At 39.5% G+C, this 72,089-nt stretch overlaps 3 protein-coding genes across 4 annotated transcripts in view; 2 read left to right on the top strand and 1 right to left on the bottom strand.

Annotated features, from left to right (window-relative positions):
- The window catches only part of LOC135615108 (lactoylglutathione lyase-like), a 7,758-nt gene extending 2,841 nt beyond the window's left edge, over window positions 1-4,917 (top strand). The window contains exons 2-9 of the mRNA XM_065113182.1: window positions 484-607; window positions 707-831; window positions 1,095-1,159; window positions 1,248-1,460; window positions 1,975-2,022; window positions 2,736-2,843; window positions 2,918-3,070; window positions 4,634-4,917. Of these exons, the coding sequence (XP_064969254.1) occupies window positions 486-607; window positions 707-831; window positions 1,095-1,159; window positions 1,248-1,460; window positions 1,975-2,022; window positions 2,736-2,843; window positions 2,918-3,070; window positions 4,634-4,678 (879 nt within the window). The 5' untranslated portion in view covers window positions 484-485 and the 3' untranslated portion in view covers window positions 4,679-4,917. The remainder of the gene's footprint in view (window positions 1-483; window positions 608-706; window positions 832-1,094; window positions 1,160-1,247; window positions 1,461-1,974; window positions 2,023-2,735; window positions 2,844-2,917; window positions 3,071-4,633) is intronic.
- Window positions 4,918-17,469: 12,552 nt separating this feature from the next.
- LOC135615107 (uncharacterized) lies at window positions 17,470-20,724 on the bottom strand. 2 transcript variants are annotated; one of them, XM_065113180.1, is made up of 3 exons: window positions 20,250-20,724; window positions 19,498-19,632; window positions 17,470-19,418 (listed from the first exon to the last, which is right to left on the bottom strand). In XM_065113180.1, exons 1-3 carry the CDS (start codon window positions 20,655-20,657, stop codon window positions 17,766-17,768), a joined length of 2,196 nt encoding a protein of 731 aa, XP_064969252.1. In that variant the 5' UTR covers window positions 20,658-20,724; the 3' UTR covers window positions 17,470-17,765. The 2 variants fall into 2 exon arrangements, with proteins under 2 accessions (XP_064969252.1, XP_064969253.1); XM_065113181.1 differs by having other exon boundaries at window positions 17,470-19,403.
- A 16,984-nt stretch (window positions 20,725-37,708) lies between these two features.
- LOC103988525 (disease resistance protein RGA2-like) lies at window positions 37,709-41,447 on the top strand. Its single transcript, XM_065113179.1, has 2 exons — window positions 37,709-41,013; window positions 41,126-41,447. The coding sequence occupies exon 1, from the start codon at window positions 37,787-37,789 to the stop codon at window positions 40,139-40,141; it is 2,355 nt and encodes a 784-aa protein (XP_064969251.1). The 5' UTR covers window positions 37,709-37,786; the 3' UTR covers window positions 40,142-41,013; window positions 41,126-41,447.
- Window positions 41,448-72,089: the final 30,642 nt, after the last annotated feature.

The following is a 72,089-nucleotide window of genomic DNA, read 5'->3' as shown; positions in this document are numbered from 1 at the left end:
TTAGGTCGGGTCATGATAAATAGTTTCAGAGCGAACTTAATATTATATATTGTTGAAACATCAAGTCATAACATGGGGAAGATTGTGAGAATTAAGTTTAATCCCATATCAGACATGGAAGAAGATTGACTTAGTTTATAGGACTAACAAGTCAGGGTCATGACAATTATTGCTTTTCTTATTTGTGTTAAATTTTCTTATGAGTGTGGATATTTTGCTGATTTCCTTGTATAATATACATATACATTTGTTTAGATATGGAAATTACTTTCAACTCCTATTTTTTTACATCTTATAAATTTTTTTTCAGTGCACTAGTATTTCTTGTGATGCTCATTTCTTTGCTTTAAGCTAGCTCTATGTACAATTAAAAATTATCTTTCTGGACATGTCTGATACAAAAGAGTTATTTATATCATTATTCTTCCATGTTTTCTGTATCATCAGATATATTAACAGCAATGATTTTTTACATTCATATAGATATGGCATCCAGCACAGGAGAAGAGACTGTTTCTAGTGAGAATGTACTTGAATGGGCTCAGAAAGACAAGCACCGATTCCTACATGCTGTTTATCGTGTTGGAGATTTAGAGCGTACAATAAAGTGGGTATCATCAAGAATATCACTTTGCCTTTTTTTTCTGCATTGTCATTTATCTGTCATTTTGTTTCCACCAATTAAACCATTGTCATATTTTCTTAGGTTTTATACTGAATGCTTTGGAATGAAACTGCTCCGGAAAAGAGACATTCCTGAAGAGAAATATTCAAATGCATTTCTTGGCTTTGGTCCTGAAGATTCTCATTTTGTGGTTGAGTTGACATATAGTATGTATCTTGTATCCTGATGCAATTCTTCTTTCTTGATCATCAACTCATTTATTTTCTTCATGATGAACTCTCTACTATTTCCAACTCCTAGTGAAATTTACTGAAGAGGATGTCAATTACCATGGAGAAGGATATGACACTTTGCAATTTTTGCATTGTTTCCTGGCCATCTGCATGTGTTATAAGTGTGCATTTTAGTTTTTGTTTCAGACATTCAGTAAATGGCAGCTTAATTTGTATTTTTCCTGTCTTTTGAGCAGATTATGGAGTGGATAAGTATGATATTGGCACAGGCTTTGGGCATTTTGCTATTGCATCAGAAGATGTGAGTTGCACATCTGAAATGAATACCAATAAGTATACTTATTCAGCACTTCACGTTTAATTTGAATAAGAAAATATTGGAATTGCAGGTTTATAAATTGGTTGAAGATATCAGGGCTAAGGGTGGTAAGATTACACGTGATCCAGGTCCTGTTAAAGGGGGGACAACAGTTATAGCTTTTGTTCAAGACCCTGATGGTTATACATTTGAGCTTATTCAAAGAGGCCCCACACCTGAGCCTCTTTGCCAAATTATGCTTCGCGTAGGTGACTTGGAAAGGTCCATCAAGTTTTACGAGAAGGTATTTTCCAATATCATTTGGTTTGCTAATTGTTTAAATCCAAGAATGTCCTTTCTAAGTTAATCTTGATCTTTTTCTTGAATAGCATGGTTGAAATACTTGCATTTTCATAATTATATGTTTAAAAGTATCTTTAATTGTCTTTATAAATTGTAGGAGAAGGTTTAGTTGTAGAACCAAGGAACTTGTTCTTTTACCATAGTATATGCATATCCTACATTATGCTAGCATAGATGGAAATTTTCTTCTTTTTTTACTACTTTGAGGCTACCTGTCTATACAAGTTTTAAGTTTTGTTTTGTTTTATTTTTTTTAGAACTTAGTCATACCAAAATGTCTCCAGTTTTATTATTGGACTATATAATAACCTTGATTTTTAGAGGGTTATGATCTGAGATGAGCTATAGAATATCAATTTGTTTCCTTGCTAGTATTCTATGAGCAAATATATGAGATTTTCCTTTTGTTCTCGTCACTGTCTTTTTTACTTTTCTGTAATTGTCATTTAATGCAGGCTTGTGGGATGAAGTTATTGAGGTCAAAAGACAATCCTGACTACAAGGTTACATTTTCTAGCACCAATCTGATGGTTATGGATATCTTTTCCAGAGTCTTAGTTGCAAGCATGCTTGTATTTATGTGAACATAGTTTGACACTGACATGCATAACTATACTTGTCTGTACACACACGTCATCCGGCAGCAGTTCATAACATGTGTATCGATTCCTGCTGCACATAACTATCGTTGAGTTTTCTTTTTGGTCTTACATGTCATGTTTGTTAGAACCTGGCCATTTATGATTGCTGGTTTTTGCTAAATTATTAATATCAAATCTTTATATATATATATATATATATATATATATATGTATGTATGTATATATATATGTATGTATGTATATATATATGTATGTATGTATATATATATGTATGTATGTATATATATATGTATGTATGTATATATATATGTCTGACATGAATACATGAATATGTAGCATCAAAGGTATGTAATTTTGTATTTATCTATATTCATGATATTTATGTGACTGTGCATAGCTGTGTATGACAAGGATACATGAATTATCATGCAGCATGAAAGGTATATATACTTGAAGTCAGCTATGCTCATGCTACTTATTTTGGTATACAATGTATGACATGAATACCTATGCATATCTAAGGTATATGTTTTTGTATTTAGCTGTGCCCATTCTATTTGAAGTTATGCATATTTTCATGCTTAGTATGTTTTTTTGTCACATTATTTCTACAGTATACTATTGCCATGATGGGTTACGCTGAAGAAAATGAATCAACAGTTCTTGAGTTGACATACAACTATGGTGTGACGGAGTACACGAAAGGCAATGGATATGCTCAGGTTCTATTCATATCTTTTTCTAATCTGATTCTGTTAAGGATTAAATTACTAACATCTGTTATATGTTTTTGTAGGTTGCTATTAGTACTGAAGATGTTTATAGAAGTGCTGCTGTTGTTGATTTGGTTACAAAAGAGCTAGGAGGAAAAATCACCAGGCAACCAGGACCAATTCCAGGAATCAACACCAAAATTACTTCTTTCCTGGACCCAGATGGTTGGAAAGTGGTGAGTTTCCCTCATCTGTTTCTTGATTACTAGTAGACAGGAATCAGTGCTGATTCATCTGCATTTTCATTTCAAATGTGAATGGTTCGGTGCTATATTTAACCACAATTTAATCTTTCTTATGGAGAATTTAGCGAGTCATCACCTGTCATTGGCAAAAACACTTTTTAGCTTCAAGGTTCCACATAGGCGCTAATTCTAGGTTTTGTATGTCAAAAATATGTGAAAGCTCTCAATTGCTGTTAGCCTAATTACATGTAGTTTGTTATAAGGTCTATAATCTCAATTGATATTGGTTTCATTGGCAAAAGCACTTTCTGGCCCCAAGGTTCCACACTTTTTGGCAAAAACATGTGAAAGCTCTTAATTGCTCTTAGCCTAATTTCATGTAGTTTGTTTTAAGATCTACCATCTCGATTTGATATTGGTTTCAACACTCTTCTTGGATTGGCATACCAAGTTGGTATGTACCATCCGGTATCACTAAGAACAATAAGAATGAATATTGACTGGTACTTAGCTATATAGTGTTGGTTGGACTGGTAAATATCGGTCAGTACTTACTAGTTTGATCTGTATTTGAAAGCTGGACTTGTAACAGCTATTTCATTTATTCTGGTTTCTCATTTCTGGAACATATCTTTCATTGGTCACCGAAATATACCATCTTTAGTGACTTTGAGAATTTTGATCAAGGTGTTAGATTGAAAAGAAAAAGATTCTAGATATGCTGATAAAAAAGATCAGTGATAAACTTGGTAATACACCTCATTTAGTTGTCGGTGTCAAAAGATGTAGCTTGCTCATCAGGCAATTGTATCTTCTATTGGAGCCTGTCAATCTTAAGTTTACATTTTATATCATTTTTTTCTGCAGAGAACTGTACTGTTTTTCTCTGTTATTGGTTTCCATGATAATAGAACGATAAAATGCTAAAACTGTTCATTACATTTTATGTTTATGAAATTTTCACTGAGTGCATGTGAGTTATCTTACATTATTTAGTCTGACTGTTAAACTGAACACAGCTGTAACTACAATGGTGAGTACCGCATTTTCTTACAAAGATAATGCACCTGATCTGCGAAATGCCTAGTTGCAGGATTCCAACACAGAGATAGATGATTTAGGCATTTATTATGCAGTGCATTGCATCTGAAGTTTCTTGGGTGGCTGGAACACAATAGTCTTTGATGATTTTGAATTGTCACGAGGATAATACAGATTTCTCTGGTTTTTCATAAATAAACTTAAATCAAATTTTCTCTGGTTCTTGAATATTTCAGTAATATCATTTGCCATAAATAAGGGATCTATACATAGCTGGAGATAACAAAGAAATCTTAACTTGATGCATCCATTGGAAGCAAGTGGCTTATATGGGATTTTTTTTTATTATGAGGTGTGATGCAATAATTCAGGTAAAGCTTAGAAAAAATGAGGAGCTTCAAAAGTTAATTTATGATTGAATATATTCCAATTATTATGTTCATTGCCTTCATATTGATGATCTGTTATTCGAAATAGGCAGCATAAGGCTGATAGTAATCCATTGCTTTTCAGGTTCTGGTGGACCATTCAGACTTCCTCAAGGAGCTTGAGGTGTGATCATGGCCAAAGAATGAACTTAAAGTACAGTGGTTTGTAATAATTGCAGTGCTACCTGAGATTGCCCTGTCATGTGATTTCTGGTTGTACTTGGAGTTGTAGTTAAATTTTTGCGCACTATTTCCTTACTAAGCTTTTCATATGTAGCTTTATTTTGACAACTTCCACTGTATCTGGCGATAGAACAAGATGGTCCTTCTTGTTATATGTTTTAAATAAATGTTAGCTATTAACTTGAATGCGTGGTTAGTGATTTTTGAATCTCTGGGCTCGCATATCCTTATGTCAAGGATTGAGTAATGATGCTGAAATGCTTTCAAGCCTCGAGGCTTATGTTGAAGGCCTTTGCATTCTACACCAGATGAAAGTGTCTTCTCATCTCTCATTCTTATTTTACATTCTTATACCCTTCCATGTTCTTGTGTTTTGTCACAATTGCTTGAATGCATTTCCTTTGCTCACATTGACAAGTCATGTCTCACTTACATCATTCTCACCAAGCTTAAATAATCACATCTGTTTCACCAGATATACCATTGCTCAAAATACTTGTGTTGTGAATTCTCCATCAAAATGCCCTTCTATCATTTGAAAATTTTATGTTCTTTAATCATAGTTAATGTTGAAATGTGTTGTTCAAAACATTTCAGCATAAGAGAATGGTCATTATAGCATGCATAATGTATTTACCATGTTGTATATTACTAACTGGTTGATCAAGTTGTATGGAAACAATTTGTCCTTGTGTGATGTGGTTTAAGTGTTTTCATATATTTCTTTATGTGGCATAATTAAAAGAATAAGAGAATTCAAGGGGAGTAACCTTGTAGAACTTGAGAGTGGTGGGGTATTATGGAAGTTAGAAGGCCAAAAATACCACCCAAAACTATCAGTTTACGATTGCTAGTGCATGGATGGGGTAGTTCTTGTTGGCATGCTAAGATTATGCTTCTGACTTTTTTTCTAATGTTATGAACAGAGACAGAAGGTCTTGTACTGGCAATCATGGATTAGTTGTATCAATCCATTTCAGTATGCCATAATCATGATCCATCCTCTTGAACAAAGAAAGTGGCTCTGATTAACATGTTTTTATTTTTTCTAAAGATAATTTTATTAAAAATCACCTAGAACATTACAGGTCTCAACTCCTCGGTTCAAATATAAATATAAGATCTTGCAACATTAACAAGATTATGAGGAGGAGTATTTTTTGAACGATTGATATGAGCCCAATCAATTATATTGATTGATTGATTGATCGATCGATCTTGCCCTTGCAAGAACATTGTGACAGATTTGTAAGTGGCCAAGGATGAGATGTTAAACGATTTGAGTATGTTGATGAGTTTCATGCAGTCAATTTTCATCATAAAATTGGAAAGAGTAAGTTGATTAGCCAAGTGGAGACCATTCAAAATAGCATGACATTCAACATGTATAGGACTAATATAGCATGGTGGTCAGAACACCATCAAGCAATTATGACTCCATCACAGTTAACAAAGAATAATCCAAAACCTGTAAAAGAACTTACATTAGAAAAAGGACACCAAAAAAAAGAGTTAATAAGTGCTCTATTTAGTTAGTTAGCATTCTAATTGTATGGATGAGGAGTGACCATTGGAGAGATGGTTGTTGAATCATAATGAAGTGTCAATAATGAACACGAGCAAAGAAGAGAAAATTTTGTCCATAGCCCTACAGCCTTTTGGAGCCTGGCATCATCATCAAGCAGTGTTGTATAAAAGTCCATATAATTTAGTAAACTCACGATTAAAGAAGATGTAAGAAGAGGAATCCTTTTATGACAAATGAAACAAATATCAATGATAGTGGAGGAATGAAGATAAACTTGTTGAGGTAGGTAGGTGATTCCAAAGAAGTTTACATAAGAAAATCTTTATGTTCGAAAAAAAAGAATGTGAAGGATTTAGACATCTTTCCACCCATCCCATCTATTCTCTAAGCAAATAAAATCCTCTTTTAGATATCTATAACTGCTTTCGGAGAAGGTCGGTCCAGAAGAGTGGAACAACCAAATCCAAGCATTATCATTTGAATCGAGAGAGAGAGAGAGAGAGAAAGAAAGAGAGTTGGATATCAATTATTTTGGTAATAATGTCTCTGTGAAAGATATTATTAGGTAAGGGCAAATTCTAAGAATCATCACATATCAAATCATAAACAAAATGAGAGAACATTGAATAATTAAAAAAAATAGACAAAACGAAAGATGAGTATTTGATATCCAAACACACCAACTTTCTAAGATCACATTTGCTAATAGAAATCGTATTACAAATGCCAGAGCAATCTAAAGGTAATATTCTAAGAATCAGGTAAATCATATTTGGCAATCATGATCCTAGATCATAACATATTATTAAGAATGGATATGATACGTTTGGAATTGACAGTGTACCTTAATAAGGAAGAATCTCGGATCCCCAGCCCACCAAAAAGCTTATGAGCAATAATATTGTCCCAACTAATGAGTCTTTTTTTTTTATTGCAGGGGAGCCCCCCCCCCCCCCCCCCCCCCAAAAAAAAAGGCTTTGCTGACTTTAGAAATCTTATTGGCAAAAGAATTATGGACCAATAACTAGTTAGAGAATGCAAGAATATAGAAATAAATGTGCTGCTAACCTGGATTTGTCAATTATTTGATTTTGGGTATCTATAAGAAGTTTAATGTGGGAAAGGAAAGTGAAAAGATAGGGGATAAGCTAAGCAGCTTCCTTAATGCCAAAGTGATGCTTCAAAGAGGGTTGATAGTACTTAGGAAAGAAAATGGCAGAGGATGTCATTAGCAAAGATAAGGTGGAAGAGCTTGATGCCTTTAATGCTAAATGGTTTGAATTTATTATTTAAGACAGCATGGTCCATAAGCGAAAAAAGAAGCTATTGAACCAACACAAAGATGTATGGGGAGACCAGGGGATCCTTTTGACGAATATCATGAAAACTCTTAAACTATTTAGAGTTATTGATAGAGCAAGAGAGAGAGAGAGAGGGTGGGGGTTATACAGCGACGATCCATTTAATAAAGATGGGAAGGAAATTCATTAAGGATAAAATAAACGATCGAAGATAAATTTTGAATGGGATAAGAGGGTTATTGTTTTTAGAGTTGTACAGAGTAAATGATCTCTTAGGCAATAGAAATATAATTATGAATAGATCAAGAACGATACTAAGAGGTGGTGAATTAGTACAGTAGATAAAAATGACTAATTTAAATGATTTTAAAATTTTCGTACAATAAAAAAAACCTTAGTTGGACGAGAACTATTTTGAAAAGTCGTATGGCTCTTGTAAGTGAGTAGAGAAGAGGTGATTCGATAATTTGTAATGAAGTAAAATAGATTGCAGCACAAGTAAGAAAATAAGCAATGAAAAAAGAACACACCGGAATTTATAGTGGTTCAGTCGTTGTGACCTACATCCACTTCTGATTCCTCCTCTGTTGAGGTCACCAGCGTCCACTAATGGTCTTCCTTCAATAAGCGAAGACCAACTTGTTAGGATCAAGAGCAGCACTAAGAGAGGGGGTGAATTAGTGCAGCAAAAAATTACGTTGATTCCATAAACTTCTTACGATAAAAATCAGTTTCGACTCAAATCGTTTGTTTTATTTTGAATGAGTAGAGAAGAAAAGGTTGAGCAATTTGCAATCTAGTAAAGTTGAATGCAGTAAAGATAATTTATAGTAAGAAAATAACACACCAAAATTTATAGTGGTTCGGTCGTTATGACCTACATCCACTTCTGATTTCTCCTTCGTCGAGGTCACCGGCGTCTACTAATGGTCCTCCTTCAATAGACGAAGACCAACCACCTATTTACAGCGCTTTCTCCTTTTCACTAGTTTTGGAGATAACCCTTATAAGCCTCATACCTCTCTTGAATGATCTCAACTCTTACAACACTTTAACACCTCAAGAACTCAAAATTATGTTAATACTTTCATACCCTTTCATGCAAGAAAATGTAGGGTATTTATAGGCCTCAATGGCTTCAGAATTGGAGTCAAAAAGTGTCACATCCCCATATTTCAGGGTACTTACGGTACCATCGCCATTATTGGGCGGTACCACCGTTTGACACCTGACACTGGATGGTCCCACCACCCAGTCTGGGTGGTACAACCACCTGATAGAGCTCGGAGATCGAGCTCTGGTGGTACCACCGCCTGACAGGGGTAGTACCACCGTTGGCAGCATTAATTATCGACGGTACCACTAGTGGCAACATTAATTACTGACGGTACCACCGTTTGTAGCATTAACTACTGGCAGCACCACTTGCCAGCTTGGGCGATACCACGCCCAGACCACCTAGGAGACTAAGTCACCAGGTGGTGCCACCGCCGGCCATGACTTTAGGTGCTGGGCTATTTCAACCGACCAAATTCAGCCTTGTTAAGGGCCCAGTTGAGCTCTAACTGAGTTATTGGGATTACCTCCCAATCCTAACTCAACTTAAGGAATCATTACAAACATTTAACAAAGCATTCTTATTTCAGTACGTCAATTGTTCTTCCGGCGAACTTTCAACGATCTCTCGGCAATGTTCCGGCGGACTCCCGGTAAGCTCCTAGACTTTACGACGATCTTCTTGGCGAGTTCCAATGAGCTTCTTTGGCAAGCTCCTGGACTTCTCAGTCAGTTTCGGTAAAACTTCCAATGGACATCCAGACTTCCGATAAACACTCAAACTCCCGATGAAGTCCCGATCTTAACTCCGGCACAACACCTGCTCTATGTCTTACTGCTATCATAGTTAATCCTGAACATTTTTCTTAATATATGAATTAGATCAAATAATTTAGAATTGATTTCATCATCAAATCCAAGATTCAACACAACCACCTTTTTACAACGTTGTTTTCTTTTCACAGGTTTTGGAGATAACCCTTACAAGCCTTACACCTCTTCTTGGATGATTACAAAGCTAAAGAGAGAGAGGAGAAGGACTCCTTGTACTTTTAAAACTCTTTTACACCCCAACACTTAAATATTTTTTCATACTATGATTGCATTTTGTTACTCTTTTATGCAGAAAAGGGTGGGGTATTTATAGACCCCAATGGCTTCAAAATTGGAGCTAAAAAGTATCTCATCCCAGGTTTCTAGGGTACTAGCGGTACCACCGCCTATGCTAAGTGGTACCACCGCCTGCAGCATTGACACTAGACAGTACCATCACCTAGTCTAACGGTACTATCGCTTGATAGAGTCTCGAAGAGTGGGCTCTAGCGGTACCACTGCTAATAACTACCGGTAGTACCACCGCCGAGACCACTTGGGAGGCTAAGTCTTAAGCAGTTCCACCGCCCACCCTAGGCGGTGCCACCACTTGACAAGGTTCAGTAACATGTTTGGGCCTTGAATTCAACCCAAACCAGTCCAATTACAGGCTCAATTGGCCCTTAACAGTGTTAATGAGATTACCTCTCAAACCTAACCTTAATCATGTATTAACTATGATTTTTAAGGCATACACTAAACAAAACAAGCCCGATAAGTCTAGGTTTCTTCCGACGATCTTTTGACGGACTTTCGACGATCTCTCGGCAATCACCCAACGGACTCTCGGCAAGCTCTTGGACTTCACGACGTTCTTCTTAGCAAGTTTTGATGAGTTTCTACTTGGTTAATTTTGATAGCATTTCTGATGAACATCCGGACTTCCAACGAACTCTTGAACTCCCAACGAAATCTCGATCTTGATTATGATACTTCGTTTTGTTTTATGCCTTAATCGCTATCATAATTAATCTTACACCCTTTTGTTAACATATAGATCGGATCACATAATTAATGTGATGGTGAAGTAATAGCCTGCAACTTGCTTCATAAATTTACTGTCCCGATGCACCTACCATTCGCCAGCATCTACGTAAGCTCCAGCGAGGATCAAGGAGCAAACACAGACCGCTCAAACGACAAACATACGAGTGACAGAGGTGAACAACTGTGAGTCTGTCCATTGTTATAGGCCCATGTCGAGGAAGCGCGACGGTCGTCTTCGTGGCCATGCGCGAGTAAATCGCTAGTGACCCACTAATCATGCCGACAATGACAAATAGTGTTTTTTGGCCGTTTGGTACTTCATAGGAACTTCTACCTCCAGAATTTTAGTGTTTTATGGTCGTTTGGTGCTTCATACAAACTTCTACCTCTAGAATACTTCGCTCTGAGCCGAGCTCAGTAGGCCATGGATGGCGAAGGCATGCATGTGTTGAGGGTGTAAAGAATTAAACGAAGAAGATAGAAAGATAAAAATTATAGAAGAAACTATGAAATATATGAGATGTAATTGCCTAGTTCATTTAAATAGTGAGCTCTTGATAGCTATTTATACACATTCAGTAGGGAGGTTATACACATTCAGTAGGGAGGATTTTTCTCAACTACTTAGAGATTTCCTCAACTGCCTTAGGAAATCTTATCTGCTTATCATACCCCCGCAAGATTGAGCTTCCATCAAGGATGTCGATCTTGGATCGATGGGATGAAAATAGTTTACGGGCGAGAGGCTTTGTGAGTGAATCTGTTAGTTGATCAGTTGTATATACGTGAGAAATAGATGTCTGACAACTTGATCTCACACAAAGTGGAAGTTGATGGCAATGTGTTTCATGCGAGAATGGAACACTGGATTGACACATAGGTAGGTAGCTCTAATATTATCATAATATATTGTAGGAATAACCGTGGAGTTGACGTTAAGTTCCTTGAGCTGATTTGTGACCCAATTGAGTTCAGCAGCGATAGTGGCGATGGCACGGTATTCAGCTTCAGTTGTAGATCGTGCAACCATCGTTTGGTTTTTTGAACTCCAACTAATTGGAGTAGCTCCAAGGAAGACAATGTACCTTGACGTACATGTTCTATCATCAAAGTTCCCTGCCCAATCAGCATCAGCAAAGGCATGGAGATAGAGTGAAGTATTTTTGCGAAGAAAAATGCCATGATTAAGAGTCCCTTTAAGATACTGCAAAATTCGTTTGACCGAAGACCAATGCGTAGTAGATGGTTGATGCATGAATTACGATAATTTATTGATGGCAAATGAGATATCTAAACGGGTGAGAGCTAAGTACTGTAAGGAGCCAAGGACAACTCCACGGTTATTCCTACAATATATTGTGATAATATTGGAGCTACCTACTTATGTGCCAATCCAGTGTTCCATTCCCGCATGAAACACATTGCGATTGACTTCCACTTCGTGCGAGATCAAGTTGTCAGACATCAACTCCGTGTTTCTCATGTACATATAGCTGATCAACTAACAGTTGTGCCTGCCAAGATGCATAGTTGCCGCCTTTGGATAATTTGAAGGGAATGAGTGCTACAAGATAGTAATAAGACTTTGAGAAGTGCTCAGAGTCCCTACAGAAACAGGGACAGGAATATCGGAAGAGGAAAATGAAGACATCCCAGATATTTTGTGGTTGTTTAAGTGATCTTTATAGAAGATGTAAAGATATAGGAGGGAGGGAGGGAGGAGAAAAGCGGATCGATGCGCTGTAGAGGAGGCTGCAGCGATGCACTGCAGAGGAGGCTGCAGCGATGCACTATAGAGGAGGCTGCAGTGATGCACTACAGAGAAGGCTACAGTGATGGGCGAGGAAGCTACAAAGGAGGCTGCATCGATGAGCGAGGAAGCTGCAACGATGAGCGAGAAATCTGCAGCGATTAGGTGAAAAAAAAAAGCAGAGGGAAGCGACTACAGATGGAAGCTATAAAAACTGCAATCGTTCCTATTGCTGCAGGAAGGCAGTGATGGATGCAGCAACATTCTCGCTCGAGTGAGATGTGAGAACGAGGAGGAGAGGTCACTGGCCGGGGAGCAGTTGCAAGGACGACGGCCAACACAGTAGTGTAGGCGAGGTTCTTGTGAGGGCAGGAGGTGGCCGAGCCGACGGCCAGCACGGTAGTGTAGGTGAGGTTCTTGTAAGGGCAGGAGGTGGCCGAGCAGTCTCCGACTTTGAAACAGGAAGCAACGACGCCGGAGGAGAGGTAAGCAGCAGCACTACCCTTTCCAACTAAATAAAAAAGAGGAGCAGTAGAAGGCTTCGACAAAGCTGCCTACATCCGCAAGGAAAAAGGCTCTGATACCATGTAAAAAATTAAACGAAGAAGATAGAAAGATAAAAATTATAGAAGAAACTATGAAATGTATGAGTATTGACATTGCCCTTGAAGTTAAATAGCTGAAAATACACTCTCGATCGTCTTTAAATATAGAACTTGACCCGACGGAGCTCATCCCTATCTTACTTTATTTTCAAAGTTAAGTATCTTTCCGAAATCGATTTTAATCATATGAAGATCTTTCGAACCGATATGTTTTATTTGCTGTACTAATTTACCCCCCTCGTCGACTCGTTCCTAACAATACTTGGCCACATAAACTGAGTCATATTTTATCATATGCATTTGATCCTACATAGTCATATGAGTTGGGTCGTATATGACCATATGGGTTGGTCATGCCTGATCACATGAGTTGGATCATAAATTAACACATGGGATGAGTTATGTGTAACCACATCGGTTGGATCATACCTAGCCAAAAGAGTTGAGTTGACCCGGTCTAGTAAATCAACTTGACTCAAGTTTAGACTCTTCTTATCAAATTAAATTTTAATATTTTAAATTATTAAAAAGTAACTCAAAATTAATGAATTAAAGAAATTAAATTCATGATCTTAAATTTAAAACTAATTACATAATAAAAATTCACACATAATTATTCTTGAAACGTATATATATTTAGTTAAATAAATTAAAACTATTATGTTAATCTAAAAATAAAAATTTTAATAATTAAATCAATCTTGAATTTGTTAAAACTTAAGAGACCATTATAAGTCAAATAATCATCTCAAATTAATTATCATTATTTATTAATCATAAAATTTTAATAATTAATGAAAAAATTGACTTTGATTTTAATAATTAAATCCCCTTACGGCGCCGCCTTGCAAGCTTAAGATTGATTTTAATAATTAAATCAATCTTGAATTGTTTCATTAATGTCCCGATGAGACAGCTTACTTCCGGATGTTATTGAGTCGGAAGAGTATCACCAATTCTGTTGTTATGATCCAGCCTTCACTGCTCTCTTATTCTTTTAACTCGCCTCCTGCACCTGCATCGTTGGACGTGGCATCCATGTCTGCAGATCGTATACTGTTGCTTGATGCTTATTTCAGTGTTGTTGTTTTTCATGGTATGACCATTGCTCAGCGGCTACCAGAATCAACCAAAGCATCAGGTAACTCTGTGGCATAATTTTCTACTCGGATAGATAACTCAAAAGTTATAACTCAAAATTATAGGATCATGCAGCCTCCAGAGTGACTGAAGCTTAAACTATTTGTTACTGTTAATAACTTTAAGCTGCATCTGAAAGATACTGCAGTCATCATCTTGATCTGGTTCCATATTTCCACAATCATTTTTGACGGTGTGTATGCTGTTTCACCAAGAACTCTGTTCTACCTCTGAAAATATAGATTCCTAAAGAACTCGTAATGGTTGTCCACTCTGCTTGTAGTGGTTATGTTACTGTTAACAACAATCAAAAACCAAGTGTTTGAAATTTCCATTCATGTTGAAAAGTGAATGCTTAGTGAAACTACTAAGTGTGGTATACAAGGTTCCATTTGCACCCAAAAATGAAAAACTAGGACAAACCTTAACATAGTGGAGCTTTTGCAAGTGTGAATATATCAGTAAATATCTCTTTCTTTGAAATGGACATTTTCACAGCAAAGTAGGAATTTATTTTCTGTTTCAATTTTGTTCTCCTCAGGCCTTCTTCACTCAGCTATTACAAGCACCTCAGGATGATGTTCAAACGATCATCAGAGATCGGTTCCCGGTTCCCAGATTCTTTGCTTGATATCGATAGACCATAATTACCGGCACCTCAAGTGAAGGAACTGCTGCATGATTTCTTCGGTGCAAAAAGGTCACTCAAAATCAAAGCACCTTTACAGAAAGAAACATAAACTAGTAGCCCTAGGTGTTACATAACCAGATAATATGCAACAAAATGTAGAATATCCCGGGATGAAGATGGTGTTCAGTGTTATCAAGTGTATGCACCGTGATTGACGAGTAACTTTTGCTTGTTTCTTCTACAGGAAAGATTCTTATTGGCGAAGTTGAACCCATCAGCCCATGAAGTTGTTCCTGGGGGTGATGGCATGTTCAACTTTCTAGTGAGCATCTTCGGATGTTGGCTGTTCAGTGATGAGAACATGTTGCAACCTTTTCTCCCCCTTTTTGTTCCCATGTGTCGTGCCTTATTTGGGTTTGGAAGTAAGATCATTATGTGCATAATTTTAACTCTCTCTTCCTCCCAATCATATTCTATAATTCCATCTAGTCATTTTTTTATATTTGACCAATAAAGCTCAACATATTCAATATCTTACTTATATTCAGCAACCTCTTCTAGAATACATGAACATTCCATGTCTGGCTTCCTTGTGGAACTAAATTGAGGTGGTGATGGAGCCTTTTTTTTTCCCCGTTAAATCTTGTTGGCTTTTAACATAATGTTAAGATCAAGCTAACCATGAGTAGGCATCATTTGTCAGATATCAAATTCACTGTTTTATTTATGAACAGTATATAATATGTTTGAAAAGTGTATACAGAGAAGCAGGCAATGTGCCTCTTAGTTTTGTGGAATTCTCGAAGCAATTTGTTCAATACAGTGACAATGTATCACTTTTATCTGATATGTTCTGTGATCACTATTTTATGCCAAACATTAACAATGAAAGGCTAAGAAGAAGCTGTCATTCATACTTCTAGTCATCAGTTTAACTGCTGCAACAGCTTATTGAGCATTGTCTCAAGCTAAACATTGACAGTGACAAGTTTTAGAAGCTGTTATACTTGTAGTCACCAGCTGAACTTCTGCAACAGCTCATTGCTGCTCGTTTAGCAGACTTGGAAATTTGTGTTGAAGCTGTGGAAAACTTGGGGCATTCAAACGTCTAAATAGAACTGCAATTTATAATTAGAAAATGGGGGGAAAGGAATTATTAGATCCATTCCAAATGGGAATGGGTAGGGTTATTAACATATTACCATTGTAATCACTTATTTGCAAGCTTCGTGTTAGGTTAATAGTTTGTCTTCCATCTATGGAAAACTCACTTCGTACTATCTATCTCTAGAAATAATTTAGTAGTAGATTCCGTGGGAATTAGAGGATCTTATTTATCAAATAGTATAGTTTGTCAGATCATCTAAAGACTGTGAGATGAAATCTATCTCAAGTCTTGTCTTCATGTAGCTGTGACGTGAAGGATGGATGCCGGATTCATGACGACGTGGAGATAGCCGTACGGTTTGAGGATGACTTGGATTCAAACAGAGTAGAGGGATTTGCCACAGCCTCAAGTTTCTCAATTGGCAGAACTTGCCAAGAACAGCAGCATTTCTTTGTTCACGAGTTTCCCGCATCGCCAATTATTTGCCGCCGAAGTAAGTTTTAATAGGTTTGCCCAAGTAATCATATAAAGTACTCAACATAAAGGAACTCGAATTCCTCATGATTTCATTCATTACTCGTTTCAAACTTTTTTCCCTCGACAATCAAATTTTATACACACACAATATTTATATATATATAATCATAAAATATAAATTAATATAATATTAAAATATAAAAATATGTCAATCATTTTATAATATTTTATCTAAAATAGTCCACGAAAGAGAAGGGAGAATGGAGATAACAATGAGCGGACACAACTCGTGACGAGAGCAAGAGGCAACGACAAGAAGAGCAAAGGAAAAGAGGAGGTGATGGGAAGCATCGATCATGGTGGGAATAGGAGATAGTAGCAGTGGCAGAGACAATAGGACAGCTAGAAGAGAGAGGAGAGTATTTTCATCAAATTAATAAAAAAATATTCCAAATAAAAGCAATTATGAGTCAAATATTATTTGATAAAAGAATTCTTTTTTAAGGTGAAATGCTGAGCATGCTAACCCACTGTAAACTTGATTTCAAAATTCGAGAACAAAATAAACCCCATCTCGAGATAGTGATAAGCCTATGATTCTAACATTTGGAGAGCAATTAAGCTCAATCTTGGAGGAAGACACAGTGTATGGCTGATCTCACAAGAGGAATGAAGTATGCATTAGTGGTGGAGTGTGGGTGGACGCAAGCAAGCAAGAAAGCATGGACGAGGTATGGAAGACAATGTCGTCATGACTTGGGTGACAGTGACACAACAAACTCAAGCTGGTTGCCAAGTCTCCTTAAAACATTTACGCATCAGCTGGTTCAGGTGATTTCATTGTTTCATGTCCTAAAGACTTGGCCTTTCTCTTTCCTTCTTGTTTGCTGGTCATCAACTATCATGTGTAATTACAAAGCTATATTGGTTGATCTACATCAGCTTGATCACTTCCTTACATCTCTGGTTCTAGTCATGAGAAGAATGACCCAGTGGTGCAGTTGCATAGTTTCTCCACCATGGCAGAAGACCCTTTTCTTCAGAAGCTGATAGAAACAACCTCATAGTTGCAGAGAACAAGGATTAACAGTGTCTGCCGATTGGAGAGGTACTTTTCTTGATCATTTCTAGTTCAACATTAACAAATACATCAAAGAGCAACCCAGCAGATGCATCCACTCCTATTTTTGTTCACCTGCCATTTGAGTTCATAGCTTTGATGCTCTTATCAAGAGGAATCAAGATAATTTACAGATCTCTCCAAAGTTCAGTAAACTTAAGATGAAGATGGAAAATTGCTCAACAAAGTAAATGTGTTATTGCACTTTGAAAGACATTGCTCAGAATTTAGTTGCGTGACAGCATATACAACAGAATACAAGTTCAACAAGAGCTGCGTACTAGAGTTGCTTAATCAGTAGACAAAAATATGCAGAGAACTACAGGCTACAGGTACAAGAGGCAAAGCCTATTGTGGATACTGTATCAGAATCTGCCTCAAAGGGAGAACATCCTTGGCTTGATGACCAAGAATGTTTTTACTTTGTTGTTTCTTCAGATTCTGTATTAACAAGCATGCTAAATTTTCTGTTTAAGGACATGGCGCAACTGAACCCTTTGACTCTCCAACCTTGCCTCCAGCAGCTTCGACTTTAAACTGTGCTTTTGATTGCCCCGTGGCCATTCAATACAACCTTTCATTCCTCGATTAATATGATGATTCAGTGAGTCAGGAGAGCTCCACTGTCCTAGGCTCAAACCAACTTCATCCAAACCTATATCAGGAGATAAAGTTACATTGGAGATCCTTCCATTTGACGGCCTTCCATTCATATGCTCCACTGAAAGTTTCTTGTACTCTTCACCATTGTTTGAAGATATGGTTCCATTGGAGATCCTTCCATCTGACAGCCTCCCAGGTTTCACCTCAGCTGATGTTTTCTTGAGGTCCTCAACATTATCATGAGCTGCTGATCTCCAAAGTCTACATATCGAAGACACCTTTTTTCTTGACTTTGTGTTTGTAGAACAAACCTCTATGATCTCATTGTTTAGTCTGTTGTTCCTCATACCATCCTCCTTCCAGTCTGCTTCACTCGCCGAAGCATTGCTTTCTTTACAGTATCCATTAACAGATGGTTCACTTCCATCAAGTGTATTGCTTGAGCCTTGCTCCTCAGGATGACTCATGGTTTCCCAGTCACTATCATCGTCTACATCATCATTGCTATCTATCAACTCACGTGTGTGCTGCTTTCTGGGATGTTCTAGGAAGACATCTGTTTCAGGACTTGCCGTGTCAATCTTGGAGGCATGGCTTCTAGGGCTGTGACCACCACAAGGTTGGATGTATCTCTCGTTAGTTTCTTGCGCTGGTTGGAGTTCTTCAAAGACAGCATAAATGTCTTCTGAAGCAGGTGGCGGCTGGTAAGACAACTCTTTTATCTCATCAATGTTAACTGAGTTTGCTTTTTCTCTAAGCAACTCAGCTTCTCTCATCAATGCAACATCCAAGTCTTCAGTCGTCTCTGCAGCCAAAAATACTTCTAGCTCCATTATTAGGTCCCTCAGCTGTGAGTATTTCTCCTCAAGCATCAGCTTTGCATCAATTAACTTCATCTGAACTCTTTCTTCACGCCATACCTCCGCCATCTGCAGCATCCTCTTCTCCTCCTCAACTTCTTCTCGGATCTTCAATGCTTCCAACCTCAGCGACTCGATTTCAGTTTTGTCTTCCCCAATCTCTTTAGCAAGCTCATCACAGACGTCCTCAACAAGCTCACGGGATTTGCATTCTTTTTCATAATCCTGCAAGAGCCGCTTCGCAGTTAACTTGGCCTCAGCAAGCTCATTGACCAGCTTGTTATGGACAATCTCTATCTTTTGCCGCTTTTTCCTCTCTCTATCAAGGTCAGCCTTCATTCCTTCAATTATAGCTCGGACCTTCTCATGCTCTCTGCTCCGCCATGATGCCTTCTCCTCAGCAAGCCTTTTCAAAAATTGGTCCAGTTTTTTCTTTGCTGATCTCCGCTCATTCTCGAGCTCATTGATGCGGGCATGAGCACTTTCGAGCTCAGTCCGGAGAGAAGAAACAATAGAAACTGTGTTCAGCTCCTGATCTTCAAGAAGCTTGAGGTGACTATAGAACCGGTATACCTCCTCCGATGTCATTAAACTGCCAGGGTCCCATTTAGTTGCCTTCTCCATTGCAGAACTCTGAAATCCAGCAAACTGTTCAACACGAGAAATATCAACCAAAAACACAGTAGCTGTCTAGAAATCCATTTAGTCCACAGAAATAAAGAGTTACCTTGTGGATACTGCCATATTTTGGACTTAGGACCGAGACGGGACTAGCAAACTCTTTCTTTATATTCTGTTTGGTGTGGATGTCAGTGCTAAGGGGATTATATAGTAGCTGAATTCCTTGATGCCCAGGGACAGGCTGCAATGTAAAAGGAGAGGTGGAAAGTGATGAATAACAACATTCAAATATCCAAAGTGCAATATGCCATCTATGAGAGAGAGAGAGAGAGAGAGAGAGAGAGAGAGAGAGCATCATAGTTTTTGAACCTACACTGTAACCCATCATCATGACTAAACTCTAGTTCCAAGCCTAAGTCTCATTCTATCTTGATGTGGTGAGAGCAACCATGAAACTCTGCCACTAACCAAAGATCTCAACGCATCACATTCTTCCCTATAGCTATAAAGGGATCTGGTGCTATTGACTGCTGGAGATCCTCTTTTGATGAAAACAGCAAAAAATCAAGAACAAATTGGTAAAAACGAGTTTTTTTGGTGATAAATCATCCATGTCATTTGCCAACTTTCCTAAATTTCTTCAAGAGATCCTTCTTCCTTTTCTGAAAGGACGTTGAAGATACTCTTAAAGGTTCCATTTTGGATGGTATCCGACAAAATGAGCAAGAAAAACTTGGTTTTTTTCACACAATCGTACCATCAAAATGTGAACTTTTTACAAAATCCATATCAATCTCCACCGCAGAAAAGAAACCCTAGAAAGGGAACGCAAGAGTGGGGATCTTGATGCTACCGTACCTCAGGACCTGGAGGAGCTGGACGGCCTTCGCCATCACGGAGGCCCCCACCGGAATCCAGAGGCCGCAGATGCCAGATCCCAGCCGCAAGCTTTCTCGCCGAGACCCGCGGCAGCGGCGGCGGCGGCAACTCACTGGCGCCGGCATCGTCAACCTTCCGGCCGGGTTCCGGCGCCGGTTTCTCGTTAAACTTCCACCGAAGCAGAGGGGTGGCCGGGCCGCTCCTCCTTCCACCGGAACCTGCGCCGCCCTTTCTCGGGCGGGCTCCGACAGCAGCGCCGGGGAATGCGGGGTTACGGATCCGGCGGCGGGGTTGGGGCTTCCTTGCCTGGCGCAGATCGGTGTCGTGTGGTGGTGCCAGGGCTTTGGAGGAAGGAATCCTCTCGAGGCGGCTAGCGGAGGTCGGCATTGGCCACAACGTCACTCCGACAACATTGAGAGAGAGAGAACAGTGTGCCTGCTCACAAAAGAAGAGTCGAAGAGACGAGCGATCGCTTAGAGGCGTTTACCAAAAGGTCCATACCACGTGCTCCAACGAAAATTACCTAATTACCCACGCAAGGCACGGAGAAGGGTAATATGGTCTTTTGGAAAACGAAGTGGTCAAATAATTAAAAAATACTGAAATTACACTCAAAGCTAAAATCAAAATTGAACTCAAATAATTTCCACACAAATTTTAAAAGTGGAGTTCTCTAAATTTCCACATAATCACATAAAATCATGCCAAGGTCTTAGTTCTTACAAAATCAGGGATAAATTGCCATAACATCTTACATGTGCTTTTCTAATTTTGTGGAAAATCACAATTGTTCTCATAATATTTTAAAATGTTAAAAGGTTATTCATGTATTTCTTTTGTTTATGGTAATTCCATGTGAAATTTTGTGCTTCTTACTGTCAAATTAAGGGGCATAAATGAAAATCCACTATAAAAAGACTTCCAACTCCCTCGCCAATAGATTGAGAGGGTATGGAAACGGGTACTCGGTTAGTCCAATTGACTTTGTGCAGCAAACTCCCAAAGCCCACATCCTTAAAGAACTATTTTCCTTTTTTATTTAGATTAATATTCTTTAATTTTCTATGTTATATTATTATATGTTATTGTCATGTTCCATAAGATTTAAGTAAATGACAGTCTGCAGGGGCGTACGTGGCACGATCATGGTTTTATTTGCGGCTGCTGTTTCGACCGGCAGTAAGCTCCCACACAGGAAAAACGCTCCGAGAAACCAGCAAAGCGGCCGAACGCGTGTCCCAAGGGGGACGTGTTGGACTCCGAGTCGATCGGCATGACGTTTGCTGTGTGGAAATGGAGGCCCGTCTAAGATTGCACCGAGAAGCGATAAGGGAATCCGAGAGAGGGGGGAGGTGGGTGCGGAGCGGGGAACAGAGTGCAGGGAGGACCTGGGGAGGAGGCCTCTCGTCCCGCCACGTCGGAGAAAGCAACGAGGAGGATGACGCATCGCGGCACTGGATCTGGTCCAAGCAAAGAGTTAGCGGCATGTGAGAACGGAACCACCTTTCATTATCATACTGCTCTCCTCTGTTTTGGCTAAGTGTAGATAAAACTATTATTTGAGTAGGACAAGTAGATTTGTTGTCATCCTATTCGACTGCACATGAGCTAACTGTAGACAGGGAAGGCCGGACTGATTGCTAAGATGGGGATAGCATGGATGGCAAGATGGAATTTGCACAAAGACAAATAATATTAACCTAAATTTATGGATCCTTCCCAACATAATTCAATCCGTTTTATAAATTTTATCTTGAAGCCATCCTATTTCGATAAATATTTTAATTAGATAATATTATAAACTCAGTATTTCCTGAACTATTATATTATCGATTGACCGAAAGTTAGAGCATTGAATCCACAAACTTTCAATTCGTATAAGATTATATCAAGGACATACTCGATAAAATTTCTCTGATACATAAGTCATTAATTTGATTTAGAAGATAAGTTTAATATCAATTTTATGAAAAATCTAACATGCTCTAGTACCATGATCAATTTTATAAAAAATCTAATATCAATTTTATGAAAATTTTCTGAAAAATTTTAAGAGGGCATCATGCATGATCGAAATTTAACATGTTCTAGTACCACAATAAATATTTTGATCAGATAACTGATTAACAAAAGAAAAAAAATCTTTATCTTGTTATTGGAGCACATCATGAGCTTGAAACTTGCATCTACATCTTATTATTTTCCTCGGTGTTCAATATTACTCGTTCTACACTTGGATTTGCTTTCACATACATATAAATATGATCATTGGGCCGGATCAGTGTATCTTTAACATACATATAAATATAAAGAATTATACGAATACAATACAAAAAGCAAAAGCTAGCACAAAGAGCAATATGAATATCTTCTAAGGTGTTTCGGGCCTGATGGGTTAACTGGCCTATCAACTTCGTTTAGTCTAAACCACTTACCAAAATGCTTAAGTTGAAGTTGATAATAATAGTATTATTAGCCCTGTGGTGGCTCCACGCCGTGACGAGTCCTCGACTCTGTCTACGGGTAGCCTTTTCTTATTCGAGCCCCCTCACCATACTCAAATGCTAGATCGGTTCTGATACCAAATATTATGACTCGGGCCTGTTGGGTTAACTAGCCTATCAACTTTGTTTAGTCTAAACCACTGACCAAAATACTTAAACAAAAGTTGATAGTAATACACTCATCAGACCCTTATAAGTCAATCTTAATCCTGTCCACTTTCAGTGTGGGACTAATCAGGGGTATTACAGTTTCAATCTTGTTTTCCATATTAGTAAGAGATATTTGTCATGTTTGTTGATCAAAGTGGATTGCATCTTATCTCATCGAGTCAGATCAATATGTTTACACATATATACAAGAGGATATGACACAGGCCGGCAATATGTCATCTCTATCTTGCACCCTATTCACCCAACGTATTCGGGCCTACAAGACTAATACTATGACAACAATAAAAAAACATAATTCAGCTCCGAATGTCGATCACCTTTGCGCCGATGCTTGTACGCATTGGTTACACAGCTGCCACCGTTGCAGCAGCTGGCCATGCAGTACTCGACGAGCTTGTAGTTGCAGCGCAAGACACAAACAACGTTTCTACATTATCATTGCATCGACAAGATAGAGTTCGCGATGACCAACAATAGCACAATACAGCTGCCATAGCCATGTAATAGCGAGCTGCAGTAGATGGCCGTGCTTCGACAAGGCGAAGAGGCAACGGCCGATCATGCTTCGGCGAGAAGTAACCACACGACATTGCCCAATTTGCAGCTGTGGTTGTGTATCATGCCCCAGTGATTGGGCCAACCAGGCTCACACGAAACTGCAACAGTAGTCGGCCACCACCACCACACATACCTAGTACGATAACGCTACGACGTGCCTTGGCAAGGCACGATAATAGCTTGGCATAACTGAGCGACATTTTAAGGACCATACTATGCATCGTCCAAAATGGTTTGGCATCTCGGCATCTCCAAGCAGCAGCAAAGGAGGTTGCTGCAGTTGTAGCTCTGCCTCGCCAAGACATAGGGTTGTCCGAGCACTAGTGAAGGAGACTGCAGCTCGACATGGCTGAGCTACAACACTAAAGATTGCTGCTGTTGCATCTCTTCAAGAAGACATGTTGAGCTGCAACATAAAACTGATGGTCTCAGAAAAAACAGGGTATGGTCAAGCACTGACATCGCAAGGCTCAATAGTCATAACCAGGTTTCTCAAGAGCATGAAGCCTCAGGCAAGTGGATGCTATACTAGGATGAGGGTGCTTATCGGCACCACCAGATCGTTAGCAAATTGTTTCTTGGTTGAGCATCATTGTAGCGCGGCTTCAACTTAATCTCATCTCTGGGTCCCATTTCTAGCCACAGTAACTCGAGAATCTTGTTTCAAACTCGGAGAATCTTGAAGTGAACTCGTAGGCTCATGAAATGTGCGGTCATATCGATTATAAAGTGGTATTCGATGATAATACAATTGAATACAATCATGAAATATCATCGTCTCTCGATATTGTCAAATAGGCTATAAAACATCTCTCCATGATGATATGACTGAAATAATCAAAAAAAAAAAGTCCTCTCAAAATGATACAACTAAATCGACCTTGAAGAATCTTTCTATAATAATATAGTGAAATTAGTCATAATATATCCCTCAATGATGATATAATCAAATCAACCAAGAACCATCCTTATATGATAATATGACTAAATCAGCCAAGAAGCATCCCGCTATAATAATGTAGCTAAATCTTCTAAGAAACATCATACTACAATGATGCAATCAAATCGATCACAAAGCATCAATCCAGAACCTTATAGCCAAATCTTCCACTAAGCATTCCTCTATAACAACACGGTTAAGTCAGGCATGAAACATCTAATAAGAGACTCAAAATGGACAATGGCATAATGGATGGTTCATTATATCTCAACCCTATTTCTCATGTTAAAACACGATGGGACGACAGATGATAAGGGAAATATTACTTATGGATAATCATAAAAATATCATCCTCATCTGACCAACACGCCAACCCCATTCAATTAGCATGTCATGTGGGTGTCCTAACCTATAAGACTGATAGTGTGGCATCAACAAAGGAATCAATTTAATTCCACAAGATTAGCTACATATCACCAATGGGAAAGTTTATTTGACGACTTGTTATTTCATACCCTTAGATTCAACACACGACTTTACAATCGTACAATACACATAGTTGTTTATGGTATTAACTGCAACCTCTATCTAACGGTCATATACCGCATTATAAAAGGGACCCAAGTGTATACTTAAATAGATATTCTTTGATTAAATACAAAGCTCTTTAAACCCTTTGAATCCTTTTATCACTTTTTTGAAGTTACTAACTTAAGCATATCGAAAGGGTCTTTTGTTGATCATGCTGTCGGTATAATTTTTGTAGATCCTTTAGAAAAGTTTCTCATCTCCAAATATATAGAACTTAATAACTTAAGTTTATGATTGACTCAAACTCAAACCAAGATTCACTTTGAATCCTTTTATATATCGGACAACAAAATTCTACTTTTACTTATATATAGTGAATGCTTAAACCTCTAATGAGTACACCACACAAACAGAGCCAAAGCTAAGATAGAGAGAAAGGAAAGAAAGCATATCATTTCCTAACATCTCTCTTATTGTTTTATTTACAGCCAACATATCAAACTATGGTTTAAAGTTATTTTTTTTAACTAACTTCCAACATTTATTTTTGGATGAATTCTCAAGAAAATACCTCAAACTTTAGCTTTTTTCAATAGAACATCCCTACTTTTATAACTTTAGATAGAAAAGTCACCGATTTCTCGTTCAAAATAGTGACTTTTGGATCGTCGGTTCAATAAGGGTTGGTGGATTGACTCACAGTAGGTTTAGCAAGGTTGAGAAAACATGCACAACGTACGATAGTTGTGGCTCTAAGCTCGATGTACATTGTACAGTTGAACTCCCATGTTTTTCTTTCCTTTGACATTTTTATTTTTATCATTTTTTTTCTGTTTTTTTTCTTCTTTCTTATGGGTCTTTACGTGGGTGGTGCTGCTTTTTCTTTCTCTCCCCTTTTCCACTGTCTTTTATTTGTTTGAGATCAAAGAAAAAAGTATCATGTAAGTAAATTATTGTCTTTGTTTCTTTTTTGATCATTGAATAGATATTTATATATGATAAAATGTGTTTCTCTCACAAAATAGTTTTTCAAAAACTGACAGGTATTTAAATCTTCACATCGAGAGGAGCATTGAATTTGGAAACTGTTATAACCAAATCTACTATTGTAAAAACATTGCAAAGAAACTATTACATTTTACTGTAAATAAGAAATATTGAAGAAAATAGGAAAAATAAAGTGTTAATAAGCTAAATAATCCTCAAAATATCAAAACATGGCAAACAATTCAGATACTATTAAAATATAAAAAATAAAGAAAACAAAAAAAAATCATAAATTATTTTGATTTTGAAAAATTAAAATTTTAAATTATCTAAACTAAAAAATTTGTTATAGAGTCTATATGGTTACAATTAAATATTTTAAAAAATTTTCATAACATTTAGATTACTCCTTAAAGTCGACACTCTAATTTTGGGGTCCAACTAAAATCAATATATTATATATCAAAATTTATTTTTTTGGATCAATTTTTTACCATAGTTTTATGATATAGTACAAAAAACATTGCATAGATCCATCATGTCTCAGTGAAAATGAAAAAATAAAGATAGAAAAATAGGAAAATGCCAAACTGTTCAAGTATTGAATAAATAAAAAAAATTAAAAATTAAAAAAAAATATTATAGAGGTCTATCTAGTTGCAACTAAAATTTAAAAAAAAAATTAAAACATTTGGATCATTACTTGAGGTCGATATTTTGATTCTGAATCCAACCAAAATCAGGATATTGTATATCAAGAGTTAACTTTAGTTGATCATATTTTTATCAAAATTTTTTGACCTATTTAGAAACTCAAATATCAAAAAATAATATATAGATCCATCGTGTTTTTGGTGAAAATAAGAAAAAGATGAAGAAAATAGGAAAACACTAAACTTTTCATATTTTAAAAAATAAAAATATTTAAAAATACTGTAAATCAAAAAATATGTTATAGAGGTCCATCTACTTATAATTGAAAGCTTTCCTAAAAATTTTATAGTATTTAGACTACTCTTTGAGCTTAATACTTTGAATTTAGGTCTAACTAAAATCAAAGTATAATATACCAACAGTTATTTTTTGCACCAAATTTTTACCATAGCTTTATGATACATTTAGAAGTAAAATATCAAAAAATATTACATGGATCCATCATGTTTTGGTGGAAATGAAAAAAATATTGAGAAAATAGAAAAACACCAAATTGTTTAGATAATAAATTAATCAAAAATATCAAAACAATCTATAAATTAGAAAATTTATTATAGAGATCTATATGATTGCAATTGAAAGCTTTTCTAGAAAATTTAAAGTATTTGTACCAATCCATGAGGTCGATACTCTAATAGCAAGAGTTTGTAGTTTTGAGGTCTAACCAAAATCAAGATATCATATAGCAAGAGTTGATTTTTGTAGACCAAATTTTTTTCATAATTTGTGGACCTACTTAGAAGCTAAGATGTCAAAAAATAATACATGGATCTATCATGTTTTGATGAAAATAAAAAAATGGAGAAAATAAGAAAACATCAAACTATTTAGATATTGAATAAATAAAAAATATAAAAAAAAACTCAAATTTAGAAAATTTATTATAGAGGTTTATTTGGTTGTAATTGAAAACTTTCATAAAATTTTAAAGAATTTGGACCATTCCATGAGGTCAATATTCTAATCTTGGGGTCCAACTAAAATCAGAGTATGGTATATCATAAGTTAACTATTGTGGGCCATAATTTTGCTATAGTTTGTTAACCTATTTAGAACCTCAAATGTCAAAAAATAATAAATAGAGCATCATATTTTGGTAGAAATGAGAAAAATATAGAGAAAATAGGAAAATTTCAAATTGTTCAAAATTTGAAATAAATAAAATATCAAAAAAAAATCTAAATTAGAAAATATATTATAGAGATCCATATGATTACAACTGAAAGCTTTTAAAAAAAAAATTATAATATTTGGATCACTCCTTAAAGTCGATACTCCGATTTTGGAGTCCAAATCAAGGTATAGTACCAGAAGTTGACCTTTTCAGATCAAAATTTTCACATAGTTTGTTAACCTAATTAGAAGCTAAAATGTTAAAAAAAATAGTATAAAGATCTATAATGTTTTGATGGAAATGAAAAAAATGAAGAAAATAGGAAAACACTAAGCTATTCAAATACTGAATAAATCAAAAATATCAAAATAATTCTCTAAAATAGAAATTTTATTATAAGGGTCTATCTAGATATAATTACTTAAAAAAAAATTAGAGTATTTGAACCATTCCTTAAGGTCGATACCCTAAGTTTAGGATCTAACCAAAATCAAGATATCATACTGGAAATTGGCTTTTGTATATCATACTTTTTACCATAGTTTATTAACATATTTAGAAGCTCAAATATCAAAAAATAATACATGGATCCATCATATTTTGGTGAAAATAAAAAAAAAATAAAAAAATGCCAGGATGTTCATATTCTAAAATAATCAAAAAATAAAAAATTCTCTAAATTAGAAAGTTCTTATAGCATTTAGACTGATTACAACTAAAAACTTTCCTAAAAATTTTATAATAATTGGACCATCTATGTTGATACTCTAATTTTTGAATTCAGCCTAAATCAGGATATCATATGTCAGGAGTTGGCTTTTATGGATCATATTTCTACCATACTTTGTGGACATATTTAGAAGATCAAATTTCAAATATCATTGTATAAATCTAAATTTCTATCATAGTTTGTGACATTCCTTTGTGGAATTTAAAAACTAAAAACTATCATAACCTAATATACTATTATATTAGTTCATCTATAGGAATGTTATATACTTGTTTATCTAACGATATCATTATAGGGATGATCCACTTCTCATTAAAGTATTTTATGTGATTGATGAGGTTGATATTAAGAGATTATGTGGGACATCTTTTTTGAGTGAAAGCCAACTACCAATTAGTTCCAAATCATACCATAAACTCAAATGACCTTTATATTATGATGGAGATGATAATAGTAGCGATATCTTACGAAATGAATTGGTTGAAAAATGAATACAATAAAAAGTTGAAGATGACACTAAACCTAATAATTATGATACATTAGAAGTTTTTGGTGAGAGTTCTTTTAAGTGAGTATATATATGATAATATTAAATAAGTACTTATTGAATACAATTATAGCAAAGATGATGGTGTGTTAAATAGACCACTTACGCTAAAGATGATGATTATTCCTATAATGATCTTTTTGTTAGTTGAGTATGCTATTACAAAGCCCCCAAAATTATTATGTTGCAAATTTTTTATATATAATATTTTGTAATCCAAATAACATCATTGTATAAGTATTTTAAGAGAAGGATGGATTTTAAAAAGTCTTGAAAGACTTATGCAATTTGAAGATACTTTGAGATCAAATATGTTGTAACTAGAAATCATGAGATAAAAGCAAAATATAAAGTTTTCGATTACCAATAGATGATAATATCTCATGGTAGAACTAATAGTTTCAACATTATCAAGTTTCATAAAGAGCATGAATGTAATTTATCAAGATTAAATAGGAATCATAAGAAATACAATAGTTCTTTCATTTAAGATTAAATCAAATATCAAAGTTATGGCTAATGTTGATTATACTCCAAAGATGATTATTGCCAGTATTCAAAAAAAGATTTAGAGATGTGTCATACATGAAGACTTATCTTGGAGCCTGCTTTTAATGAGGTTAGTGGTGACTTCAGTCCTATACTATTATAATTTCATTTACAATGGAGTTGAAATTACATAATTATAAGACTCATGTTCAAATGTCAATTCATCTTCAAAGAATGTTTTGCTCTTTCAAAGCTTGACTTAGAAGTTTCATATTATACATACGGCTTATTTCTGTTTTGATGTTGCACATCTATCGAGTAAATATCTTTGTATTTTGATGATGGTTGTAGGTATTGATGATTGTAATAAATTATTTCTAATTGTATTTGTTGTGACAAAGATTGAGTATAGTGATTCATGGAAGTAGTTCTTACATCAATTGAGAATATGTATAGATGCAAAATTTTGATTATTACTAGTGACCAAAATCTAGAAATTCTTTTAGTGGAATATCTTCCTAGAGGCATTTTATGATTATTGTATAATTCATCTATCAAAAAATCTTATGACCAACGTACTAGACAAAAATATTGTAAAGTTGCTTTGGGCTATTGCTAGAGCTTCTACTATGTACAAGTTTCACGAATGCATATACAAATTAAGAGAAAACCACATAGACAGTTTCATATAGATATATGAAATTAAGAAGGAGAAATGAGCTTTTGAATTCTTCCTTGGTCAACATTATACAATGTTGATAGCGCATACATCAAAAAGTATGAATTCATTACTCAAAGATGGTCATGATTTATCTATAATCTTTGTGATTGAAATGACGAGAATGAAGATTGCTGAATAGTTCTACATCCATTATAAAATAGTTGTTAATTTAATATCAACTATGACAAGTATTATCAAGGATGGACTTGTTAAGGCAAAAGAGAAAGATGGATACTACGGTGTTTTTCCATATAATTATATCAAATTGTAAGTGAAGACATCCTTTGAGACAATTATAGTAAATTTAGAGAAAAAAGTTTGTGTCGGCATTTTGATATTTTAAAATTTTCTTGTTCTCATGTGATGGTTGCTATTGGATATGGGAGTGCTAATCCATATTTATTTTGTGAAAAATTTTATATATTTAGACACCTACAAGAAGACTTGCAATGATAACATTTTTCTTATAAGAAGCAAATAGTATTGGATGCGACGAGAATATGATTATATCATTGTTATTCCTAGGAGCATGGTGCAGGCTAATAGAAGAAAGAAAGTAATAATTAAATCAATAAATAGCGGAAAAAAATAAGTATTCAAGGTGCTAACATTTAGATATAATTATCAATCATGTAAATTTTCACATGGATCATAATAGTATATGTGTAATGAAAATTACAATAGAAATTTGGTTAGTTAGAATTGTAATATATGAATACAAAAAAGGTTTTGGGATCAAATCTAAATCAAATTCTGAAAATTTAATTTGTCGATGGACTGTTGTAACTGTTTGGTAGAAATGAGAAATGGAAAAACAATGCATGGATCCATCATGTTTTGGTGGAAATGAGAAAAAGATTGAGAAAATAGAAATAACACCAAACAATTCTAATTCAGAATAAATAAAAAATATCAAAATAATTTGAATTAGAAAATTTGATATAAAGGTCCATCAGGTTTCAACTACAAGCTTTCCTGAAAATTTCATAATAAGACTTTGATGACATGATTAGTGGCTGTATAAAGTGAAAAGGGATTAGGGTTGATAATTCACTAAGGTGAATATAAATTAAAAAATAAATAAAATAAATAAAAAATGAATAAATTTTCTAAACTAGAAAAAGTCTGATACATATCCATATGGGTGCACTGTAAATCTTTCATAAAGATTTCCAATGATTTGGACTACGTTATGTTTTTAATTTTTAATTTTTAATTTTTAATTTTTTTAATAGTTAAGCTTCTAAATATATCTCAAAGCTATAGTATAAATTTGGTCCAAAAAAAAGTTAACTCCTAATAAATAATACCTAATTTAGTTCGACTTCAAAATCAAAGTATCAACCTTAAGGAATGATCCAAATGCTATAAAATTTTAAAAAAATCTTTCGATTGTAATAGATGTCAATTATACCCATGGGGACCCACACCTAATAGGTTAGGGATGGGAAAAATAAAAAGGGATGAGAGTCATTTTATATTACTCACGTAGTGGGGATGTACTTGTATCTAACCCATTTATATATGTATTGAGATGCTAGTTTCAAATTAGGTTAAGTGAACCTTTATTGAATTGATTATGATTCAATTAAGAACCATTTGATTCAATTGAATCAAATCAAACATCTCATTCAACAGTAACAACTCCTCGTAGCTACACACATAATATGCATCCAATCTCTAATCGCATGCGATGTTGCAATGATTGTTTGACTTTATCTTCTTTAGTCCTCCTCTTTTTATCGACAAATGACGATTACTTTAGTGATCGATGGTTGTAAACATAATAAATGATGATGATGATTCCTTAATATTCTTTTCTCTTTCTCTTCCTTTCCTCATTGCACACTCCCTTCTCCTTCCTCTCTCTTTATAGCTTCTTCCTTCATCATAGTCATCCTTGCCTGCCCCACCTTGTCTCAAATCCCCATTCCCCCCCCACCCCTCGATCCTCCTCCATGTTCCCCCTATCTCTTTCATAGATTATGATAATTTTGATTTTATTTACTTTTATATATGTTTATATTTTATTATATATCTTTTAATATTATTAATTAGGTTTGATAATAATTTTATTTTTAAAATTAAATTAATTAATCAGAATGATATAAAGAATCCATGAATTTCTCACCCCCAATAAAGATTCCTAATCCTTGCCCCCACCCCATCTAAATGGGGAATAGGGTGGATACGAGGGATGGAGGATAAGACGAGAATAGGAAAAGGAGAAGTATTCGCCATCCAATCTCACCTCTTCCATTAACATTCACACAATCACATGAGTCTATATAATAAAATTTTAAAATATTTTTTATTTATTTAAAATATGAACAGTCTAAGGTTTTTCTATATTCTCCGTACTTTTCTTAATTCCACATGATGTCATTATGTAATATTTTTTTAACATTTGAACATCTCTAAATGCCAAAACAAATATGATAAAAGATTGGTCCAAAAGAGTCAACTCTTTGATATTCAATACATTAATCTTAGTTAGACCATAAAGTTAAAAATATCGACCTCAAGGAATAGTCCAAATGTTATGAAATTTTTAGAAAAGTTTTTAATTGCAATCACATGAACCTCTATAATAAATTTGTAATTTATCTTTTGATTTTATTATTTATTCAAAATCTAAATAGTTTGGGATTTTTTATTTTCTCCATGTTTTTCTTATTTTCATCATAACATGATGCTTTTATATAATATTTTTTATATTTAAGCTTTTGAATATATCTTAAAGCTACGGTAAGAAGTTGATTCAAAAAGGTTAAATCCTAGTAATCGATACTCTACTTTTGGTTGGAACCGAAAATTAGAGTATTGACGTCTAAATACTATAAAATATTCAGAAAATTTTCAATTCTAACTATATGGATCTCTATAACAATTTTTTTAAGATATATAATTTTTTAATATCTTTTAGAGTCTAAACAGTTTTCGATATTTCTATTTTCTCCATCATTTTCTATTTCCACTAAAGCATTATGCCTATGTATAATATTTTTTTAATTTAAATTTTTAACTAAGTCCACAAAAGTCAACTCATGATATATAATATCCTGATTTTGATCCGGTGCCAAAATTAAAGTATCAACATCAAGGAATACTTCAAATCTACTGAATTTTCAAAAAAAAAAAAAACTTTCAATTTCAACCAGATGGATCTCTATAAAATTTTATAATTTAGAGATTTATTTTGATAATATTTTTTTTCAAAGTTTGAATAATTTGGTTTTTTATTTTCTCTATATTTTTCTCATTTTCACCAAAGCATGATATCTTTATGTAATTATTTTGACAATTGACCTATTAAATATGTCCCAAAGGTATTATCAAATTTGGTCTAAGAAAATCAACTCATAGTATGTGATTCCATTTTGTTTGGACCAAAGAGTATAATTGTTAGAGCTAGCCCCAGGATATTTACCAAAGGATAATTTTGGCAACACAACAAAGACAATAAAACGGAAAGAATAAAGCGACAAGAACAAACAAAACACTAGAACACCAGATATACGTGGTTCGGTCAAATGACTTTGACCTACATCCACTGAAGAAAGAGGAGCAAATTACTACTATAAAAGAGGGACACTTACAAATGCCTTAGGAAATGTTTCTAGGCCATAAAACACCTTCAGCTTCCTAAACAAGAAGACTTCAAACCATAAGCAGGTTTTCTTGTGATGCCTGCTGTACTTCTCGTGGTGTGTCTAACATCAAAGCTCAGGCCCTTATTTATAGTTCCAAAAAGAGACAACAAGTCTGATTTTCCCGATGTGGGACTATGGGACTTGCCAAACTAATAAATCTCCACCTTGGCATGTCCCAACAAAACTTGCTCCACCTTCTTCACAAAAGCCCCAACGGGCAATCACCAACAATGAACACCAACCAAGTCCAAGCACTGCTTGAACTTGTAAACCGGAAAAGGCTTCGTAAACATATCAGCTGGATTGTCCTTCGTATGAATTTTCTGAACAAGGACTTTTCCTTCAGCAATCAACCACTTAGCGGAATTATCACAAGAAACTGCATTAGGCTCACCAACTTCACTTGTTTCTTCTGCAATAGACAAAGCATATGCAACCAAATTTGCATACCTTTGTGGTGGTCGAATATTTCTCATATGACGCATATGCCATAATTTGGTGATGTCAAAATCAGACAATGATGATGACGAAACTGCAACTGAACCTGTGACAGTAGTTCCCTGCAGAATATACAAGCTACCAGACCTACAAGCTTTCATAACAATAAGGGCATTTCTAGAAACTTTCATAACTCCACCTTCAGCTGTGTATTTACACCCAAGGGCCTCTAGGATGCCTAAAGAGATGATATTCTTTTTCAAATTAGGAACATGTCTAACATTAGTGAGCGTCCTCACAATACCATCATGCATTTTAATTCGGATTGTTCCTCTACTAACAACATCACATGCGACATTATTGCCCATCAAAATAATTCTACCATTACAAGATTCATATGTGGAAAACAAATCCCTATTGGGACACATGTGATAAGAACAACCTGAATCTAAAATCCATTCATTTTTAGACTTTGTCCTGTCATCAGTAGCAAAGAAAATATTTCCAAAATTCTCATCAGATGCTACACTAGCTTCAGCGGATTCAATAGTTTTCTCAACAAATTTTTCCTTTTGCTTTAATTTATTTTTCAATTTAAAGCAATCAGATTTAATGTGCCCCATTTTATGACAATATCTGCATTCCAAATTTCTATGTCTGGATTTAGATCTACTACTGTCAAATTCTCTTTTATCCATTTTATCCCTGACAACCAGACCCTCAGCCTGATTTCCTCTACTTTCCCCAGTGATATCTCTGTCTATTTGCTCCTTAGATTTTAGTGCAGATTTAATTTCCTGATACGAAACTGTTTCTTTTCCATAAATCAAAGTATCACGGAAATGCTTAAAAGATTGGGGAAGAGAACACAAGAGCAACAAAGCCTTATCCTCATCATCAATTTTTGCATCTATATTCTCCAAATCCATAACCAAAGAATCAAACTTATCAAGATACGAGAGTATAGATGTACCTTCAACCATCCGAAGCATATACAGACTCTGCTTCAAGTAGAGACGATTCTCCACTGTCCTCTTCATGTACAAGGCTTTAAGTTTGTCCTACATGCTCTTAGCCGTAGTCTCCATAGCTACCTCCCGTAAAACCTCGTCAGAGAGATTTAGAATGATACTGGATCGGGCCTTCTTATCCATACCCGCAAGATCTTCCTTTGACGTACCATCTGGAATGTTCTCAGCACCCTGAAGTGCCAAATCAACTCCGTCTTGAACCAGAATGGCCTCCATCTTGAGTTGCCACATGCCGAAGTTGACATTTCTGTCGAATTTCTCGACAACGATCTTTGATATTGTCATTGTTGCCAAAAGATCCCAGAACCAGGCTCTGATACCAGTTTGTTAGAGCTAGCCCCAGGATATTTACCAAAGGATAATTTTGGCAACACAACAAAGACAATAAAGCGGAAAGAATAAAGCGACAAGAACAAACAGATATACGTGGTTCGGTCAAATGACTTTGACCTACATCCACGGAAGAAAGAGGAACAAATTACTACTATAAAAGAGGGACACTTACAAATGCCTTAGGAAATGTTCCTAGGCCATAAAACACCTTCAGCTTCCTAAACAAGAAGACTTCAAACCATAAGCAGGTTTTCTTGTGATGCCTGCTGTACTTCTCGTAGTGTGTCTAATATCAAAGCTCAGGCTCTTATTTATAGTTCTAAGACGAGACAACAAGTCTGATTTTCCCGATGTGGGACTATGGGACTTGCCAAACTAATAATAATGAGTTTAAGGAGACTTCTTACTTCATCTTACTAAATCAACAATAGACATTTGAGTGTAATTTATGATGTATTTTGTAGGATTATTTTAGATGCGTGAAAGCATAAGTTATATCGATGGGGTATTTTTGGGTTTTAAGCTTTCAAAGAGTTTTAGACAATTAAGTTATAAATCTTACAAAATTATTGAGTAACTCCTTACTCAAAGTCAATGGTGGCAGCACTAGAAGTGGACGGTGAGATACGTTGAAACTTGGTGGTAGTATAAGAACTCTACGATGGCATAGGAACTCGGTGATGGAATAGAAACTCAATGGTAGCACAAGAACTCGACAACGCAATAGGAACTCGATGACAACACTAGAAGAGAGGAGACTGTGAATGACTATGATGGAGCTTGACGACGATGCTGACATGAAAGGAGATGAAACAACATCTCCATTCATTGATTCAAACCAATGTGCAACCCAATCGATTCTTAAAGGGTATTCATTACCATTTTAAAAAGTAAAGATATTGTTTGGAAACTTTTCAAACTCGGGGCAAAAAAAAAAAAAAAGGGCTCGCTAAAGTTAGAGGCTCTTTCAGAGAATTCACCCCTTTTTTTTTTTATTTCCTAACTCATTCAATTTTTTTATTAACTTGGTTATGTCTCTAAGAAGAAAACAAATGGGTGGTTGTGAAGTCTCTCTCGAATGCAATATAAATAGTAAAATTGATGAGAATGAACAAATCAAATGGGCGGTTGGTGGTTGCGGAGTCTCTCTCGATTGCAAGATAACACGGATATAACTCGAGAAAGGAAGAGGAGGAAACGATTGAGCAACTCAGTTCTCCGTATGCATGAGAAGATGAGATGGATACAAGCAATCAAGATGTCGCAATTGATCATGGAGTCGGATGAAGTTTCTGCTCTCGTGAAGCTCCATCGCAGAGTACTGAGATCATGAAGCCCAAACCCAAACATACCTTCCTCAGTAGCACAACTGCAGACTACTTATCATGGAGACAACATGATTCATGCAATAAGAGAGTGCAACTTGTTAATTCCAAGTCGTTCCAATTCCACACCCTTACGAAACTGATACAAACATATTCTAAAACATATGATATATCTATGGAGATGATAGGCCGACATAAGAATTTTCTTATAGGAGAATGACATAGGGGAAAAAAAAAGACAACCAAGTCGGTCTTTAAATAAGGCTGGTCGATGTTGACCCTGTCGGATCACGGAAGCAGAGAAGTCACTTCTCACCCGCCACCAACCCTTCCAGCGGCTGTCTCGAAAGCGAAGGCCGACTTGCTGTCTTCTCAAAAAACAAATGCAACGTCAAAGAAGCCTATACCGGACGTAGATTCCGTTCAGTCCCATGCAGGCTTTTAGATAGCTGCAAACAAACATAGTTGACTCTAATAGGTGAAGGCAATCCGAGGTCATATCTTATTATCCCTCCGCCGGATCCAAAACCATTGAAAGCCATGGCCATCGCCTTCATCCTAAACAAATGTTGACTAATTTGTACAGCTCATGGGTCACTTGTATATATACTTGCAGACTGAGCTAGTCTAAGCGCACCGAACATTTCTGAGACTTGAAGCTTCATCTCTCTCTCTCTCTCTCTCTCTCTCTCTCTCTCTCTCTCTTCACCACTGGTAGACGCAAGCACCGATGGCTGAAGTGATAATAGCAGGCTGGTTCGTGTCTGTGGCCATCACCAAAGTGGCGGACATAATCAAATTCTACATAAACAACCAGATCGAGTACCGGAAGGGCAAGCAGTTCAAGCTACGACAACTGGAGAGGCACCTCCGAAAGATTGAGGCGGCCATCTTCGAAGTTGGCAAGAGGCGGATCACGAACCCGAGCTTGGAAGCCTGGCTCTGGGACGTCCAGGATGCTGCTTGCTCTGTGCACGAGGTTATCGATATATTCCATTACAAGTTACTCAAAGAGAAAGCCAAAAGCAAGAACAAGGTCAGTAGAGTTGCATTCTACGCTCAAAAAATAGGAGATGACGCTAAAGATATGTTCATGAAATTTGCTTTTGCTTCTGAAAGAACTTCAAAGTTAAACATGGCTGTCGAAACATCCGCTAAACTAGTTGATGGAATCAGTATACTTGTTAAAGTAGCAGAGTTCCATGTAGCCACTAACAAGCAACATGAAGTCGCCATCCCCGATTGGCGACGAACAACCACCACTCCCCCAGCCAAGTCCTACTCTGTTAGAGGAAGAAAACATGACATGGAGAGGCTACTGAACATGCTAGGTGATGAATCAGGCGACGCCAACTACTCAGTTGTGGCTATCGTAGGACCCGGTGGGATAGGGAAGACACACCTTGCTAGGCTCGCCTATAACAGTGTAAAAGAGTGGACAGAAGAAAAGAAGTTGGATGTCATGGCATGGGTGTGTGCGTGCAACGATTTTGATGTTGAGAGGCTTTCCATAGAGATGATAGAATCTGCCGGTTTTGATAGACCCAGGGATCTGCATAGCATTAGCAATCTGGAAGAGATTCAGAACATTATTCGTGACGGGCTGATGGGCAAAAGGTTTTTGATTGTATTGGACGACGTGTGGGAGGAATCCAATACTATTTGGGAGAACCTTTGCGTCCCATTTAATTCTGGAGGAAAGGGAAGCAAGATCGTAGTGACGACCACCAACCAGAACGTCGCAAAGATGATGCGGACCAAAGGAACTATACATCTTGATGGTTTAAAGAAAAAGGAGTGCTGGGAATTATTCAGAGAATGTGCGCTTGGTGATCAAAACCGTAGCGATCATCAAAAGTTGGAGTACGTAGGCAGGAAAATAGCGAAGAAGTTGGGGGGATCGCCGCTAGCAGCGCTGACCGTAGGGCGTGCTTTAGAGTCCAAGTTAGAGGAAGAACACTGGAGAAGAATCTTACGTAAAAGAATTTGTGAGGTCAAACAAACCGAGGGTGACATTGCGCCGGTGCTGAGGTTGAGTTATGAAGACCTACCCGCCCACCTAAAGCAGTGCTATCTTTCTTGCTCATTGTTCCCGAGGAAGCACTGCTTCGAGAAAAAGGAGCTGCTAAGAATTTGGAAGGCCCTAGGCTTCGTTCAGGGCGATGACTGGAACAACCGAATGGAGGACGTTGGCGAGGAGTCGATCGAAGAGCTGTCGTGCAGATCCTTTTTCGTGAATGCGAAGACAGGGCAAAACAAGTTTGAGCTTCACCCTATCCTGCACGAGTTTGCAGAAAGTGTTTCCGACGGTGAGTACTTCAGACTCGAGGGTGTCAAATCTGGTGAGCCAATTAGAATCCCGAACAAGGCCCGCCATGTCTATGTTGCTGCTGATGATCTCGTTACGGTTGCTGAAACTTTGTGCGAGAGGAAAGACATCCGCAGCCTTGTGGTCGTTGGCGATCTGTCGGGCACTGGTGAGGAGACCAGGTGTAAATATGATAAATCTCTTAAAGAGGTTTTGGAGAGTTTGAAAAGCTTACGTTTATTGGTGCTTTCTGTGCTTGGAAGAGGCTTACCAGAGGCTATTGGTAAATTGAAACACCTTCGGTACCTTGAGCTGCCTGGGAACGCCATCACGGAGTGGCCCAAGTCATTCTGCAAGCTCTACCATCTGCAGTGGTTGATTCTGAGGTTGCATTCCAAGAGTGTTTCGCTGCCAGATGACATGAACAAGCTAAGCAACCTACGTTGTGTGGATGCAGATAGCGAAGCAATTACGGCCCTTCCATGGATTGGCAATCTAATTTATCTTCAAGAATTAAAGGACTATCGCATCCAACACAAAAACGAAGGATTCGATATAGGGCAATTGAAGTATATGAATCAGCTCCGCAGACTCTGCATCAGAGGTCTCCAGCATGTAGACAGCAAGGAGAAGGCAGAAGAGGCCATGTTGGAGGACAAGGAGTACCTCATCTGGTTGGAACTGTGCTGGAGCAATGAAGGGAAACCCATCACTCCCACTAAATGCGAAGAGGCCATGTTGGAGGACTCCGACCGCATCCAGATCTTAGAAATCTGAAGATTAATGGCTACAAGGGTCGCCGACATCCGTGTTGGATGGAGAACAAATATTTGCTGGGGTTAGAGAGGTTAGAGATGTGGTCTTGCCATCAATTGACATCCCTCCCCCCTCTCGGAGAGCTTCCTTTTCTCAGGGTTCTGCACCTAAGGCGTATGGATTCGGTGAAAGAGGTGGGTGCTGAGTTTTATGGCAGCACAGATGCACCATTCCCATCGTTGGAGGAGCTTTTGTTTGATACGCTGAACGAATGGAACAAGTGGGACAACGGGGCGAAGCAATGTCGTAAAGTATTCCCTCGTCTTCGCAAGCTCGCCATCGGAAACTGTCGCAGTTTAACAGGACCGATAGCCCTCCCTTCATCACTCGAGGAGCTTCTTGTCCGATACTTTGCAGGTGGCGACTCGTTCGACTTGCTGGAGGACGAGGCCTCAACATCAACGTTGATACTTCACATTGATAAGCTCGCGCTTCTCCAGAGCAGCCTCCAGGAAGGACACCTCGCTTCGCTTCGTCGATTGGAGATTCGCGACAGCCTTGATCTCGAAGCATTTACTCGAGGGCTGGAGAAGCGGCTGGATCATCTTGCGTCTCTCGAACAACTGCGTCTCACTCGAGTATACCACCTGCAACGCCTTCCTCATCTACTGGTCACCCTTCCAAGCCTCAAGAGCCTGGAGATAGTGAATTGCCCTGATATCAAGATGCTGCCGGAGGGAAAGCTACCTAGTAATTTAGTAGATTTGCAAATCAATGGGTGTCCAAAGCTCGAGCAGCGATACAGATGGTCGACCGCCCCTGAAGGGTGTACAATCCAGGCCAAAAATGATGATGAACCGTTGCAGTTGAGGACACCTTAATAGAGCGAGAAGGTATACATTAACCAGATAAGCGCTGCTTCTACGCTTGTGTCCTTTTGCTTTCATACACGAGATCTTAGTCATGATAAGAAGATAACCCACATTGTTTGTCATCAATTTGTAGGCAGATGCCAAGACTATGGTAGGTGCCGCAGGCAAGGTTCCAAGAGTCGAACATGGCCGAGACAAAAGCAGAGGCAGAGGAAGAACGAGGGTGCCACGCTCACTTGATTTCCGATCGTTCTCCGGTTGTGTGTTGTTTATGACTCATTCTGATCTGTCCAAATAAATCTGCTGGTGGTGTAGCTGTGGTTGCGTTCAAGAATAAGGGCTTTTTCCTTTGCTCAGGAAGGTCAACACTGTGATTGTTCCTTTGTTCCTCCGGATTTATGCTACCGTAGAACTGTGAAATAATATGAATGGCATTACCTCTTCCCTCCTTGCTCGATGCAATGTTCACAAAACATACGGATAATTCTCCAAGCGAACACTCATCTCTGTTATCTGAGCGAGTATAAATATTCAATCTGTATGACTGGCTCAAGATATTGCCCAAAAGGGTTCTTGACCAAATCGGAAGACGACGATGATGCTCCTGCAACACAAGATTCTTCGATCAGTGGTTTAAACTCAACAGATTAATAGATTAATTATCTTATTTGATCAAATTATAATAAATGATATTAGAATTAATTGATCAATTATTTCGTCGGATACAATCATAATAAATGTTATCAAAGTTGCCGAGAAGGATATTTGGTCTGGTACTACCATGGGGTATCTTTTCACAGAAACAGGAACGAAGTGCCCGGTTCATCCATCCAGAGTTTGCACCAACACCCCCCATCACAAATATGATGCTCATGATAATTGAAGAAATCCAAGACGAACCAAAGCAAGAGCCATAACAAGCAAAAGCACGGTCTTAGCCATCCAATGGACTCTTAAACATCATGAAGAGCATCTAGAAACCAGACTTTCCTCTGGTTTCTTCTCAACTTCACAGTTCACGCATATGGGCAAAGAGGGTTTATTCCATATACAATTCAGACTTTCCTCTTGTTCCCTTTTGCCTCTTTCTTCTAGATGGCATGGTCAGAAGATTATGAAGAGTGCAATCAACCATAAACCATGACACGGCTAGCAAAGTCAAGACATTATGCTACAACACACTCCTACAATCAAGAAGACAGACTTGTGAGAAGATAGAGAAGTGGATAGGCACAAATCAGCTCAACTGGATCATGAAATCAATTTTTTTTTTTTTTTTGCAATGAGTAAATGGTGATTATGCCAATCATTGATATACAAGGGGTTTGAGAATCACCTAACCGGCCCTAAATTCAACTAGATTCAAGGCTAAAGACTTCCAAAAAACACATGTTTATGATGAAATGTCCTACCAAAAGCATGAAACAATAACACAGTATTCCAGTGCTATAAGAGAAAAAATGAGGAAATATAAGCAAAATACCGAAACACATATGGAGACCGACCCTAGTAGAAAAACAAGCAAGGACGAATCGATCAATTGCATTGTATCAACCAAAATGTAACGTTACTGCAAAATAGCTATCTGCAACCAAAAAATGGGGGCAAAGAAATGCATCAGTAGGGCTACATCTTGGGTGGGTTAAAGCCAGGTGATACATGTGTCCCTCTGTATGTATTTTCTAACCTACTTGCCACCACTGATAAGCCATTAATTAATGTACTAATGCATCAACCTAAGCCGAGCACTTAACTCTACCAATAGAACACAACGCATGAACTCAACTAATGGTATGCATATTTGAAACACAAATGGCACCCAAATGCATGTATTAATATATAAAATCTTGAAGGAGGGTCTCCTTATATGCTTCAAAGTAACAAGTCTTAATAGATCTGCTCCGGAATCGACCTTTCAAACTTCCCCACAATCTCATCATAAGATAACTTTCTCTGAGAGCTTGCAAGATTCCCTAACTTTCTTCTTTTGGCTTTAGGTATCCCAAAATTAATCCGTCTATGTAAAACACAGTAAGCCGTATATGATAAGCAGGTAGTGTGTCATTGATCACCGGAAAAATCGAAATAATTTTTTTCCCTCTTTATATATCAAAATGGGTTCCTCATCAAAATACTAGCTTGATATCAAAATACAAATATCAGCCAGCATAGCATAAACAATAGAGTAATAAATCAATCATACAGTGAGACCAAATTTTTAACGTGGAAAACCCAATATGGGAAAAACCACGGGACTGTAGTCTACCTCAAATTTCCACTATCAATAGTAATAATAATAGGTTTATGGTAAATCTTCTCTAGAATAACCAAAGGATCACAATAACATTAAGAACATAGATCTTGGCTCAAGAATAGTATATCATCATAACATAGATGGATCTCATCATAAAAGAATTTTAGGTCTCATAAAGTGGATATAACAGGAAAGTACCTCAGAGAGAGTAAACTATAGATCAACACTGTTAGGATTGTAGAGTTTGCTACAAGGATTCTCTGTAAAATTTGGGCCAAAACTGATCGTCAAACAGAAAACTCCGTATCCTAATCTTTCTCTCTCCTTTTCGCTCTATGTTATTTTCTCTCTCTACGCAATGCTGCATGCTACGCACGCTAACTGCTGGTTGCTCTCTCTCTCTCTCTCTCTCTTGTTCGCTGCCGTATATCTCTTTTGCCTTTTAATCAGTGATTTAGGCTTAAAAGGTCCAATTGTCCAAGCCCGCATGTGGGCTGGACCCAACAATTCTTCCCCTCCAGCTCATATGGTGAGTTGTACCAAGCCCGCTCTTCGCTTACATACTTCAAGCTTCTCCTTAGGCAAAGACTTTGTCAACATATCTAAACCATTCTCATTAGTATGCACTTTTTCCAACTGTAATTCTTTCATGTTTTAAGTCCGTAGAAACTTTTTCATCCATAAAGCTTCCTTGTAGCCTTCAGTAACTGCTATGTATTCTGCTTCTATGATTAAACCATTCTCATTAGTTTGCACTTTTTCCAATTGTAATTCTTTTATGTTTTAAGTCCGTAGAAACTTTTTCATCCATAAAGCTTCCTTATAGCCTTCAGTAACTGCTATGTATTCTGCTTCTATGATTGATAGAGCAACACAATTCTGTAACTTTGATTGCCAAGAGACTGATCCCCCTGCAAATGTCATCAAGAACCCCGAAGTGGACTTCCTGGAATCAGTATCACCTGTCATGTCTGCATCTATGTAGCCTTCTAACATAGGTTCATCATTGCTAAAACATAAACATAACCTGTAAGTATCTCTTAGATATCTTAATATCCATTTTACTGCTGCCCAATGTTCCTTTCTAGGATTAGAGAGAAATCGACTGACAACTCCAACTGCATTAGCTATATCTGGCCTAGTACAAACTATAGCATGCATCAAACTGCCTACTGTAGATAAGTAAGGCACTCTGGATATTTCTTCTTTTCATTTCTCACTTGTAGGACATTGTTTCGAACTAAGCTTGAAATGACCTACAAGTGAAGAACAAACTGCTTTGGCTTTACTCATGTTAAATCTTTCAAGCCTTTTCAATGTAGGTCTCCTAAGATAGCCAAATCTTTCTTTTCTTCCTATCACGAAAAATCTTCATACCAAGTATTTGTTTCACCGATCCCAAGTCTTTCATGGCAAAAGACTTACTTAGCTCTCTTTTAAGCTTTTCAATTTTATCAATATCATGGCCAACAATCAGCATATTATCAACAAATAGCAAGAGTATAATGAAATCATCATCTGAAAATTTCTTCATAAACACACAATGATCAGATGTGGTTCTATTATACCCTTAGCTCATCGGAAAGGAATCAAACTTCTTGTACCACTATCTAGGTGCCTGTTTGAGTCCATATAAGATTTTCCTAAGCTTACACACCATATTTTCTTTTCTCTTGACTTTGAAACCTTCTAGTTGCTCCATGTAAAATTCTTCTTCTAAGTCACCATGAAGAAATATTGTTTTTGTTGAATCTCAGATTTTGATGATAAAGTCAATTGTCATTTGTTATCTAATCCATATGTTGAGATAAGTATGTAGGATTGACTACGATGGAAGTAAGACATGCAGCAGGGGTTGCGTCGGAGTCAAGATCATGATCATGTTGGGGATTCGAGAGTTCGACGGAAGTCCGGACGGTCGTCGGAGGTTTTGCGGGAACAAATCCGAGAAGTCTAGGAGTTTGCCAAAGAAGCTCATCTGAACTCGCCAAGTGGATCGTCGCAAGTCTACAAGTTTGCCGGAAGTCCGCCGGAGCATTACCGAGGGTTCGTTAGATGTTCACCGGAAGTTCGTCGGAAGCTCGCCGGAAGAAGCGATTGACGCACCGGAGTAAGTTGCAGTAAATGTCTTAAGAAATATCATAGTTAGCCTGTAGATTAAGCTAGGAATAGGAGGTGATCCCATTAACTTAATCTAGGGGCAATTGGGCCCTTGACAAACTCAAATTAGGCCGAATGGATCAGCCCATTCGGACCCAGATTTCCTGGTCGGCGGTGCAACTGCCCAGGTCAGGCGGTGGTACTGCTTGGGCTTAGTCTCCGAGCGAGACTGGGCGGTGGTACTGCCCCTGTCAAGCGGTGGTACTGCTTGGGCTCAGTCTCCGAGCGAGACTGGGCGGTGATACTGCCCCTGTCAGGCAATGGTACCGCCTAAGCTCAGTCTCCGAGAGGTAGTACCGCCCAATTATGGTGGTAGTACCGCCAGGACCCTAGAAATCTAGGAGATGACATTTTTGAGCTCTAAATTCAAACCAATTTGGGGCCTATAAAAACCTCACCCTTTCCTGTATGAAAGGGCACCGAAAATCCAATTTTACTCTGTGATTTTTAGAGCTCAAAAGTGTTGTATAAGCTAAAAGTTCTCCTTCCTCTTTTCTTCCAAGTTTTGATCATTCAAGAGAGGAGTGAAAATTCTGTAAGGGTTGTCTCCTAAGCCCGTCAAAAGGAGTGGAATTATAAAATGATAGTTGGTCTTCGCCTATTGAAGGAAGGTCTCTAGTGGACGTCGGTGACCTTGTCGGAGGAGGAAGCCAAAAGTGGATGTAGGTCAAGATTGACCGAACCACTCTAAAATTATGGTGCTCTCTGGTTTACATTTATTCTTGCTGCTTACCTTACTGCAAACCTCCATATGTGCTTTACTTCCTCATTACTTTTGCTGCACTCCTTTATGAACTCGCTTTCAAGTTAAGTTTCTGAAAATGGTTTTACGTCGGAAACGATTTCATCGTACGAACGTCGTTTTAAATCATCGAAAGTTTTATGCTGTACTAATTCACCCCCCACTCTTAGTGCTCTTGATCTTAACAATGTTTTCAAATCAAGTTGCTCAACTTCTAAATTCAAGCGGGCAGCTAATCCAAGAATAACTCGGATAGAGGACATTTTCACCATAGGATAAAATATTTCTTCAAAGTCAATACCTTTCTTCTGACTGAATCCTTTCACAACTAGTCGTGCCTTGTATCTTTGTTGTGAGCTATTGTTTTCAGACTTCAATTTATAAACCCATTTATTCTTGAGAGTTTTCTTCTCTTTAGGCAACTTTACCAAGTCATAGGTGTGGTTCTCATGCAAAGATCTCATCTCTTCTTGCATGGCTTTAACCCACTCATTCTTATGCTCATGTAGAATAACTTCTTGATAAGTTTCTGACTTTCCCCCATTAGTAAGCATAACATACTCATGTGGATGATATCTAGTAGATGGTTGTCGCTCTCTAGTGGATCTTCTTAATGGAATCTCAACTGGTGATGGAGGTGCTTGTTCAGTTGGTTCAATATCATTAACTATAGGAGTATTATCACTTACATTCTCACCATGATCTTCTTGTTGGGAAATCATGGGGGCGACATCACATGCGCAGCGGAAGAACAAGAAAACAAAATCCCCGATTCCCAAAAAGATGTTAGTCGTCGTGTGAAGATTGGTGCGCAAAAATCCGCGAAACATGAAACTGCGTATAAAGTAGATTGTGTTACCTAGGGAGATCATATATCCCTGTTTCCTTGCAGATCCTTAGGAGAGGGTGAAGGAGGTCAAGCGTCCTCCTCTCTAGCGGTGATCCACACAGCATGTTTGCGACGACGCTCCTCAAAACTCCAGGCCTGCTTTGAGGTGGAGAGGAAGAGGAGAATAGGAAAGGCAAGCAAAGGCTCTAGCTTATGAGGCTCTGAATCCCTCCTATTTATAGAGGTCCCCTGTCAAACCCTAATGGGTCCTCCCCTAGTGGGTATTGGATCTGCATCCAATAAGACAAGGGCTCCGTCGGATATCTCATATCCGAACCTCTACTCATCGCAATGCCTACCATATGTGTGTGACCCTCTAGGCCCAATATCGAGCTGGCCATGAGTCATACCTGTCAGAACTCCTTCTAACTCAGTGAATTATTATCTCTGTAATAATTCACTTGACTCATCGACTACGGAAGTACTAGGCCATTACGCCGTAGTCCCCAGACGATACAGGGGAATCTAATCCATTGGACCTGTCTGTCCTCAATTACCGTGTACCTATAATCCCTCATCCATCTAATATCCCAAAGACCGTATATCGAGCATGGTGCTGTCAAACCTATATGGTTTCTACTCGAGTCGCGCTCTAATCGGATTCTCCCAGAGAACTCTTTCTCTCTCAACCCGAATGACCCTGGCTAGGGATTTGTCTGAGCAAAAACACATGGGATATTCCTCTCATGACGCCGAGAGTGGATGATCCTCTATCGACACTCAATAACCCTCGTAAGGTCGACTACCACTCCCAATGACCAGCTGTACTAGATCTGGGACAGCCAAACCTATAAGTCTGATATCAAAGAGTGGAGCACTCATACAGGACATCCTTGGTGTCTCAAGTCTAAGGACCAGATACACCACTAGGACTACGGAATCGTTGTCTGACAATAAGGCATCATCAACCATCCAGCATTCCGTAAGCGGATCAATCAGTGAACTCATTCTCCAATGAGCACCTGTACTATATCCCTAGTGTCCCTACACTAGCAGCTATGAGACCAGCTGCATCTATCATATGGACGAGTATATAGCACACCAGTCTGTCCGGTTATCACGATATCCCTCTCGAGTAACCTATGACCGGGATTATTTAGGATATGTGTTTAAAGGTGAATCGATCTCATTATCGTGATCTCATCACGATTCGATTCCCATTGCACAAATCCAAGGACATCACAATATATGTATGCATTTATGCAATAGTTATAAAGTGATATACGCCAAAATATAATAAGCAAAAAGATTCTGTATCAAGTCACACGTGCCATCACTCACGTGATTGGCTTGTTGGGCACCTATGACTAGCAATCTCCCATTTGACCTAAAGCCAATCACCTATGTGTCTGATCCCCATCAGACCCTTGTGACGCTCAAAGACAATTTGAGATAACGGCTTTGTCAGTGGATCTACAATGTTATCTTCGGATGGAACTCTTTCCACTGCTACATCTCCTTGGGCTACGATCTCTCTGATAAGGTGGAACCTCCTCAGAACATTTCTGATGAGACCCGGGTTCCCATATTTGAGTAATTGCCCCGTAGTTGTCGTAATATAAGGAAGTCGACTTCTCGCTATCCGGAACGACTCCCAAATCTGTGATGAACATCTTCAGCCAGACTCCATCCTTTGCTGCATCTGATGCAGTAATGTACTCTGCCTCTATGGTCGAGTCAGCAGTGGTATCTTGCTTGGAACTCTTCCAGCACACTGCTCCTCCATTCAAGGTGTACACATACCCTGAATTCGACTTGCTATCATCGACATCAGACTGAAAACTTGAGTCAGTGTAGCCTTCAATCTTAAGGCTATTACCTCCATATACTAGTAAAAGATCCTTAGTCCTTCTCAAGTACTTAAGGATACACTTTACTGCTTTCTAGTGCTCCAAGCCTGGATCCGCCTGATACCTGCTCGTGACACTCAGAGCATGCGCTATATCAGGCCTAGTACATAGCAAGGCATACATGATAGACCCTATTGCTGAGGCATAAGGTATCATATTCATGTTCGCCCTTTCTTGGAATTTTCAATGCCAAACATTTTGACAATGGTTTCTATGTACTTGGACTGGGACAAGCCAAGCATCTTCTTGGATCTATCTCTATAGATTCTAATCCCCAAGATATAGGATGCTTCCCCTAAGTCCTTCATGGAGAAATGTCTAGATAACCAAGCCTTTATTGTGGATAGCATTCCTACGTCATTCCCAATGATGAGGATGTCATCCACATATATCATCAAAAAGGTGATAGCGCTCCCACTTATCTTCCTATACACACAAGGCTCATCTTCGTTCTTAACGAAGTCATAAGATCTGATTGCCTCATCAAATCTTATGTTCCAACTTCGGGAAGCTTGCTTTAGTCCATAAATGGATCTAAGCAACCTACACACATTATCTGGGCAGTTCTTGGACATGAATCCCTCAGGTTGCATCATATACACCTCCTCCTCGAGGTTCCCATTGAGGAATGCGGTTTTCACATCCATCTACCAGATCTCATAATCATAGTGTGCTGCAATAGCCAATAGAATTCTGATGGATTTTAGCATTGCTACGGGTGAGAAGGTTTCGTCGTAATCAACACCTTGCCTTTGACGATACCCCTTAGCCACTAGCCTTGCTTTATAAGTCTCTACCTTTCCATCTACTCCGATCTTTTTCTTAAAGATCCACTTGCAACCGATGGGTACAATACCTTCGGGCACATCAACTAGGTTCCAAACCTTATTGGAGTACATAGAATCCATCTCAGAATTCATGGTTTCTTGCCACTTCCCGGAGTCTATACTCATAATAGCTTCCTCGTAGGTCTGAGGATCAATATCCTCAACATCTTCTCCTATAATATGTCCCACATATCCTTCAAGAGGATGGGATACTCTATCAGACCTGCATAAAGTTGAAACTTGTGTATTAGGTACCTGAACAGACTCGGGCTGTAGAGTGGTGCTTGAGCTTGGTTCTCCAACCTCGCTAAACTCTATCATTCTCCCATTGTCTCTGCCAAGAATGTGTTCCTTCTCAAGGAACACTACTCTCTTAGCTACAAAGACCTTTTGGTCCTCGAGATGATAGAAATAATACCCACAAGTTTCCTTGGGGTGTCCCACAAATTTGTATCGTTCTATCCTTGATTCTAACTTATCGGGGTTGCGTCTTTTAATGTGGGCAGGACAGCCCCAAATCTTAACAACCTTAAGATCAGGCTTCTTCCCTTTCCATATCTCATATGGTGTAGACACTACCGACTTAGTTGGAACTCTGTTCAGAAGGTAAGCTGTGGTTTCTAGGACATATCCCCAGAATGAGATGGGTAGGTCAGCGAAACTCATCATGGACCGTACCATATCTAATAACGTACGATTTCTCCTTTCAGAGACACCATTGAGCTGAGGTGTGTAAGGAGGTGTCCATTGGAATAATATCCCATGGTCCTTGAGGAACCGAGTAAACTCTATACTTAAGTACTCACCTCCTCGATCTGATCGAAGAGTTTTGATACTCTTTCCAGTCTGGTTCTCCACCTCATTCTTATACTCTCTGAATTTCTCAAAGGCCTCAGACTTGTACTTCATTAAGTACACATATCCATACCTTGAGAAATCATCAGTAAATGTAATGAAGTAGGAGTAACCTCCAATGGCATGAGTTGACATAGGTCCACATACATCACTATGTATGAGTTCCAACAACTCAGTGGCTCTCTCTCCAGTTCCACTAAATGGAGAGTTGGTCAATTTTCCACGAAGGCAAGGCTCACAAGTTGCATATGACACATAGTCGAATGGATCTAGATATCCATCATTTAGTAACTTTTGAATCATTCCCTCATGGATATGACCTAGCTTACAATGCCACAGGTATGCACTGTTCAACTCATCTCGTTTCCTTTTGGACACTTACATTCATGATATGTGGAGTAGTGTCTTGCATAAACAAACCTTTATGCAATATTCCTCTCGTCAATCTCCCCTCGGCATTGCTAGAGTTTACAATAAATTGTAGATGTGATAAGCAATACTGGTATCCAATACCAATGCACTATCATAAAAATCTGACAATTGGAGATTGATTATGAATGTACCTGAAGCTTCACCAAGCTTCTTGTTTCGCCCTTTCTGCAAGGTACTCTTTGCAGTTCCTCTTCCAGTGCCAATCTTTACCACAGTGGAAGCAGTGGTCTTTGTCCTTTGTTGGGACTTTCTTAGCAACTTTTGCTTTACCTGATTTGCCCTTGCCCTTTCCCTTCTTAAGGGACCTTTATGCTTTCCTTTTCTTTTATGTCTCACCAGTGTAGAGAACTGGCTTCTCATTCTTAATAGTACTCTCTTCCTCCCTCAACATATTGAGGAGCTCTGGGAGAGTCACCTCAAGCTTGTTCATATTAAAATTCATTATGAACTGTGAAAAGGAATCTGGTAGGGACTGAAGCACAATGTACACACACAAGTTATCCTCTAGGACCATTCCTAGACCTGTGAATTTTTCTATCCACTCAATCATCTTTAGGACATGGTTCTGAACCGGTGTCCCCTCAGTCATCCTAGCGCGGAAGAGGCTCTTAGATATCTCATATCGCTGAGTCCTTCCCTGTTCCTCAAACAATTTGCGGACATGTAGGAGAATGGATCTGGCATCCATCTTTTCATATTGTCTCTGTAACTCAGGAGTCATAGAGCCCAACATATAGCACTGAGCAAGAGTGGAGTCATCAATGTACTTCACGTAGCGAGCGATCTCATCCTCGCTTGTCCCTTCTTCGGGCGTAGGCATCACTGTATCAAGGACGTACATGATTTTCTCCGTTGTGAGAACAATTCTCAAGTTACGGAGCCAATCCGTATAATTTGGACCAGTGAGGCAGTTGACATCAAGTATGTCACGTAAGAGATTTGAAAGCGACATTTTCTAAAAATAAAGATGCAGCAGAAATGAATAACATGTAGATTTTGCAAGAAATAAACTATCAAGATATGGACTTCTATCTTAATATGCTCCCACTATTTTACTAGCGAGTCACGTGACACCCTCAGCACGTGAAACGGAAGTCTTCGGCAGACTTCTAGTGGGGATCAGGATCCAATCAGCATCTTAGTGTAACCTCGAGGGACTCAACCAATCACACTAAGCCTAAAAGGCAGGCAACTCTTACCAATCACAACTCCTTGTGATTCCCGTCCTGTTCGGCCTCCGAATCACCATGGCCTCGAGGGACTCGACCAACCATGATGCTCGGTTAAGTCAACACCTTCGTTACAAGATGAGTCTGATTTGATGATATACCCTCGAGGGACTCGACCAAGTATACCATGCCCTCAGGTCACCGGTGACATTTCTATGTCGAAAGCAAGATAGCGAATCGCGATATAGGTGAGTCTCGAGGGACTCGACCAACTCAACCTACACCGGGAATCGGTTCCTACTCATAACGATGAAAGGCCACATGGGTCAATCTAATTGCCTCACGTTTACCGACTTAATATTATCGAGAGATGTTTATATGATTTGGTCTCCTAATATGACATGTCACATATATACATATTTAATATATATCTACATCGCATGCAAATATATATACATATCTAGTATGTGTATAATCAATTACACCAGATGATCATGGATCACAACCTAATGTGATTAAGCCCGAACCAGTAGGCCTAATCACTCACATCAAGATCTATGTGTGCAACGGTGCATCTCCATGCATCGCGATCGTCCATCTCGTCCTCGTCGGTTCCGTCGACATCTTGATGCATCTTCATGCATCGCGATCGTCCGTCTCGTGGGTCCCGCTATCGCATCCACGCTCCCGCTACGCCTCCTCATGTGATTACAACTTAATCATAGGCACGCAAGCCCGATAATAAACGAGAAATATAATGGAGGCTTGCAGACCTCAATAATAATAATCACAAGTATACACATCACACGATCCATGATCATCTGTCCACACATCATACATCACATGTATAAATATTCATCATCATATAGGACTACTAGATAATAATAAAAATAATAATCAACTAAACCTTTTAATTAATTAATATTTTCTGAAATCAGGGACATGTAGGGAATTTCTGAATTTATAGGGATATTTTCATAATTTGGACAAAAGATAGAAACTGAAATTTCTCAAATTCCGAGGGGTAAAACTATCTTTTGCCCAGAAAACCCTAATGCCCTTTCCCCCTTACGCTGGTGCCGCCGCCGCCACCTTGCCGGCGGCGGCCTGTGCGGCGAATGAGGGCACTGCCCTCGCCTACAGGCGGCACGCCCGCTGGCAGCGCTGCCGCTGCGGGTGGGCGCCCCCTTCGGGTGTCGCTGCCTCCGCAGGGGGTGCTGTCCCGCCGGGAGGCCACTCCTGTGGGGGGGGGGGTTTCGCCCGCGGGAGCAGCGGCGGCAAGCGCTGCTTCCTTGCCCGTGGGCTCCCAGCCCCGCCGGCAGCAAGCCTGCTGCAAGCAGGCCGTCGGCCGGCTACTGCAGACGTAGCCCCTGTGCTACCCGCCTTCGGTTGCGCTTCACGCACGCAGATCGAGGGCAGCAACTGTTGCTGCCCTTTCTCGCTTTTGCGTAAATGATTTTGACGTCAAAATTCTTCCTAAATATAACACACGCAGTTCAAAACCAATCATTGCACGAACAACCTGGCTCTGATACCACTGTTGGGAAATCATGGGGGCGACATCACATGCGCAGCGGAAGAATAAGAAAACAACATCCCCGATTCCCAAAAAGATGTTCATCGTCGTGCGAAGATTGGTGCGCAAAAATCCGTGAAACATGAAACTGCGTATAAAGTAGATTGTGTTACCTAGGGAGATCGTATATCCCTGTTTCCTTGCAGATCCTTAAGAGAGGGTAAAGGAGGTCAAGCGTCCTCCTCTCTAGCGATGATCCACACAGCAGGTTTGCGACGACGCTCCTCAAAACTCCAGGCCTGCTCTGAGGTGGAGAGGAAGAGGAGAATAGGAAAGGCAAGCAAAGACTCTAGTTTATGAGGCTCTGAAACCCTCCTATTTATAGAGGACCCTATCAAACCCTAATGGGTCCTCCCCTAGTGGGTATTAGATCTGCATCCAATAAGACAAGGGCTCCGTCGGATATCTCATATCCGAACCTCTACTCATCGCAATCCCTACCATATGTATGTGACCCTCTAGGCCCAATATCGAGCTGGCCGTGAGTCATACGTGTCAGAACTCCTTCTAACTCAGTGAATTATTATCTCTGTAATAATTCACTTGACTCATCGACTACGGAAGTACTAGGCCACTACGCCGTAGTCCCCAGACGATACAGGGGAATCTAATCCATTGGACCTGTCTGTCCTCAGTTACCGTGTACCTATAATCCCTCATCCATCTAATATCCCAGAGATCGTATATCGAGCATGGTGCTGTCAGACCCATACGGTTTCTACTCGAGTCTCGCTCTAATCGGATTCTCCCGGAGAACTCTTTCTCTCTCAACCCGAATGACCCTGGCCAGGGATTTGTCTGAGCAAGAACACATGGGATATTCCTCTCATGACGCCGAGAGTGGATGATCCTCTATTGACACTCAATAGCCCTCGTAAGGTCGACTACCACTCCCAATGACCAGTTGTACTAGATCTGGGATGGTCAAACCTATAAGTCTGGTATCAAAGAGTGGAGCACTCATACAGGACATCCTTGGTGTCTCAAGTCTAAGGACCAGATACACCACTAGGACTACGGAATCGCTGTCTGACAATAAGGCATCATCAACCATCCAGCATTCCGTAAGCGGATCAATCAGTGAACTCATTCTCCAATGAGCACCTGTACTGTATCCCTAGTGTCCCTACACTAGCAGCTATGAGACCAGCTGCATCCATCATATGGACGGGTATACAGCACACCAGTCTGTCCGGTTCTCACGATATCCCTCTCGAGTAACCTATGACTGGGATTATTTAGGATATGTGTTTAAAGGTGAATCGATCTTGTTATCGTGATCTCATCACGATCCGATTCCCATTGCACAAATCCAAGGACATCACAATATATGTATGTATTTATACAATAGTTATAAAGTGATATACGCCAAAATATAATAAGCAAAAAGATTCTGTATCAAGTCACACGTGCCATCACTCACGTGATTGGCTTCCTGGGCACCTATGACTAGCACTTCTTGTTCATCTCCCCCATGATCATGATGAACTACAGGTGAAGGAATTGGACCCAAACTTCAAGTAATATAAACAGTAGTTTCTGGCTTCTCAACATTATCACCATCATCAAACAATTGGTCTTCCATAAATACAACATCTCTGCTCCTAATAATTTTCTTGTTTACTGGATCCCATAATCTGTACCCAAACTCTTCATGACTATATCCCAAGAAGATACATGCTTTTGCCTTATTATCAAGCTTGGACCTCTCATCTTTGGGAATATGAACAAATGCTTTACACCCAAAGACTCTCAAATGATTATAAGATATATCTTTTCCTCTCCATACTCTCTCTTGAACATCACCTTTCAGAGGAACTGATGGAAAAAAGATTTATCAGGTCAACTACAGTTCTCATAGCCTCCCCCCAAAATGACTTCGATAACTTGGCATGGGAAAGTATACACCTAATCCTTTCTTCAATTGTTCTATTCATCCTTTCTGCCACACCGTTCTGTTGAGGAGTTTAGGAACTGTTTTCTCAAGCCTGATTCCGTGGAACTTGCAATAATTCTCAAAAAGACCCATGTACTCGCTACCATTATCTGATCAAACACACTTTAACTTTCTGCTAGTTTCTCTTTCAACAATGACATGAAACTCCTTGAAAACATCGAGTACCTAGTCTTTAGATTTTAAAGCAAAAGCTCACACTTTTCTAGAACGGTCATCAATAAAAGTAACAAAATAAAGAGCACCTCCAAGAATTCTAGTTTGCATAGTACAAATATCAGTATAAACTAAATCAATAACATTTGATCTTCTAGATGATAGATATGTATGAAATACAACTCTATGTGTTTTTCCAACTAAGAAATGATTACAAGATTTAAGAGATGTACCTCTCAACTCTGGTAAGAACTGCTTTCTAGCAAGAGTTTGAAGTCCCTACTCGCTGATATGACCAAGCCTCTTGTGCCAAAGATCTATACTTTCACCTTTCTGAATTGTATTAATCTCTCCTTTGTGTAGCTTAGCTTCCAAGATATAAAAAGAGTTAAGCTTATTTCCTCTTGCCACAATTAGAGAACCTTTAGTGAGTTTCCATTTATTTTCATCAAAATAATGTGCAAAGCCCTCATCATCAAGTCTGCTTGTAGATATCAAGTTAAGACAAATATCTGAAACATACCTTACATCTTTGAGTATCAATTTGCTCCCAATACTGGTCTCCAAGCAAATATCTCCAATACCCATAATCTTATATGTATCACTGTTTCTCATTCTGACATTACCAAAATCACCAACAGTGTAAGACCTGAAGAAATCACCATGAGAAGTAACATGAAATAAAACACAAGAGTCAATTACCTAATTACTATCTTGAGCTATAAGACTGACACAATCGTTATAACAAACAATAGTGATATCACATTCAGTAACTGTATTGGTCTCTTTCACATTTTTCTTTTTTTCATTTTGTTCTCGCTTCCAAAACCTACACTCTTTCTTCATGTGACCTGGTTAGTTACAGTGGAAACATTTGATATCTCTTCTAGACTTGGATCTTCCTCTATAACTATGTGGATTTCTACTATGACTTCTTCCACGTCTTTCTTGTTTTTCAGTAACAAATGCACTAGAAGAAGATTCACCCTATTCTTTTCTTCTAGCATCTTCATTTAGCAAACTGTCTTTAACCATATCTATAGTTAGAGTCCCCTCTAGTGTGGAGTTACAAATTGTCACCACAAACGTTTCCTAACTTTCTGATAAAGAGCTTAGAAGTAATAATCCTTGCATCTCATTATCTATATTCATTTTCATAGCAACCAGCTTGTTTATAAGACTCTGAAATAGGCTTATATGATTAACAATGTTATTATCATATTTAAACTTCAAATTTACAAGCCTTCTGAGGAGAGAAATTCTATTTCCCACTACCTTTTTCGTAAAAAGATTTTCTAACATTTGCCAAACAACATCAGCTCTGGTTTATCAGAAATATGCTCATGCAAATTTATATACATCCATCTTCTAATATAAGCAATAGCTTTTCTATATTGAATTTCTCATTCTTTATCGTCCATAGTAGAAGGTTTATCTATAACCTTGATAGGCTTATATAAATCTTTATAATAAAGCAGATCTTCCATCATACACCTCAAGTGGAATAATTTGATGAGTTCAATTTAATCATACCATCTAACTGCTCCATTTTAATCACATAAGTAAAAACTAGCACCAAATAACCTATTGCTCTGATACCACTTGTTGGGAAAAACCTGTTAAAGCGAAATAATTCTTTTCCCTCTTTATGTATCAAAATGGGTTCCTCATCAAAATACCAACTTGATATCAAAATGCAAATATCAACCAGCATAGCATAAATAATAGGGCAATAAATCAATCAAACAGTGAGACCAAATTTTTAATATGGAAAACCCAATGTGGGAAAAACTCCATATCCTAATCTTTCTCTCTCCTTTTCTCTCTATATTCTTTTCTCTCTCTCTGTGTGCATCGTTGCTCGCTACGCACGCTCACTGCTCACTGCTCGCTGCTCGCTGCTCTCTCTCTCTCTCTTGTTCGCTGCCTTATATCTCTTTTACCTTTTAATTAGTGATTTGGGCTCAAAAGGCCCAATTGTCCAAGCCCACACATGGGCTGGACCCAACATCCTAGGACTTCAGTCCATCGAGAGGAATGATTAGTTTACGAGTGGGCGACAAGAGGTGGGAACTAAATCGAAGTTGCTAGAAATTGTTAGGATCCATTTATTTTCTGAGTTTTGAATAATATTTTATTTAATTTGTCTAGTCCAGTAAAAGTCGAATAGGGGCTTACTTGAGATTTATTTATTTATTAGGAGTCAGGAGTAGAACTCTATAAATATGGATGTACTTGTTTCTTTTTATCTATCTATGAATTATTATTCCAGCTTTTGACAAACCCTAGGAGGTCGATCCCCTCGAAGTGATCAAGGAGGTCGATCCCCTTGAAGTGATCATCCCTTTTCTTTCTCCTCTTCTATGATAAAATCCTAGGGTCTTATCATCTGGTATCAGAGTAGTGATCCTCGACGTTCCAACTGTAAATTCTTATGTCACTTCGCCGCTACAACCATCATCGGCCATCATAAAATTTAAAAAAAAAAAAAGGCTATCACCCCATCTTGCTAGAGCAAGGAAGGGTCACCGCCACTATTTCCTAGTCCCGGTGGTCCCTCACCGGTCCTCACCCCTCCAGCTGAGCGATCATTCCCATTGTAGTTCCTCATCCCGCCTTCGTCGCAATCGCCCTCAATCGCGCCTCATCCCACCTTTCACCGCAGTCGCCCTCAACCATGCCTCATCCCATTTCCAATTGCAACCCTCGATGTTCCTTCCTAACTGAGCGATCGTCTCTTTCCTAGCCTTGGTGACCCCTCGTTGGTCCTCATCCCTCCAATCGAGCGATCGCCACCAACGTTCCCTCCCAATCGAGCGATCGTTTCTTTCCCTCCAGCCAAGAAATCATCGCTGACTCCCAGCCCTCGACGACGCTGCTCCTAGTCACGCCACCATCGTTGCCTCCCAACCTCAATAGCAGCATTTCCTCCTCGTAGCGATAGAAATAGGACAACTCCCTACGCCGACACCAATGCCTTCTAGTCGCGCCATCGTCACTACTTTCTAGTTGTGATCCTTGTTGTTTCTATAGCAACTACCCACGCCATCGTCGCTGCCTCCTATTGGGAAATCAAGGGGTGACATCATATATGCAACGGAAGAACAGAAAAATAAAAATCCTAAATTTCCCAAAATGTGTTCATCGTCGTGTGAAGATTGATGCTCAAAACCCGCGACATAGAAAACCACATGTGAGACAGATAGTTATGTTACCTATAGAGATAGTATATCCCTGAATCCCTGCAGATCTATAGCAGTGGATGAAGAAAATTAAGCATCCTCATCTCTAGTGGTTATCCACACAATAGGGCTATAACGACGCTCCTCAAATCTCCAGGCCTGCTATCTGAGGAGGAGAAGAGGAGAGAAGAAAATGAGGTGGCAACTTAGAAGCCCTAGCCTATGGGCCTTTAGTTCCCTTCTATTTATAGAGGCCCCTAGTTAACCCTAATGGATCCTGCTCTATTGGGTATTGGATCTGCTGGGAAATCTTGGGGGCGACATCATATGCACAGTGGAAGAACAAAAAAATAAAATCCCTGATTCCCGAAGAGATGTTCGTCGTCGTGCGAAGATTGGTGCGCAAAATCCATGAAAGTTAAAACTGCGTATAGAGTAGATTGTGTTACCTAGGGAGATCGTATATCCCTGTTTCCTTGCAGATCTTTAAGAGAGGGTGAAGGAGGTCAAGCGTCCTCCTCTCTAGCGGTGATCCACACAACAGGGCCGCGACGACACTCCTTAAAACTCCAGGCCTGCTCTGAGGTGGAGAGGGGGAGGAGAATAGGAGAATAGGAGAGGCAAGCAAAGGCTCTAGCCTATGAGGCTTTGAATCCCTCCTATTTATAGAGGTCCCCTATCAAACCCTAATGGATCCTCGCATAGTGGGTATTGGATCTGCATCCAATGACCTAAGCCTTTTAGATTAGTGGGTCTCTATCCAATAATCTCTCATAGGCTCTTATTAGATCTCGTCTATGGGATCCAATAATTCAGGGGCTTATTGGATATCCAATAAGACAAGAGCTCCGTCTCATCGCAATGCCTACCATATGTGTGTGACCCTCTAGGCCCAATATCTACTAGTCATAGGTGCCCAACAAGCCAATCACGTGAGTGATGACACGTGTGACTTAATACAGAATCTTTTTGCTTATTATATTTTGGCATATATCACTTTATAACTATTGCATAAATGCATATATATTGTGATGTCCTTGGATTTGTGCAATGGGAATCGGATCGTGATGAGATCACGATAATGAGATCGATTCACCTTTAAACACATCCTAAATAATCCCGGTCATAGGTTACTCGAGAGGGACATCGTGATAACCGGATAGACTGGTGTGCTGTATACCCGTCCATATGATGGATGCAGCTGGTCTCATAGCTGCTCATGTAGGGACACTAGGGATACAGTACAGGTGCTCATTGGAGAATGAGTTCACCGATTGATCCGCTTACGGAATGCTGGATGGTTGATGATGCCTTATTGTCAGACAGCGATTCCGTAGTCCTAGTGGTGTATCTGGTCCTTAGACTTGAGACACCAAGGATGTCCTGTATGAGTGCTCCACTCTTTGATACCAGACTTATAGGTTTGGCTATCCCCAGATCTAGTACAGCTGGTCATTGGGAGTGGTAGTCGACCTTACGAGGGCTATTGAGTGTCGATAGAGGATCATCCACTCTCGGCGTCATGAGAGGAATATCCTATGTGTTCTTGCTCAGACAAATCCCTGGCCAGGGTCATTCGGGTTGAGAGAGAAAGAGTTCTCCGGGAGAATCCGATTAGAGCAAGACTCAAGTAGAAACCGTATGGGTCTGACAACACCATGCTCGATATACGGTCTCTGGGATATTAGATGGATGAGGGACTATAGGTACATGGTAACTGAGGACAGACATGTCCAATGGATTGGATTCCCCTGTATCGTCTGGGGACTACGGCGTAGTGGCCTAGTACGTCCGTAGTCGATGAGTCGAGTGAATTATTACAGAGATAATAATTCACTGAGTTAGAAGGAGTTCTGACAGGTATGACTCACGGCCAACTCGATATTGGGCCTAGAGGGTCACACACATATGGTAGGCATTGCGATGAGTAGAGGTTCGGATATGAGATATCCGACGGAGCCCTTGTCTTATTGGATGCAGTTCCAATACCCACTAGGGAAGGACCCATTAGGGTTTGACACGGGATCTCTATAAATATGAGGGATTCACAGCCCATAGGCTAGAGTATTTGTTTGCCTTTCCTATTCTTCACTCCCTCTCCACCTCAGAGTAGGCTTGGAGACTTGAGGAGCGTCGTCGCAATCCTGCTGTGTGGATCACCGCTAGAGAGGAGGACGCTTGACCTCCTTCACCCTCTCCTAAGGATCTGCAAGGAAACAGGGATATACGATCTCCCTAGGTAACACAATCTACTCTATACGCAGTTTTTGAGTTTCGCGGATTTTGCGCACCAATCTTCGCACGACGACGAACATCTTTTTGGGAATTGGGGATTTTGTTTTCTTGTTCTTCCGCTGCGCATATGATGTCGCCCCCAATGATTTCCCAACAGTGGTATCAGAGCCAGGTTGTTCGTGCAAATGATTGATTTTGAACTGCGTCTGTTGTGTTTAGGAAGAATATTGACGTCAAAATCGTTGACACAAAAGCGAGAAAGGGCAGCAATAGTTGCTGCCCTCAATCTGCATGCCTGCAGCCACCTACAGCGGCAGCCACAACCGCAGCCAGGCAGCACAGCGCCGGCGCATGCGCAAGTGCTGTGCCTGCAGCAGCCGGCCGGTGGTCTGCTTGCAGCAGGCTTGCTGCCGGCGGGGCTGGCAACCCACGGGCAGAGGCGCCGCAGGGCAGCGGCGCCTACCGCCGAAAGGAAGCGGCGCCTGCCGCCGCAGGGCAGCGACGCACGACGCTTGCCGCCGCTGCTCCCGTGGGCGAAACCCCCCCACAGGGGCGGCCGCTCGGCGGTACAGCACCGCCTGCGGAGGCAGCGGCGCCCGAAGGGGGCGCCCACCCGCGGCGGCATCGCCGCCAGCGGGCGTGCCGCATGCATGCGAGGGCAGCGCCCTCGCCCCGCCGCACAGGCCGCCGCCAGCAGGGTGGCGGTGGTGGCAGCGGCAGCAAAAAGAGGGAATTAGGGTTTTGGGCAAAAAGATAGTTTTGCCCCTGTGAATTTGAGAAATTCCAGTTTCTATCTTTTATCCAAATTATGAAAATACCCTTAGAAATTGAGAAATTCCCTACATGTCCCTGATTTCAGAAAAATATTAATTAATCAAAAGGTTTAGTTGATTATTATTTTTATTATTATCTAGTAGTCCTACATGATGATGATTATTTATACATGTGATGTATGATGTGTGGACGGATGATCATGGACCGTGTGATGTGTATACTTGTGATTATTATTATTGAGGTCTGCGAACCTCCATTATATTTCTCGTTTATTGTCGGGCCTGCGTGCCTATGATTAAGTTGTAATCACATGAGGAGGCGCAGCGGGAGCGTGGATGCGATAGCGGGACCCACGAGATGGACGATCGTGATGCATGGAGATGCATCAAGATGTCGACGGAACCGACGAGGACGAGATGGACGATCACAGGGCATGGAGATGCACCGTTGCACACATAAATCTTGATGTGAGTGATTAGGCCTACTGGCTCGGGCCTAATCATATTAGGTTGTGGTCCATGATCATCTGATGTGATTGCTTATACACATACTAGATATGTATATATATTTACATGCGATGTAGATATATATTAAATATGTATATGTGTGACATGTCATATTAGGAGACCAAATTATAGAAACATCTCTCGATAATATTAAGTCGGTAAACGTGAGGCAATTAGATGGACCCACGTGGCCTTCCATCATTATGAGTAGGAACCGATTCCCGGTGTAGGTTGAGTTGGTCGAGTCCCTCGAGACTCACCTATATCGCGATTCGCTATCTTGCTTACGACATAGAGATGTCACCGGTGACCTGAGGGCATGGTATGCTTGGTCGAGTCCCTCGAGAGTATATCATCAAATCAGACTCATCTTGTAACGAAGGTGTTGACTTAACCGAGCATCATGGTTGGTCGAGTCCCTCGAGGCCATGGTGATTCGGAGGCCGAACAGGACAGGAATCACAAGGAGTTGTGATCGGCAAGAGTTGCTTACCTTTTAGGCTTAGTGTGATTGGTCGAGTCCCTCGAGGTTACACTAAGACGCTGATTGGATCCTGATCCCCACTAGAAGTCTGCCGGAGACTTCCGTTTCACGTGCTGAGGGTGTCGCGTGACTCGTTAGTAAAATAGTGGGAGCATATTAAGATAGAAGTCCATATCTTGATAGTTTATTTCTTGCAAAATCTGCATGTTATTCATTTCTGCTACATCTTTATTTTCAGAAAATGTCGCTTTCAAATCCCTTACGTGGCATACTTGATGTCAACCGCCTCACTGGTCCAAATTATACGGATTGGCTCCGTAACTTGAGAATTGTTCTCACAGCGGAGAAAATCGTGTACGTCCTTGATACAGTGATGCCTACGTCCGAAGAAGGGGCAAGCGAGGATGAGATCGCTCGCTACGTGAAGTACATTGATGACTCCACTCTTGCTCAGTGCTATATGTTGGGCTCTATGACTCCAGAGTTACAGAGACAACATGAAAAGATGGATGCCAGATTCATTCTCCTACATGTCTGCAAATTGTTTGAGGAACAGGGAAGGACTCAACGATATGAGATATCCAAGAGCCTTTTCCGCGCTAGGATGACTGAGGGGACACCGGTTTAGAACCATGTCCTAAAGATGATTGAGTGGATAGAAAAACTCACAGGTCTAGGAATGGTCCTAGAGGATAACTTGTGTGTGGACATTGTGCTTCAGTCCCTACCAGATTCCTTTTCACAGTTCATAATGAATTTTAATATGAACAAGCTTGAGGTGACTCTCCTAGAGCTCCTCAATATGTTGAGGGAGGCAGAGAGTACTATTAAGAAAGAGAAGCCAGTTCTCTACACTGGTGAGACCAGAAAGAAAAGGAAAGCAGAAAGGTCCCTTAAGAAGGGAAAGGGCAAGGACAAACAAGGTAAAGCAAAGGTTGCTAAGAAAGACCCAGCAAAGGACAAAGGCCAGTGCTTCCACTGTGGTAAAAATGGGCATTGGAAGAGAAACTGCAAAGAGTACCTTGCAGAAAGGGCGAAACAAAAGCTTGATGAAGCTTCAGGTACATTCATGATCAGTCTCCGTTTGTCAGACTCTTATGATAACACATGGTATTGGATACCGGTAGTGCTTATCATATATGCAATTCATTGCAGGTTCTGGCAAGGCCTAGGAGACTAGAGAGAGGCGAGATGGACCTCAAGATGGGTAATGGAGCAAAAGTTGCTGTATTAGCTGTTGGCGAGGTCGCCCTACATCTGCCTAGTGGAGCTTTTATTGCATTAGATGCATGTTATTTTGTTCCTTCTATTATCAAAAACATTATCTCCATTTCATGTTTAATAGTTAGTGGATATAAATTTGTTTTTGAGAACAATGGTTGTTCGATATTATTAGATGATAAGATCATCACGAAAGGAACATTGCATAATGGTTTATTTATGTTAGACACCACTCCACATATCATGAATGTAAATGTGTCCAAAAGGAAACGAGATGAGTTGAACAGTGCATACCTCTGGCATTGTAGGCTAGGTCACATCCATGAAAGAAAGATTCAAAAGTTGCTAAATGATGGATATCTAGATCCATTCGACTATATGTCTTATGCAACTTGTGAGCCTTGCATTCGTGGAAAATTGACCAACTCTCCATTTAGTGGAACTGGAGAGAGAGCCACTGAGTTGTTGGAACTCATACATAGTGATGTATGTGGACCCATGTCAACTCATGCCATTGGAGATTACTCCTACTTCATTACATTTACTGATGATTTCTCAAGGTATGGATATGTGTACTTAATGAAGTACAAGTCCGAGGCCTTTGAGAAATTCAGAGAGTATAAGAATGAGGTGGAGAACCAGACTGGAAAGAGTATCAAAACTCTTCGATCAGATCGAGAAGGTGAGTACTTAAGTACAGAGTTTACTCAGTTCCTCAAGGACTATGGGATATTATCCCAATGGACACCTCCTTATACACCTCAGCTCAATGGTGTCTCTAAAAGGAGAAATCGTACATTATTAGATATGGTACGGTCCATGATGAGTTTCGCTGACCTACCCATCTCATTCTGGGGATAAGCCCTAGAAACCGCAGCTTACCTTCTGAACAGAGTTCCAACTAAGTCGGTAGTGTCTACACCATATGAGATATAGAAAGGGAAGAAGCCAGATCTTAAGGTTGTTAAGATTTGGGGCTGTCCAGCCCACGTTAAAAGACACAACCCCGATAAGTTAGAATCAAGGACAGAGCGATGCATATTTGTGGGATACCCCAAGGAAACTTGTGGGTATTACTTCTATCATCTCGAGGACCAAAAGGTCTTTGTAGCTAAGAGAGCAGTGTTCCTTGAGAAGGAACACATTCTTGGCGGAGACAGTGGGAGAATGATAGAGTTGAGCGAAGTTAGAGAACCAAGCTCAAGCACCACTCTACAGCCCGAGTCTGTTCAGGTACCTAATACACAAGTATCAACTTTACGCAGGTTTGATAGAGTATCCCATCCTCCTGAGAGATATGTGGGACATATTAGAGCAGAGGATGTAGAGGATATTGATCCTCAGACCTACAGGAGGCTATTATGAGTATAGACTCCGGGAAGTGACAAGAAGCTATGAATTCTGAGATGGATTCTATGTACTCTAATAAGGTTTGGAACCTAGTTGATGCGCCCGAAGGTATTGTACCCATCGGTTGCAAATGGATCTTTAAGAAAAAGATCGGAGTAGATGGAAAGGTAGAGACCTATAAAGCAAGGCTAGTGGCTAAAGGGTATCGTCAAAGGCAAGGTGTTGACTACGACGAAACCTTCTCACCCGTAGCAATGCTAAAATCCATCAGAATTCTATTGGCTATTGCAGCAGACTATGATTATGAGATCTGGCAGATGGATGTGAAAACTGCATTCCTCAATGAGAACCTCGAGGAGGAGGTGTATATGATGCAACCTGAGGGATTCGTGTCCAAGAACTGCCTAGATAAAGTGTGTAGGTTGCTTAAATCCATTTATGGACTAAAGCAAGCTTCCCGAAGTTGGAACATAAGATTTGATGAGTCAATCAGATCTTATGACTTCGTTAAGAACGAAGATGAGCCTTGTGTGTACAGGAAGGTAAGTGGGAGCGCTATCACCTTTTTGGTGTTATATGTGGATGACATCCTCATCATTGGGAATGACGTAGGAATGCTATCCATAGAAAAGGCTTGGTTATCTAGACACTTCTCCATGAAGGACTTAGGGGAAGCATCCTATATCTTGGGGATTATAATCTATAGAGATAGATCCAAGAGGATGCTTGGCTTGTCCCAATCCAGGTACATAGAAACCATTGTCAAAAGGTTTGGCATGGAAAATTCCAAAGGGCAAACATGAATATGATACCTTATGCCTCAGCAATAGGGTCTATCATGTATGTCATGCTATGTACTAGGCATGATATAGCGCATGCTCTGAGTGTCACGAGCAGGTATCAGGCGGATCCAGGCTTGGAGCACTGGAAAGCAGTAAAGTGTATCCTTAAGTACTTGAGAAGAAGGATCTTTTGCTAGTATATGGAGGTAATAGCCTTAATGTTGAAGGCTACACTGATTCAAGTTTTCAGTCTGATGTCGATGATAGCAAGTCGAATTCAGGGTATGTGTACACCTTGAATGGAGGAGCAGTGTGCTGGAAGAGTTCCAAGCAAGATACCACTACTGACTCGACCATAGAGGCGGAGTACATTGCTGCATCGGATGCAGCAAAGGAGGGAGTCTGGATGAAGAAGTTCATTATAGATTTGGGAGTCGATACAGATAGCGACAAGTTGACTTCCTTATATTACGATAACTATGGGGTGATTACTCAAATAAGGGAACCCGGGTCTCATCAAAAGTGTTCTGAGGAGGTTCCAGCTTATAAGAGAGATCGTAACCAGAGAAGATGTAGTAATGGAAAGAGTTCCATCCGAAGATAACATTGCAGATCCACTGACAAAGCCGCTGTCTCAGATTGTCTTTGAGCGTCACAGGGGTCTGATTGGGATCAGACACATAGGTGATTGGCTTTAGGTCAAGTGGGAGATTGCTAGTCATAGGTGCCCAACAAGCCAATCACGTGAGTGATGGCACGTGTGACTTGATACAGAATCTTTTTGCTTATTATATTTTGGCATATATCACTTTATAACTATTGCATAAATGCATATATATTGTGATGTCCTTGGATTTGTGCAATGGGAATCGGATCGTGATGAGATCACGATAATGAGATTGATTCACCTTTAAACACATATCCTAAATAATCCCGGTCATAGGTTACTCGAGAGGGACATCATGATAACCGGATAGACTGGTGTGCTGTATACCCGTCCATATGATGGATGCAGCTAGTCTCATAGCTGCTCGTGTAGGGACACTAGGGATATAGTACAGGTGCTCATTGGAGAATGAGTTCACTGATTGATCCGCTTACGGAATGCTGGATGTGTTGGGAAATCATAGGGGGGCGACATCATATGCACAGCGGAAGAACAAGAAAACAAAAATCCCTGATTCCCAAAAAGATGTTCATCGTCGTGCGAAGATTGGTGCGCAAAATCCGCAAAAACACAAAACTGCGTATACAGATTGTGTTACCTAGGGAGATCGTATATCCCTGTTTCCTTGCAGATCCTTAGGAGAGGGTGAAGGAGGTCAAGCGTCCTCCTCTCTAGCGGTGATCCACACAGCAGGGTTGCGACGACGCTCCTCAAAACTCCAGGCCTTCTCTGAGGTGGAGAGGGAGAGGAGAATAGGAAGGGCAAGCAAAGACTCTAGCCTATGAGGCTGTGAATCCCTCCTATTTATAGAGATCCCATGTCAAAACCCTAATGGGTCCTTTCCCTAGTGGGTATTGGATCTGCATCCAATAAGACAAGGGCTCCGTCGGATATCTCATATCCGAACCTCTACTCATCGCAATGCCTACCATATGTGTGTGACCCTCTAGGCCCAATATCGAGCTGGCCGTGAGTCATACCTGTCAGAACTCCTTCTAACTCAGTGAATTATTATCTCTGTAATAATTCACTCGACTCATCGACTACGGAAGTACTAGGCCACTACGCCGTAGTCCCCAGACGATACAGGGGAATCCAATCCATTGGACCTGTCTGTCCTCAGTTACCATGTACCTATAGTCCCTCATCCATCTAATATCCCAGAGACCGTATATCGAGCATGGTGCTGTCAGACCCATACGGTTTCTACTCGAGTCTCGCTCTAATCGGATTCTCCCGGAGAACTCTTTCTCTCTCAACCCGAATGACCCTGGCCAGGGATTTGTCTGAGCAAGAACACATGGGATATTCCTCTCATGATACCGAGAGTGGATGATCCTCTATCGACACTCAATAGCCCTCGTAAGGTCGACTACCACTCCCAATGACCAGCTGTACTAGATCTGGGAACAGCCAAACCTATAAGTCTGGTATCAAAGAGTGGAGCACTCATACAGGACATCCTTGGTGTCTCAAGTCTAAGAACCAGATACACCACTAGGACTACGGAATCGTTGTCTGACAATAAGGCATCATCAACCATCCAGCATTCCGTAAGCGGATCAATCAGTGAACTCATTCTCCAATGAGCACCTGTACTGTATCCCTAGTGTCCCTACACGAGCAGCTATGAGACCAGCTGCATCCATCATATGGATGGGTATACAGCACACCAGTCTATCCGGTTATCACGATGTCCCTCTCGAGTAACCTATGACCGGGATTATTTAGGATATGTGTTTAAAGGTGAATCGATCTCATTATCGTGATCTCATCACGATCCGATTCCCATTGCACAAATCCAAGGACATCACAATATATATGCATTTATGCAATAGTTATAAAGTGATATATGCCAAAATATAATAAGCAAAAAGATTCTGTATCAAGTCACACGTGCCATCACTCACGTGATTGGCTTGCTGGGCACTTATGACTAGCAATCTCCCACTTGACCTAAAGCCAATCACCTATGTGTCTGATCCCCATCAGACCCCTGTGACGCTCAAAGACAATCTGAGACAATGGCTTTGTAAGTGGATCTGCAATGTTATCTTCGGATGGAACTCTTTCCACTGCTACATCTCCTCGGGTTACGATCTCTCTTATAAGCTGGAACCTCCTCAGAACACTTCTGATGAGACCCGGGTTCCCTTATTTGAGTAATCACCCTATAGTTGTCGCAATATAAGGAAGTCGACTTGTCGCTATCTGTATCGACTCCCAAATCTGTGATGAACTTCTTCACCCAGACTCCCTCCTTTGCTGCATCTGATGCAGCAATGTACTCCGCCTCTGTGGTCGAGTCAGCAGTGGTATCATGCTTGGAACTCTTCCAGCATACTGCTCCTCCATTCAAGGTGTACACATACCCTGAATTCGACTTGCTATCATCGACATCAGACTGAAAACTTGAGTCAGTGTAGCCTTCAACCTTAAGGCTATTACCTCCATATACTAGTAAAAGATCCTTAGTCCTTCTCAAGTACTTAAGGATACACTTTACTGCTTTCCAATGCTCCAAGCCTGGATCCGCCTGATACCTGCTCGTGACACTCAGAGCATGCGCTATATCAGGCCTAGTACATAGCATGGCATACATGATAGACTCTATTGCTGAGGCATAAGGTATCATATCCATGTTCGCCCTTTCTTCTGGAGTCTTTGGGGACATACTCGTAGAAAGCGATATCCCATGTCTCATCGGTATGAGACCTCTTTTGGAATTTTCCATGCCAAACCTTTTGACAATAGTTTCTATGTACCTGGACTGGGACAAGCCAAGCATCCTTTTGGATCTATCTCTATAGATTCTAATCCCCAAGATATAAGATGCTTCTCCTAAGTCCTTCATGGAGAAGTGTCTAGATAACCAAGCCTTTATTGTGGATAGCATTCCTATGTCATTCCCAATGATGAGGATGTCATCCACATATAACACCAAAAAGCTAATAGCGCTCCCACTTACCTTTCTGTATACACAAGGCTCATCTTCGTTCTTAACGAAGTCATAAGATCTGATTGCCTCATCAAATCTTATGTTCCAACTTCGGGAAGCTTGCTTTAGTCCATAAATGGATCTAAGCAACCTACATACCTTATCTGGGCAGTTCTTGGACACGAATCCCTCAGGTTGCATCATATACACCTCCTCCTCCAGGTTCCCATTGAGGAATGCGGTTTTCACATCCATCTGCCAGATCTCATAATCATAGTGTGCTGCAATAGCCAATAGAATTCTGATGGATTTTAGCATTGCTACGGGTGAGAAAGTTTCGTCGTAGTCAACACCTTGCCTTTGACGATACCCCTTAGCCACTAGCCTTGCTTTATAGGTCTCTACCTTTCCATCTACTCCGATCTTTTTCTTAAAGATCCACTTGCAACCGATGGGTACAATACCTTCGGGTGCATCAACTAGGTTCCAAACCTTATTGGAGTACATAGAATCCATCTCAGAATTCATGGCTTCTTTCCACTTCCCGGAGTCTATACTCATAATAGCCTCCTCGTAGGTCTGAGGATCAATATCCTCTACATCCTCTGCTCTAATATGTCCCACATATCTCTCAGGAGGATGGGATACTCTATCAGACCTGCGTAAAGTTGAAACTTGTGTATTAGATACCTGAACAGACTCGGGCTGTAGAGTGGTGCTTGAGCTTGGTTCTCCAACCTCGCTCAATTCTATCATTCTCCCACTGTCTCCGTCAAGAATGTGTTCCTTCTCAAGGAACACTGCTCTCTTAGCTACAAAGACCTTTTGGTCCTCGAGATGATAGAAGTAATACCCACAAGTTTCCTTGGGGTATCCCACAAATTTACATCGCCCTGTCCTTGATTCTAACTTATCGGGGTTGTATCTTTTAACATGGGCAGAGCAGCCCCAAATCTTAACTACTTTAAGATCAGGCTTCTTCCCTTTCCATATCTTATATGGTGTAGACACCACCGACTTAGTTGGAACTCTGTTCAGAAGGTAAGCTGCGGTTTCTAGGGCATATCCCCAGAATGAGATGGGTAGGTCAGCGAAACTCATCATGGACCGTACTATATCTAATAATGTACGATTTCTCCTTTCAAAGACACCATTGAGCTGAGATGTATAAGGAGGTGTCTATTGGGATAATATCCCATGGTCCTTGAGGAAGTGAGTAAACTCTGTACTTAAGTACTCACCTCCTCGATCTGATCGAAGAGTTTTGATACTCTTTCCAGTCTGGTTCTCCACCTCATTCTTATACTCTCTGAATTTCTCAAAGGCCTCGGACTTGTACTTCATTAAGTACACATATCCATACCTTGAGAAATCATTAGTAAATGTAATGAAGTAGGAGTAACCTCCAATGGCATGAGTTGACATGGGTCCACATACATCACTATGTATGAGTTCCAACAACTCAGTGGCTCTCTCTCCAGTTCCACTAAATGGAGAGTTGGTCAGTTTTCCACGAATGCAAGGCTCACAAGTTGCATATGACACATAGTCGAATGGATCTAGATATCTATCATTTAGCAACTTTTGAATCCTTCTTTCATGGATGTGACCTAGTCTACAATGCCACAGGTATGCACTGTTCAACTCATCTCGTTTCCTCTTAGACACATTTACATTCATGATATGTGGAGTAGTGTCTAACATAAATAAACCATTATGCAATGTTCCTTTCGTGATGATCTTATCATCTAATAATATTGAACAACCATTGTTCTCAAAAACAAATTTATATCCACTAACTGTTAAACATGAAATGGAGATAATGTTTTTGATAATAGAAGGAACAAAATAACATGCATCTAATGCAATAAAAGCTCCACTAGGCAGATGTAGGGCGACCTCGCCAACAGCTAATACAGCAACTTTTGCTCCATTACCCATCTTGAGGTCCATCTCGCCTCTCTCTAGTCTCCTAGGCCTTGCCAGAACCTGCAACGAATTGCATATATGATAAGCACTACCGGTATCTAATACCCATGTGTTATCATAAGAGTCTGACAAATGGAGACTGATCAAGAATGTACCTGAAACTTC

The sequence above is a fragment of the Musa acuminata genome, chromosome BXJ2-6 (assembly GCF_036884655.1).
Source record: "Musa acuminata AAA Group cultivar baxijiao chromosome BXJ2-6, Cavendish_Baxijiao_AAA, whole genome shotgun sequence".
In the NCBI taxonomy this organism is placed as follows: Eukaryota; Viridiplantae; Streptophyta; class Magnoliopsida; order Zingiberales; family Musaceae; genus Musa; species Musa acuminata.
Note: the sequence above shows the minus strand (reverse complement) of the source record. Positions and strands in the feature narration are given on the sequence as shown.

Excerpts from the sequence above, each read along its gene's own strand:
- LOC135615107 (XM_065113180.1), bottom strand. The coding sequence starts at position 20,657 with ATGCCGACCTCCGCTAGCCGCCTCGAGAGGATTCCTTCCTCCAAAGCC. Across the intron at positions 19,633-20,249 it reads CAGCTCCTCCAGGTCCTGAG|CCTGTCCCTGGGCATCAAGG; the intron begins GTACGGTAGCAT and ends TTTACATTGCAG. Across the intron at positions 19,419-19,497 it reads AATATGGCAGTATCCACAAG|TTTGCTGGATTTCAGAGTTC; the intron begins GTAACTCTTTAT and ends CGTGTTGAACAG.
- LOC103988525 (XM_065113179.1), top strand. The coding sequence starts at position 37,787 with ATGGCTGAAGTGATAATAGCAGGCTGGTTCGTGTCTGTGGCCATCACC.